Raw genomic sequence first — 72,089 nt, 5'->3', positions numbered from 1 at the left:
CCAAATCTGAAATATGGAAGGGGAAAACAGTTAGAAAAGGAAAATAGATTCTACTTGTTTATCTCATCCTTGGTATAGTTGACCTAATTTTCTTTAGTACGGGGGGCTTAGTTCTGACTTGTCGGGCAATACCAGGGAGGGAAGAAAAATGCAAACTTCAAGTATATCCACATTAAAATGTAACTTTTTCTCCAAGATATATTGACCTGCATCGAGTGCTGTGTTAAGTTATTATGTCAGCCAATCAGAAGTTCAATCCTACCCAAAGAATCTCTTCAGTCGTGAGATCAAAGTCGGGCAATTTTCAGTTATTTGATCATGGGCTTCATCCAGACCACATTCAATATAATTCACTCTAGCTTTATTTAAAAACTTGTGCATAAAAACTATAACCCAATTCTCTCATGACTAGCCCCAGCTAAAGCCGAGTGATCTACGAACATAAAAAAAATTCCAGCCAGAAATTGATGTTCCTTCAGCCACACAAAACCACGAAAGCCCAAAAAACTAAGGTCAAATTGGAAAAAAAAAACTCAATAAAACTTCGACACAAGTTTAAAATGGAGAAAACATCTCATAAATTACAGTGACAACGTAATCAAATGCTAAGTAGAATAAAAAATTTCGATGGGGAATTATGCAACTAACAGTCGCGAAAGACGATGTTGTCCCCTCTCTGAGAAAGCACAAAGAATTGTGAGATCATGGTGGATGATTCACGGTACGCCTCCTCGCCTGAGGACAGAAATGAAATCACATCGACTATATTCCAAAATTAATATGGGTCGACTTCTCGGGTCAAACTCAAACCCGCAAGCTGGTTATTAAAGTAAATTGGGACACGCTACTTAGGGCTTGTTTGGTAGGCTTGATTAACTAATGCAAGAGTTTTTCGTGATGATGGATTTAAAGTTCAAAGAGGTTAAAATATTTGGTTTAATATCATGTTGTCATTTCACTATGTATATTGTTTAATTTTTTCTAATAGAAATGACTAAATTATTTAACAAAAGATATAAATTTAACATACATTGTTATAACTTATGTGAAAACAGATAAACAAACGTCCTTGGATCCTTGACTCTGTATCGAAGAGTATCATTTCATAAGGATGGTTGAGACAATCGTACAAATACCTCATAGAATTATAAAGAGCTCTTCAATTGTAAACATAACAAAGCTAGGAACGTGATCGAAAGAACTTTTGGTTTGCTTAAAAAAATATAGGCTATCATTCGAAGTCTTTCTCTCTACTCATTGAAAACTCAAAATAGAATCATAAATGCTTTGTATTTTGTTATACAATTTCATTCGATCTCATATGTTGGAAAATCTTGTTGAAGACATGGAGGAGGACACACTAAGCCAACCTCCCCAAATAGATGATGATTTCATTGATAATTTAAATTCCTCATATACATGGGATATGTGGAGAGACAACTTTGCAATGTCGATGTACCACAGTTGAGAAAAATTTGTTTATGTTTTTTTTACTTTCTTTGTAAACTTTATTTGCTTGCACGTTATGTACTAGTCATATTGGCTTATATTTGTAATTGTGGATGAATGAATGTTTTTAGCAACTATATTATGTTAAATTAGAAATATTAATATATCGAGGATTTGTTGCTAAAATGTGTTTTATATGTAATCTCATATTGAATTACCGCACTGATAAATTTACGTTTGACTTATTATAAATATATATAAGCCAAATTTTATCCCTCGCTAATTCCCTTAAGACTTAACATCTATTTTTTTATATTTGTTGTAAATTACAGATACTGGATTTCAGGACTCCAAATATTAAAAGTCTGCTAATCTTTTTGTTTAAAAAGTATTAGAAATTTTTTTTTCCAAAGCCTCTAAGGAATCGGCCGAACCCTCACAATACATACAAATATTTTTATAAAATATTTTGCACCATTTTAAAATAATAAATCAATCAACTAGTATTGGAAAATTAAAGGAAATATCACCAAGCATAAAATCGTCAAATGTTTACCAACCTAAAAAGCAATAAACATGAAAAGTATCATCCTCTCACAAACTACTCATAAGCATAAACAAATAGTTTTGAAAATCTTTAACGTAAATCCTAAACATAAATCATAAGTGCAGAAAAGTAGAAGCGCTGGTCCTCGGGTTATGTGCACCTTCAGTCCAGTCAGGTCAACCATCAAGACCTCCAGCAACATTAACATCATAATCACCTGCATCCATCACACCTAGTGAGTCTAAGGACTTAACAGACTATCACCTTGATAACAAATAACACGTATAAAATCACATGCAATAGTGAAAATACTTTTACGTAAAAATAATATTTCATGACATGCATAACATAAACCTCAACACTTTCCTTTTCCTCATTTCATAACATAAAACCTTTCATCATGAGTATAAACATTTTTCCTTTTTATTGAATTCAGATCGTTAATTGTGACTTTCCTCATCCTCAAAAACTCGATGGATCCATCTACATGTAACCACAGTACTGGGGGCGGGAACACCAGCAACACTCTCACCGGTCAACTAGGTCTTGGCCTATCCCCATCGAATGGAAATACGATCGTCGGGATTCCTTTGGGGCCTTCTCCCATAAATGGGCTCCCTGTGGGGCCTTTTCCCTCACGATATCCTCATTCTTATCATCATATCCTCAATAGTCACAATTACTTCACCTCCTCCAATATTTCACATTTTCATCACTTTACAAAGTTCATGCATTAATATCATTTTCTTTTAAAAACAAGCATGCAACATAACTTTTAAATTTATCGTAAAAATTCCATAAATAATCATAACATTCCATAAACATTTAGAATCATAATTTAAAATGTAACAATTCATAAACATTTTAAATAATCATATTAGCATATAAAACTGCCATGACGTTTACCAATTTTTAGGTATAAAATTACCGTTTTACCCCTAGACGTGAAGTTCTTCGAATTTGACTTTTTCTTAATTTCATTGACTCTAACATGTCCCAAATAATTATTTAAGCTTAAATTAATTTTTCCATAATTTTATTTAGCATAAATATTAGACTTTTTAATTAATCTTTAATATTTCGTTTTTAAAGCGTTTTAATCCCGAAAAATCCCAAACTTTAATATAAAATTTCTAAATTTAAAACTTAGACATTTTATATTAATTTAGCCCTCGTGAACCACGACTCAACCCCCGTGAGCCGTGTTTCGATTTATTTTTCACCAAGAAACCTTAGGTTCGAACATGCTTGATCACCCTTGAGCCAACTTTATTTTCCTTCGAGCCACACCAGAGCCACCCCTTCCTAGACCTTCTATGGACCCTACTGGATCGACATGACTCCATGAACCAGACCCTAGCTCGAAGCAGAAGCCATGTAACCCTCATCACTCTCGGCCGAGAATCCCTAGTGGCGTGGGACTCTTGTTTCACGCCGAGGACCCTAGCCATCGACCCAGCCCTTGAACCAGACCCATGTGCACTCCCCTAGGACCGTAAGTACTCCCTCTAGCCCAGCCCAAAGCCCCCTGGCTGAGCTTACCCTCCCTTGCGCGGCTGCTGTCAAGAGCGCAACTCCCCTGCGCGTCTCGGGTAGGAGTCCTAGTTGGTTAAGAGTCCTCCCATCCCTTGATGTACGAGTCCTAGCGTGGCTAGAACTCCTCCCTTGACCCTTCCTGGACCCTGGCCAAGCCCTGGCCCTAACCAAAGCCAAGCCGAGCCAACAAGTCCCAAAAACGTGCCCTATGATCAACCCCTACTCGATTTTTGGTTCCAGCTTGTTGCTCCTTGATGTTCAGCGTTTAGGGTGTGTGTCTAGGACTCTAAATCGTGTAAAAACCTTACTTGATCATGTTCTAATCATGGCAGTCTCTAGAACAATATAAAACATGAATTTAGAACATAAAATCATAAGTTTTTCACCATGTGCATGCCCTATTACGAAAATACTAATAAGAACTTCATGCTTCCATACAAACATTTTTGAAAAACGGTAATACGATGTGATAGGCGAGAAAAGGAGATGTATGGCGTGCCTTTGCGTTTTAAATGCACGAATATTCGATGACGATGCGAAGAACTTTGACGTAGGAGACCTTGGCTTGAAACCCTTGAAGCTTCGAATTTTCCTCCCTACCTTTGATGTGTGTGTGTGGTGTATATTGTCACTACAAAAAAACACTCTTACAGAAGCGGTTTTTTTCAATTTTAAGATCGTTTTTTAACCGCTCCAGCACTTGTACCACCGGTTGCAAAAGCGCTCCTCTTATTGATGACCTTATATCTTATAGAAGCGGTTTTTTCAACCGGTGGTACAAGTTGAAGAACCGCTTCTATTGTTTATTTTAGGTGCGGGTTGCCAACAAGTTCGTATATTTGTTGAAAAACCAACACCGATAAAAATTACGTCCCGGCGTATAAAATCACATCAAAACTTCTTATTTTCAAAAATATGAAAATGCATCGTTTATATTTTATATAATTCAAAACAATTAGTTAATAAAAACATTTTACGTTTTTCAGCAATCGGTCTCCGTTCCTCGATCACAACTCGAATAACCCTTAAAAATCACATTTTAATGTATGTAAGTAGAAAACTACTAAAACATCCTATAAACATGTCACATAAGCAATTAAGCAATTAAAATCAATTAATTAGTCATCTTTCATATTCCCTAGATTTGCATACAATTGGATTACGTCGTCTTAATTTTGGACCTTACAAAATATGATGAATTGGGAAAAATGAAAATGTTGACTTAGCAAGACCGCGACTCTTCCATTGAATTCATAATTTTTTTTATCTTTTATAATTTCAAGGATTATATATGCTTCTGCTACTGCAAGTTGAATATCATGATTTATTGCAAGCCAAGGACCACATTTAGTGTGTTCGGCTAGTTAAGATGCTACATGATTAATCGTGAAGTGTAATTGAAAGGTTCCTTATACGTGTACGTATAGTAGTTTTTGATGTGTTAATGAATAGATAAATTCATGGCAAATGGTTTTCTAAGGTTGGATTGCCTGGTTGCCATTTCTGATTCAAGCAACATATGACCAAATACAACAGTTCATTTGGAATGACAAAGTTGCTGAAAGATTTTTGCACAAACCTTGAGACATTGATGGGTTGGGATTCCCCATACGTGGTGGCTACCCGTTCAAAAATTTATGTGAGACGGTCTCATGAGTCGTATTTTGTGAGACAGATCTCTTATTTTGGTCATCTATAAAAAAATATTACTTTTTATGCTAGAGTATTACTTTTTATTGTGAATATCGGTAGGGTTGACCCGTCTCACCGATAAAGATTCGTGAGACCGTCTCACAAGAGACCTCCTCATATATATATGCTTAGTTTACAACTCGAATTATAACGGATAATCGGGTTATAAGGATAATCTTCCATGGCCGCATCATCAAGAACACTGGATACTCTATATATATATATATATGCTTAGTTTACTACTCGTCGAACTATATATATTCAGATCAAAATCAATCCTGCATGCCTGAGATTAATTGGAGTGGTCATGCTTCCCGGTGTCGATGTGGTAGCACAGATAGAATTTAAATAAAATAAAATAGTTGTCGAGTTTAAAAGAAAATGACTCGTGAGCTTCTCGATTGGAAGACATTCATTAATAGTGGGGAAGATACACTCTATATTACATAAACATATTTCCAATAGCTTCCACGACACCAAAGTCAAAACACAATACAATCAACAAAACACAAACTAGTAGAACGCACCAAATACCCTTAGGACACAACTATTAAATGGTAGCAGGCAAACGGCAAAAAAGGGGAGACCAAACAGAAGCAAAAGGGAATCAACCAACACATCCTATAAAACAAAGCACGATGATGAGATCTACGGACAAAGTGTCACGCCCCCAGGGACGGGGTTAGTTGACACCGGCATTGTTCTCAAATTTACATTCGAAAACAACAAGCCTCAGAAGTACAAAATTCAGAAACCAGTCTTTTTATTCATAAATACAGAATATTTCAATGTCTGATACAAATTCAAATGACTAATATTTTACACCGGAAATGTAAAATCAGACATAACACTGTCTTAACAGATGCAGCAGAATATAAAGACATAAATCAGAACGGAGAAATAACAGTCTTCTTCACCAGCCCCAGAATTGATTATGTTCTTCTTCTTCTAATAATTCTTCCTCGTTCTTATCTGAGATGGGTTTGGTGGGTGAGTGATATGGTCGTCACTCAGTAAACGGGGACGGGAATAATTCCCAGTTTTCGAAATCATTTTCAACAGAAACAGTAATACAAATGATATACAGAAATTCTTATTTTTAGAACAGGAATCAGTATTCAGAACTTAAAATTTAGCAAGTAAGCACTGAGCACGTTTGTGAATTTCATGGCTAAACTGATATCAGTCCCCTATATGTTCTCTCCTCTAAGGGGTGAGGCCAGTAATCAGTAATCAAGAATTAGTAATTTTTCAGAAAATATATTTCTACCATTAGTTTACTAGGTTTTAGTGCTTCAAAAATTAGATATCAAAAATAAAAAATACATACACTTTGCTTCAAAACAGGAATTATCAAACTGATTTCAAGATATTTATACATAAGCCCACTTACAGTAATTTGCTAGGGAGTTTCGGTTGAAGTCTGGAAATTGGCTTGTTCTCGCTACTGGATTTTCTTGCTCGAAAAAGATACTCTCCTAGCTCGAATTTCAAGTGTTAACTCAAGATTTGTGTAACACCAATTTAGAAATTTGAGGGTGTTATTTATAGGCAAAATTCTGACTGTTAGCCTCCCAATTAATGACCATAATATGCCATTATGTGTCATTAACAGCCTTTATCTCATGTTAAATGCTTCAGTTACAAGTCATAAACAGAATCAGTAGCTGTTTGCTGGAATCTCGTTACTGAACTCTTCTGCTTCTGTCTGCTGCAAAAATATCATCTTCTGAATTATTAGCTTCTGCTAGAAATTTTGTAATGCTGCTGAATATTGCTAGCTGCTGCAAAATGCTAGCTAGTTACTACTAGAATTTCAAGTTCTCACATCCCTCCGTCCTTATGAGAAGTTTCGTCCTCGAAACTTGGCTATACCTGATCCTCAAAGAGGTAAGAGTATTGCTCTTGTATCTTTTCTTCCAACTCCCAAGTAGCTTCCTTTTCAATGTGATTGGACCATTGTACTTTGACATATGAAATAGTTCGTCACCTCAGTACTTGGTCTTTATTATCCACAATTCGAATCGGAATTTTTTCATACTCTAGTTCTTCATTTAGATTACTCTCAACCAACAGTGGTCCAGCTTAAAGAACATGACTTGGATCGGAAATATATCTTCTTAACTGTGACACATGGAAAACATTATGGATCCTTGACATATCGGGGGAAAATGCTAATCGGTAAGCAAGTGTTCCCATTTTTTTCTAGAATGTCAAAAGGTCCAACATATCTGGGATTCAGTTTTTCAGCCTTATTGAATCGGATTACACCTTTCATAGGTGACACTTTCACATATGCTTTTTATCCGACTTCAAATTCCACGGGTCTTCTTTTCATGTCAGCCCAGCTTTTCTGTAAATCTTGTGCCGTTTTAGCCTCTCCTTGATCATAGCAACTTTATCCAATGTTTCTTGGATTAGTTCGGGTCCAACGATGGCTTTTTCCCCTACTTCATCCCAATATAGTGGTGATCGACACTTTCGTCCATACAGAGCTTCGTATGGTGCCATTCCAATACTGTTGTGGTAACTATTATTGTATGCGAACTCGATTAAGGGTAGATGTTCGCTCCAATTACCACTGAAGTCTAAAGCACATGCTCTCAGCATATCTTCTAGAGTTTGAATTGTCCTTTCTGTTTGGCCATCGGTCTGAGGATGATAGGCTGTACTGAGAGTGACCTTAGTTCCCATGGCTTGTTGAAAACTCTTCCAAAAACGAGATGTAAACCTAGGATCTCTGTCTGATAGTATGCTGGCTGGAACTCCATGTAATCGTACAATCTCATTCATGTACAATGTGGCTAGCTTGTCCAAATTATAACTCATGCGGACAGGTAAGAAATGCGCAGATCTTGTGAGTCTATCTACGATTACCCAGATGCCATCATGACTTTGTCTAGACTTTGGTAATCCGACAACAAATTCCATGGAGATGTGTTCCCATTTCCATTCTGGAATCTCTAGAGGTTGAAGAAGTTCTCAAGGTCTTTGGTGCTCTGCTTTGACTTGTTGGCACACAAGACACTTGGAAACAAATATCGCAACATTTTTTTTCATTCCACTCCACCAGATATTCTTCTTCAGGTCTCTGTACTGAAGAAGAATTTTCTGCCATGATGGACTGAAAATTTTGACTTATGTGCTTCAGACATTACTTTTTGTCGAAGGTTATCGATGTCTGATACGCACAATCGTCCTTTCATCTACAAAATTCCTTTGTTATCTGTCTCGAAGTCTGGTGATTTCCCTTCTTTAGCTTGCCCTTTCAGTTTCACCAAAGCGAAATATCTATCTTGACTTATCTTGATCGTCTCTCGAAGATATGGTTGTGCTGAAAGTGACACCATGATCACATTACTCGTATTCTTTCGATTTAAAGCATCTGCTACCTTGTTGGCTTTACCCGGGTGGTAGCTTATCGTTAAGTAATAGTCTTTCAAAAGTTCAATCCATCGTTTTTGCCTCATGTTTAACTCTTTCTGTGTGAACAAGTACTTGAGGCTTTGATGGTCGGTGAATATTTCACACCTAGCACCATATAAATAGTGTCTCCAAATCTTTAGTGCAAATACCACTGCTGCTAGCTCGAGGTCATGTGTTGAGTAATTCTGTTCATACGGTTTCAACTGTCTCGACGCATATGCAATCACCATTCTCTCTTGCATGAGTACACATCCTAAACCTCCGTTAGATGCATCACTGTAGATGGTGAAGTCTTTGCCTTCCATAGGTAATACCAAAACTGGCGTGGAGGTAAGCTTCTTCTTCAAAGTCTCGAAGCTTTTCTAACAATCTTCACTCCATTAAAATTTAGAGTTCTTCTGTGTGAGTTTGGTGAGAGGTATTGCTATTGAAGATAATCTTTCAACAAATTTTCGGTAATAGCATGCTAATCCCAAGAAGCTTCGAATTTCTGTCATAGTCTTTGGTCTAGGACAATTTGAGATTGCTTCAACTTTCTTAGGATCCACAGATACTCCTGCTGCTGATATTATGTGTCCCAAGAATTTGACGCACTCTAGCCAGAATTCACATTTCTTGAACTTGGCATACAGTTTCTTTTCTCTCAGCTTCTGGAGGGTGAGACGAAGATGTTCTTTGTGGTCTTCCTCACTTGACGAATATACCAGAATATCGTCGATGAATACCACAACAAACTTGTCAAGAAATGGTTTGAACACTCTGTTCATGAGGTCCATGAATACTGCTGGAGCGTTTGTTAACCCGAACGGCATTACTATGAACTCATAGTGTCCATACCTTGTTCTGAAGGCTGTCTTCGGAATATCATCTGTCTTGATCTTTAGTTGATGGTAGCCTGACCTTAAGTCGAGCTTGGAAAAGACTGAAGCTCTTTTGAGTTGGTCAAACAGGTCATCTATCATTGGAAGCTGATACTTGTTCTTGATTGTGATCTTATTCAGTTCTCTGTAATCAATACACAATCTCATGCTTCCGTCCTTCTTCTTTACCAATAGGACAGGAGCCCCCACGGAGATGCGCTTGGTCGGATTTGCTTCTTATCTAACAATTCTTGAATTTGCTCTTTGAGTTCTTTCAACTCTGCTGGAGCCATTTGGTATGGTGCTTTTGAGATTGGTGTAGAATTGGGTACTAAATTAATCTCAAATTCCACTTCGCGGGCGGGAATTTGGCCAGGGAGTTCTTCAGGAAAGACATCCGAAAACTCTTGTACTAACGTAATATCTTCTAGTGCAAGTGTGATTTCTTCCTTTACCTCGCTTAACATAGCTAGGTAAACTTCTTCTCCACTCTTCATGGCTTTCCACGTTTGAGAAGCAGAAAGAAGAGTCTTTCGTTCTTTTGTCTTACCATGAAATAAAAGTTTCTCTTGGTGTGGAGCTTGGATGGTTACCATCTTTCCATGACAGTCTACTAAAGCATAATTCTTGGCTAACCAATCCCTTCCAAGAATTACATCAAATTCCACCATGTTTAGTTGGATTAGGTTTGCCTTGAAACTCTAATTTTCTATGAGTACACTAATATCCCGATATAGAGTGCGAGTTTCTAAAATTCGATTTGCAGGAGTTGCTACTCTATATGGTTCTTCTAAGTTATCAGGCTTAGCTCCTAACTTCTTGGCAAATCTCTTAGACATGAATGAATGCGTAGCACCACAATCAAATAACACATAATCAGGTATATTATTGATTAGAGTGGTACCAGCTACGACATCATTTGAGTTGTCAGCCTCTTCTTGAGTGATAGCATAGACTCGAGCATTTGGCTTGTTCTCCTTAGGCTTGTTTGGAGTTGTTTCTCATGATGGACCATTCCTTGGATCTGGAAAAGGGCATTGAGCAATGTGATGACCCATCTTTCCACAACGGAAACAAGCTCCAGAATTCTTACGGCATTCACCCGTGTGAGTGAATCCACAATTTTGGCACTTGACTCCTTCTCCTTCTCTGCTTGATTGAGAAGAAGTGGTTCCTTTGACTGGAGTACTGGTGAATTGATTGCTTGAGAACCTAGGCTTCTTGAATTGTTGGCCCGGTTGGTACTGGCTTGACTGAGGACGTTTGAGTTTGTTCTCACCTTCACGCCTCTTAATGTCGTTTTCAGCCCTGATGGCGGCTCCCATCAATTCATCAAAGCTGTTGGGTTCGATAACAACAAGGACAGATTGAATGCGGCTATTCAATCCTTTCTTGAAGCGATGTATCTTCAAGGCTTCGTCTCTCATGATGGTTGGGGAGTAATTTCCCAATGAGTGGAACTTAGATGAATACTCCACCACTGTCATGTTTGGTTCTTGAACCAAGCTTTCAAATTCTGACAGCTTCTGCACTCGAATTGTTGTCGGAAATTACTGCCTCAGAAATGTCTCTCAGAACCTTTGCCAAGTGATAGGTTCCGCCCCTAACATAGCTGGTGAGACTCCTTCCCACCATTTGGCTGCTTTATCCACAAGAAAAGGGGTTATCACATCCACCTTGATTCCTTGTGGAACCTCAAGTAGTCAAAGATGATTCTCCACCTCCTTCATCCAATTCTGTCCGACCTCAGGATTTGAACTTCCATCGAAGTTCGGGACTCTTGCTCTTCAGAGGGACTCAGAGTGCTGCTTAGTCTCATTCTGAGCTGGAGGTGGTGGTGGCTGATTAGCATTAGGGTTGACAAACCCTTGTAGCGTGGTTGCCACGATCGTGGCTATAGCCATCATATCCACATGACTGAGGTCAACTGCTGGTGGTGGTTGTTGTGAAGCCTCATCGTTGCGGTTGTTGTTGCGATTTCCATAACGAGGGTTGCGATTGTTTCTCATGGGTCTCCCGTCCATTTCCTACAGATATGAAATTTCTAAGGTTGTTGGCAGAATAGAGACTAAACAAAGGGATCAAAATGATAAATATGAAACCAATTGATAGAAATAAATTTTATTGATTTTCACGAAAGTGCAATTACAACTAAACATCGAAAATGCTAAAAGAAATGTAAATGGAACAAGTGCTATTACAAAGAACTATTACTGAAGGTCTAATCTATCACTTCTCCTAATCCCAAATCCATAGGATCTTCTTCAACTTCTTCTTCTTCTTCGGGATCCTCCTCGGGTTCATCTTCATGGTTGGCTATTATTGTTTCCAGATGTTCAATATGACCATGTAGAACTGCATTCTGGTCGCTGAGAACTTCAACAGTGTTCTGCAACTCTTGAATCTGAACATCAGTCGGCTCACAATACTGATTATTCTGGTGTACGAGTTGGTGATTTTGATCCTTAACCACTTGGATCTTCTCAACCAAGGTATCACGTAACTAGATTAACTCTGCAATTGTCTCTTGGGAGGTTTCGAACTCTTCTTGAGCTTTTCTATTCCTCTCTTCTGCCTCATGCAGATAGTGAGCATATCGTTGAACATCACCTCTTAAGTGTTCTGCTCGACGCTGTAATTCATCTTTGTCCAGCTCTAAGCAGTAGTTATGTTCTTTTAGTTTCTCTAGCTTCTTCTCTAAGGTCTTAATGTAGCTACTCTGGTCAGCCATATCCTACATCCAAAACATGAGAGTGAAGGTTCAGAAATGATCTCAAGAGTACAAGTCGAGTTATAGACAGTTACTGGAATGAACAGAATCAGTATAGCCTATAACATTTAATAGAAGAAAATAGCTCAAAATGTTTTTGTCTTAGAATCACGTGAAAAATTTAATAAAAATCTTTCATATCATAAACATGAAGTGCACCAAATTTGGTGCAAAAATACTGAGCCGTTTGGAAATGAAAATTTCTCAAAATTTCGAAAAATTGGAAATTTTTTTGGAAATGATGATATCATTATCTAAACGAAGAATTTTGGGGTTTGTCGGCAGTGCTAGAACAAAATATTGGTTCTAGGTTAGGTTTTTCTCGTCGAAAGCTTTCCAACGGTATCTTTTAATAGTTAAAATTCCTCCTAGATCAAAAGTTATGGCCGTTTGAAGTTTGTGCGAAAAACACCTCAACTTCCATACAATTTTGCAAGGCCTACTGCATGCGCTTGCTGGAATTCACTTCCTACTGCAATTCTGATGCTACTGCAATCAAGTATGCTGCTTTCCAGCACTGTTAAAACCAGTCTGCTGCATTCCGATCTACTGATTTCCATCTGTTGGTTCTGGTTCTAGACTACTGATTTTGATGCTACTGTTTTTCGGTCATCTTCTGGTTCCGGTCTACTGATTTTGGCCTACTGATTTTTTTCCTACTCATTTTAGTAGTCTATTACAGTAGTTTATTTTCAGTAGTATATTACAGTAGTTAATGAGAACTTATTTTCAGAAGTCTATCAGAACTCATTATTTCTAGTTCCTCCTCCTCAGATTATGAAACATGGTTTGCTCTAATACCTCTTCAATGTCATGCCCCCAGGGATGGGGTTAGTTGACATCGACGTTGCTCTCAAATTTACATTCGAAAACAACAAGCCTCAGAAGTACAAAATTCAGAAACCAGTCTTTTTATTCATAAATACAAAATATTTCAATTTCTGATACAAATTCAAATGACAAATGTTTTACACCGAAAATGTAAAACCAGACGTAACACGGTCTTAACAGATGCAGTGGAATATAAAAACATAAATCAGAACGGAGAAATAGCAGTCTTTTTCACCAGCCCCAGAATTGATTATGTTCTTCTTCTTCTTCTTCTAATAACTCTTCATCGTTCTTATCTGAGATGAGTTTGGTGGGTGAGTGATATGGCCGTCACTCAGTAAGCGGGGGCGAGAATAATTCCCAGTTTTCGAAATCATTTTCAACAGAAACAGTAATACAAATGATATACAGAAATTCTTATTTTTAGAACAGGAATCAATATTCAGGAATCAGTATTCAGAACTTAAAATTTAGCAAATAAGCACTGAGCATGTTTGTGAATTTCATGGCTAAACTGATATCAGTCCCCTATATGTTCTCTCCTCTAAGGGATGAGGCCAGTAATCAGTAATCAGGAATCAGTAATGTTTCAGAATATATATTCCTACCATTAGTTCACTAGGTTTCAGTGCTTCAAAAATCAGAGATGAGAAATCAAAAATACATACACTTTGTTTCAAAACAAGAATTATCGAACTGATTTCAAGATATTTATCATAAGCCTACTTACAGTAATTTGCTAGGGAGTTTCGGTTGAATTCTGGAAATTGGCTTGTTCTCGCTACAGGATTTTCTTGCTCGAAAAAGACACTCTCCTAGCTCGAATTTCAAGTGTTAACTTAAGATTTGTGTAATACCAATTCAGAGATTTGAAGGTGTTATTTATAGGCAGCCTTCTGACTGTTAGCCTCCCAATTAATGGCCATAATCTGCCATTATGTGTCATTAACAACCTTTATCCCATGTTAAATGCTTCAGTTACAAGTCATAAGCAGAATCAGTAGCTGTCTGCTGGAATCTCGCTACTGAACTCTTCTGCTTCTGTCTGCTGGAAAGATATCATCTTCTGAATTATTAGCTTCTGCTAGAAATTTTGCAATGCTGCTGAATATTGCTAGCTGCTGCAAAATGCTAGCTAGTTACTGCTGAAATTTCAGGTTCTCACACAAAGTTTCATGGTGCCCGTGTCTTGTCGTCAGAGCTATCAATTACTATATATGGAGTTGTGTCTTTCTTGATCAGAAGCCGCTTCGAAGGGTTAATTAGCTGTGACATGATTGACACAACGTTTTCTGGAGGTGTTTACATGCAGCATTATATTGTTCTCATCCATAAGTTTACAAAAACTATTGTCCTCACCGCGTGTTGTGTACTTTTGCTCAACACTCAGACTCAACATTCGGACTGATGTTGGCAGCTGTAAGGTCCAAAATTAAGACGACGTAATCCAACTGCATGCAAATCTAGGAAATTATGAAAAATTGAGTAATTAATTGATTTTAGTTGCTAATTAATTATGTGACGTACTTGTTTATATGTTAAATGAGATTTTATTGTCATCATGCATAAAATGTATTTTAGGAATATTCAAGTGACGATCGAGGAACGAGGACCGAGGGCTGAAGAAAACGTAAAATATTTTTATTAAATAATTATTTTTAATTATTTAAAAGATGGTCGATGCTTTTTAGTATTTATGAAAATAAAGGGTTTTTGAGGTGATTTTATACGTTGGGACGTAAATTTTATCGGTGTTGGTTCTTCAACTAAAATACAAACTTTTTGGCAACCTGGCTAATAAATTCACATGTTTAATTAATCAAAACTTTGGTTAAAATTTTATTAATCCTAATTAAAGCTAATGGGCTTGAATTTGGTGGCTTAATAGGCCTAAAGCCTACTTAGTTAATGAATTAGTATTTAAAGTGTTAATTGTATCAAAAACCCTACACTTTGCAAAAGAAAACTCACGCCTCACTCTGAAAACTCTTCCCTCCCCACACCCACACACACACGGCAGCACACACTTGCAATTAGGAAGGGGTTTTCGAAGGTCTATCAAGAGCAAACCGTAGTCGTCCCTCCGTTCTTCATCGTCAACGATTATTCGAGCGTATACTACGCAAAGGCACACCTTAATCTCCCTTTTCTCATCCATTACATCATATTATTGTTTAAAGTATGTGTGCATGAAAAGCTTGAAGTCATACATGTATATATTCAGAATTTTCGAAAAAAAAAGGAGACCATCTTGTACATGCATTGGATTTGTGATTATATGCAATTTGTTTGATGCCATGACTCACGTTTTTTTTATACTAAGGGGCTGCCATGATGTCTAGGCATGGATAGGTAAGTATTACACGGGTTTTGGAGTCCCACACACCACACATGAATCGACTAAAACCAAGAAAGAGAGACGAAACCAGAACTCGTGCAGGAACCGGTTGTTGCTGTCAAGTTTGGGGTTCGGTTTTGTTGTGCAGGGACGGAGGGCTTGGTTGGCTCGTTCCAGGGGCTAGCCAGGGTCATGAGAGAGTCAGGAAGGGAGTCCTAGCCACGCTAGGACTCGCGCACTAAGGCAGGGAGGGAGTCCTAGTCGTGTTTCCATCATTGCGAATATGTGGTAACGGATATGTGGTAACGGATATGTGGTAACGGTTTTGTGGTAACGGAAGAATGAGAATATCGTGAGGGGAAAAGGCCCCAGAGGGAGCCCATTTATGGGAAAAGGCCCCAGAGAGAGCCCCGACGATCGTATTTCTATTCGAATCATGATAGGCCAGGGCCCAGTTGACCGGTGAGAGTGTTGCTAGTGTCCCCCGCCGCCCAGTACTGTGGTTTTATGTAGATGGATTCATCGACCCTCATGAGCATGATCAGGAAAGTCACAATTAACGATCTGAATTCAACAAAAGAAAAAAGGAAAAGGAAAATGAAAAGGAAAATGATTATGATCAAGTTAAAATGTTTTATGTCATGTCATGTTGAGGAAAAAAGGGAAAAGTTAAGGTTTATGATTGCATGTCATGAAAAAGTATTTTATGAAAATGTTTATGTTTAAAGTTTTATGCATCATGAAAATATTTACGAAATGTTTATGTTCAAGTTTATGCATCTTCATGAAAACGATATTTTAAGTCCAAATATTTTTCACCGTTATATGTTGATTGTATTACGTATTACTCGTTATCAAGATTATGGTGTGTTGAGTCTTTAGACTCACTAGGTGTGATGAATGCAGGTGGTATTGAGGGAGGACTTGATAGGTGATTTGACTGGACTGAAGGCGCACACAACCCGAGGACCAGCGCTACATTTTCCGCATTATGCTTTATGATTTTATTTAAAGATTTTGAGACTATTTACTTATGCTTTTGAGAGATTTTGAGAGGTTTAGTATGTGCTTTACTTTTCAAATTTATTGCTTTTTAGGTTTGGTAATCATGCGACGATTTTATTTTATGACCATTGCACTTGATTTTTAAAATGCTAGATGGTTGGTATTTTATTTTAAGGATTAAAATATTTTAGCGAAAGCCGAAAATTTTAGAGAAAGGAAAAAAAAAATTTCTAGTACTTTTAAAGCAATAAAAAGAGCAGGACGTCTCAGCAGCAACTTCTATCTTCTTATGCACAACAACAACTTTCTCTTTTTTATTTTCATTTTAATGTTCATCATTTGACAGGTTAACAACATCAACTCTGTATTTTGTCGTTATCCTTTCCTAGAATGCTTCTTTCTACGTAATTGACATGGTGTGGTTGTTCTAAATAACTTCAGTAGTTTAGGACACTCATAAGCTGCTTGCATAAGTTAATGAAATGAATATGCTATTTAAGGATTGAAAAAGTAACAAATGCATCGATCATAGTTACCAACCCAACTATAAATGTAGGTCAATAAAGGGGATACTTCATAATTTTGATATGATATACCAATATAGGTCAACACCTGTCATAATGAATATTCATGATGACCAAATCCACAAAAACAGGAAAAATTATTTTTGTACAAGTTAAGAATTAATGCAACTTCAAAATTCTATTTTAAAGCACATCAAATCAACAAAAATAAATATGCGCAAGCATTCAAGAAATCTTATTACTACTGTAACATGAATGATATTCAAAAGAACTTGAGTTGATGTCGGTGTTATATGATTATTCAGCGGTGGATGTTACATTTCTGGCATGGTACTCATCATACCAGAAGAATCTTTTCCGATATTTTAGTCCCACTGGACATATGTAGTATTATTGCACTACTTATCTGCTTAGAGACGACGCTTCTTTATGGTGGGAAGGAGCCGAGCATGGTGTTGACCTTGCTACACTCACTTGGGCACAGTTCAAGACGAAATTCTATGAGAAATACTTTACTGCTGACGTCAGAAGCCGGATAAAGAGGGAATTTATGACTCTCCGCCAGGGAGACGTACCTGTTGCTTATTTTGTGAAGAAGTTTGATAGGGGTTGCCACTTTGTACCCCTTATTGCTGGAGACGCGGAAGAAAAACTCAGGCATTTCAAGGATGGCCTAAGACCTACCATTCGGGATAAAGTTATGATGATGCGTCCGGAGAATTATGCTATGGCAGTTACTTATGCATATAAGGCTGAGCAGTCCTTAAAGGACATTGACTTTGAGATTCAGCGCAAGAGGCAGTACTATCAGAATAACAATCAACCCAACAAGAAGCCAAATACGGGTCCTCCTAGACCTCAAGGGCCTCAAAAGCCCAAAGGTCAAGTCAAGAAGCCAGCGCCACAAAAGCCACAGAATCCGGGAGCACCAAAGCCTGCTGAGAGGCAACCATGCAAGGAGTGCAACCGTCTACATCTTGGCAAATGCGAGTTGGGATCATATAAATGTTTCTACTGCAAGGAGGCCGGTCACAAAGTTATTGATTGCCCAAAGAGGAAAGCAGCTACTACGGCCCGAGCTTATGTTATGAATTCCGAGGAAGCCGAGGAAGAGGCAGACACTACACTCATCACGGGTAACCTAGTCATTTAACATTTTTATATTGCTTATTTCTGCATGAAATGTTAAATTGGTTATTAGAATTGAATTATGATTAAGTTTCAACCTAGAATAAATTAGGTTGTATGTTCTACTTAGTTGGACTTAATGATGATTTTAGAAACCATAGAAAAATGATTCGAATTTTTTGCCTTATTTTATGCGAAGGATGTTATGATTCAGAATAAAAGGTCTAAGGGCAAAAATTAAAGAAAACCATAAAAAGGGGTTTCGAAATTATTGGGGGGCCAATATGAAATATTCGAAATTAAGGGACCCTTGTGCAAATTCTGAAATCTTAAGGATCAAAATGCAAACTCTCGAAAATCAAGGATTGAATCAGAACTTCGAATAATATATGGACTTAAGTACAATAATTCGAAAATTATGGGTCAATTTTGCAAATTCCAAAAGTTGAGGAACTAAAGTGCAAGTCTTCCTAGAAATGTTTAAGTTCAACACGAAATCTTCATCCAACCTTGGGAATTAATGATAGTAAATCCTTAAGTGTCAACACCAAAAGAATTAAAAGACATTTTCACCGCAGGGAGGATCATCATTCTAGGCGTAGCTACCTATGCTTTGCTAGATTCAGGAGCTACACACTCTTTCATATCAGAAACCTTCATCAAAAGACTGAATATTACTCCTCAAGATATGGGTTTGGGTTTCAAAGTTTCGATTCCTTCCGGTGATCAGTTGCTCACATCTAAGATTGTTAAGAATCTGGAGCTTCGTTTATTCAGAGATGTTGTTCAGGCAGATCTTATTGTGCTTCCTATGCCCGAATTCGATATTATACTTGGGATGGATTGGCTACCAGCGAATAGAGCTTCGATTGATTTTCGTCAGCGATCAGTATCAATTAGGCCACCCAGTGGTAAATCTTTTGTTTTCGAGGCGGCAAGAAACCGGCAAATGCCGCACATTATCTCTTGTCTAAGTGCGAGGAAGCTTGTTAAGCATGGATGTCAGGCGTATTTAGCATGTGTCACTACTACACATGAATCCATCAGCCAGAAGTTAGAAGATGTTGATATTGTGAGGGATTTTCCTAGCGTCTTTCCCGAAGACGTTTCTGGCATCCCACCCGATCGATCGTGAAGTGGAGTTCTCTATTGACCTTATGCCGGGCACTGTTCCTATATCTAAAGCACCTTATCGTCTAGCACCCGCTGAAATGAAAGAACTAAAAGATCAAATCCAAGAACTGCTAGACAAGGGTTTTATTCGCCCTAGTTACTCTCCGTGGGGCGCACCGGTTTTGTTTGTGAAAAAAAAAGATGGTAGCATTCATCTTTGTATTGATTATCGGGAGCTTAATCGGGTCACTATCAAAAATAAGTATCCACTGCCAAGAATTGAGGATTTATTTGACCAGTTGCAAGGAGCTTCGATATTTTCTAAAATTGATCTGCGATCTGGGTACCATCAGTTGAAAGTCAAAGAGTCTGACGTTCACAAGACAGCATTTCGCACAAGATATGGGCACTATGAGTTTATGGTCATGCCATTCGGGTTGACCAATGCGCCAGCGATCTTCATGGATCTCATGAATCGCGTATTTCAGCCGTATCTGGATCAGTTTATTATTGTCTTCATTGATGACATATTGATCTATTCCAAGAGCAGAGAGGAGCATAGTCGCCATTTGAGGACAGCACTGCAAGTTTTACAAGACAGAAAGCTTTATGCAAAATTCAGCAAGTGCGAGTTTTGGCTTGATAGAGTGGCGTTCTTAGGCCACATCATTTCTAGTGATGGCGTGGAGGTTGATCCGAGTAAAGTTGAGGCAGTAAAAGAGTGGCCAGTACCGAAGAGTGTCACCGAGATTCGCAGTTTCTTGGGATTAGCCGGCTATTATCGCAAATTCATCAAGGGGTTCTCATCTATTGCAGTGCCTTTGACATCTTTGACGAAGAAAATTGCTAAGTTTATTTGGGGATCCGAGTGTCAAGACAGTTTTGACAAGTTGAAGCAAGCCTTGATATCCGCACCAGTGCTATCTATGCCATCAGGGCAAGGGGAGTATGTTCTTTATACCGACGCTTCTAAGCTAGGTTTAGGTGCAGTTCTGATGCAAAACGACCGAGTTATCGCCTATGCGTCAAGACAGTTGAAAATTCATGAAAAGAACTACCCTATTCATGATCTTGAGCTTGCAGCAGTAGTCTTTGCACTAAAGATTTGGAGACACTACCTTTATGGGGAGAAGTGCAAAATATTCACTGATCATAAAAGCTTGAAATACTTCTTCACCCAAAAGGAGTTGAATATGAGACAGCGCAGATGGCTTGAATTGGTAAAGGACTATGATTGTGACATTAGCTACCATCCGGGGAAAGCTAATGTAGTGGCAGACGCATTGAGTAGAAAAGCAGCGGTTATCACTCATTTATCACTCCAAAGACCGTTGCAGTCCGAGATACAGCGGTTTGAGCTTGCCGTGTATGCTAGGGGCGAGGCCCCTAATCTTGCCACATTATCAGTGCAGTCGACTTTGAGAGACAGAATTCGGGATGGACAGTCTACTGATGAGCAGTTGCAAAAGTGGAGAGCAAGAGATGAAGCCAAGGGCCGGAATTTATATTCAGTAGTGGATGGTTTAGTCCGTTATCGAGACCGTCTATGGGTTCCTAGTGACGATTCTTTGAGAGATCTTATTATGAAGGAAGCCTACGACACACCATATTCCATTCATCCGGGCAGTACAAAGATGTATAGAGATTTGCAGTTGTTATATTGGTGGCCAGGCATGAAGAGAGACATCTTGAGATATGTATCCGAGTGTTTGACTTGTCAGCAAGTCAAAGCAGAGCATCAGAGACCAGCGGGAAAATTGAAGCCACTCCCTATTCCCGAGTGGAAATGGGAAAATATCACCATGGACTTTGTTGTGGGATTGCCAAAGACAGTTAAAGGATTCAATGCCATTTGGGTGATAGTGGATCGTCTTACGAAATCAGCGCATTTTCTACCTATTAAGACGACATTCACCATGATTCAGTATGCCGACTTGTATATTCGGGAGATAGTTCGGCTGCATGGGATTCCTGTATCCATCGTTTCTGACCGGGATCCGAGGTTCACGTCGTCTTTTTGGAAAAGTCTGCATGCAGCGATGGGGACCAAGTTATTGTTCAGTACAGCGTTCCACCCTCAAACCGATGGTCAGTCAGAAAGGGTTATTCAGATTTTGGAAGATCTACTGCGAGCATGCGTCGTTGATTTCCAAGGCAGTTGGGAATCAAAGTTACCTCTAGTGGAGTTCACTTACAATAACAGTTTTCAAGCGTCAATAGGAATGGCTCCTTTTGAGGCACTCTATGGAAGAAAATGTAGATCTCCTATTCATTGGGACGAGGTTGGGGAAAGAAGAGACATTGGTCCAGATGTGATTGAAGAGACAGCTGAGCTTGTGGTTAAAATTCGTGATAGAATGAAGACTTCACAAAGCCGACAAAAGAGTTATGCAGATAAAAGACGAAGAGACTTAGAGTTTGCAGTGGGCGATCATGTGTTTGTGAAAATAGCACCCATGAAGGGTGTTATGCGCTTTGGTAAGAAGGGAAAGCTTAGTCCAAGATTTATAGGTCCGTTCGAGATTTTTGAGAGGATTGGGACACTAGCTTATAGAGTGGCATTGCCACCAGCGCTTGCAGGAGTTCACAATGTGTTCCACATTTCGATGCTGCGGAAGTACATGTCGAATCCGTCACATGTGCTTAATTATGAACCTCTTCAACTAACTCCAAATATGACATATGAAGAAAGACCCGTCCAGATATTAGCAAGACAAGAAAGACGATTGAGGAACAAAGTCATTCCAATGGTCAAGGTCAAGTGGCTGAATCACTCGGAAGATGAAGCTACTTGGGAAACTGAGAGGGACTTGAAGAGTCGCTATCCGGATCTATTCGCTAAGTTCTAATTTCGAGGACGAAATTTTATTTAAGGGGGGGAGGAATTGTAAGGTCCAAAATTAAGACGACGTAATCCAACTGCATGCGAATCTAGGAAATTATGAAAAATTGAGTAATTAATTGATTTTAGTTGCTAATTAATTATGTGACGTACTTGTTTATATGTTAAATGAGATTTTATTGTCATCATGCATAAAATGTATTTTAGGAATATTCAAGTGACGATCGAGGAACGAGGACCGAGGGCTGAAGAAAACGTAAAATATTTTTATTAAATAATTATTTTTAATTATTTAAAAGATGGTCGATGCTTTTTAGTATTTATAAAAATAAAGGGTTTTTGAGGTGATTTTATACGTCGGGACGTAAATTTTATCGGTGTTGGTTCTTCAACTAAAATACAAACTTTTTGGCAACCTGGCTAATAAATTCACATGTTTAATTAATCAAAACTTTGGTTAAAATTTTATTAATCCTAATTAAAGCTAATGGGCTTGAATTTGGTGGCTTAATAGGCCTAAAGCCTACTTAGTTAATGAATTAGTATTTAAAGTGTTAATTGTATCAAAAACCCTACACTTTGCAAAAGAAAACTCACGCCTCACTCTGAAAACTCTTCCCTCCCCACACCCACACACACACGGCAGCACACACTTGCAATTAGGAAGGGGTTTTCGAAGGTCTATCAAGAGCAAACCGTAGTCGTCCCTCCGTTCTTCGTCGTCAACGATTATTCGAGCGTATACTACGCAAAGGCACACCTTAATCTCCCTTTTCTCATCCATTACATCATATTATTGTTTAAAGTATTTGTGCATGAAAAGCTTGAAGTCATACATGTATATATTCAGAATTTTCGAAAAAAAAAGGAGACCATCTTGTACATGCATTGGATTTGTGATTATATGCAATTTGTTTGATGCCATGACTCACGTTGTTTTTTATACTAAGGGGCTGCCATGATGTCTAGGCATGGATAGGTAAGTATTACACGGGTTTTGGAGTCCCACACACCACACATGAATCGACTAAAACCAAGAAAGAGAGACGAAACCAGAACTCGTGCAGGAACCGGTTGTTGCTGTCAAGTTTGGGGTTCGGTTTTGTTGTGCAGGGACGGAGGGCTTGGTTGGCTCGTTCCAGGGGCTAGCCAGGGTCATGAGAGAGTCAGAAAGGGAGTCCTAGCCATGCTAGGACTCGCGCACTAAGGCAGGGAAGGAGTCCTAGCAAGCTAGGACTCCCACCCGAGAATCAAGGGAATCGCGTGCAGGGTTCTGTGCTTCGCACAAGCTTGGGCGCGCGGTTCAGGGGGTCTGGGCTGGGTCAGGTCTAGTCCTTAGGGTCCTTAGGGGGTGCACATCAGGTTGGTTTGGTGGCTGGGTTCGTGGTTAGGGGCTAGGCAGCGCGTGCAAGAGACCTTGTCCAACAAGGTTTCTCGGCCAGCTTTTGTTTAGGAAGTAGAAGGCTCGTTTTTGGCATTAGAAGGGTTTCCTTGATAAAGTTATGGTCCAGTAAGTTAATTTATTATGTTGGGCACCTTTTGGCTCGACATACTTCGGGGGTAACTCGTGAAAATCGAGAGTTGGCTCGGGGGTGAAATTTAGGTGTCAAATAGGGTTTTTAAAACAAAGGAAAATTGGAAAACGACTCATGGGGGTCGAGTCGTGGTCCATAAGGGCTAAAATAATATAAAAAGACTAACTTTGGAATTTAGGAATTTTATATTAAAGTTTGGTATTTTTCGGGATTAAAACACCGTTAAAACAATTAAGAAAAGATAATTGAAAAAGTCTAACATTTAAGCCAAATAAAATTATGAAAAATTTCACGTAAGCTTAAATAATTATTTGGGACATGTTAGAGTCATGAAATAAAAAAAAGTCGAAAACGTAAAATGTCGAGTCCAGGGGTAAAACGGTCTTTTTACACCTAGAAATTAGTAAAGGTCATGGCAGTGCCCTAAATGCTATTTTATGAAAATATGATTATTTTTAAATGTTTATGAATTGTTCATGATTAAATGATGATTTTTAAATGTCTAAGGGATTTTTATGATTTAAGAAGACATTTAAAATACATGTTGCATGCTTGGTTTCAAAAATGAAAAATGTAATGATATTCATGATTTTTTTTAAAAGTGATGTGAATGAAAAATGTTGAAGGATGTGAAATAATTGTGACTAATTCGTTAAATGTTGGCGACGTCGTGAGGGTTATGGTCCCAGTGGGAGCCCGACGATCGTGTTTCCATCATTGCGAATATGTGGTAACGGATATGTGGTAACGGTTTTGTGGTAACGGAAGAATGGGAATATCGTGATGGGAAAAGGCCCCAGAGGGAGCCCCGACGATCGTATTTCTATTCGAATCATGATAGGCCAGGGCCCAGTTGACCGGTGAGAGTGTTGCTGGTGTCCCCCGCCGCCCAGTACTGTGGTTTTATGTAGATGGATCCATCGACCCTCATGAGCATGATCAGGAAAGTCATAATTAACGATCTGAATTCAACAAAAGGAAAAAGGAAAAGGAAAATGAAAAGGAAAATGATTATGATCAAGTTAAAATGTTTTATGTCATGTCATGTTGAGGAAAAAAGGGAAAAGTTAAGGTTTATGATTGCATGTCATGAAAAAGTATTTTATGAAAATGTTTATGTTTAAAGTTTTATGCATCATGAAAATATTTACGAAATGTTTATGTTCAAGTTTATGCATCTTCATGAAAACGATATTTTAAGTCCAAATATTTTTCACCGTTATATGTTGACTGTATTACGTATTACTCGTTATCAAGATTATGGTGTGTTGAGTCTTTAGACTCACTAGGTGTGATGGATGCAGGTGGTATTGAGGGAGGACTTGATGGGTGATTTGACTGGACTGAAGGCGCACACAACCCGAGGACCAGCGCTACATTTTCCGCATTATGCTTTATGATTTTATTTAAGATTTTGAGACTATTTACTTATGCTTTTGAGAGATTTTGAGAGGTTTAGTATGGGCTTTACTTTTCAAATTTATTGCTTTTTAGGTTTGGTAATCATGCGACGATTTTATTTTATGACCATTGCACTTGATTTTTAAAATGCTAGATGGTTGATATTTTATTTTAAGGGTCAAAATATTTTTATAAAATATTTTAGCGAAAGCCGAAAATTTTAGAGAAAGGAAAAAAAAAATTTCTAATACTTTTAAAGCAATAAAAAGAGCAGGACGTCTCAGCAGCAACTTCTATCTTCTTATGCACAACAACAACTTTCTCTTTTTTATTTTCATTTTCATGTTCATCATCTGACAGGTTAACAACATCAACTCTGTATTTTGTCGTTATCCTTTCCTAGAATGCTGCTTTCTACGTAATTGACATGGTGTGGTTGTTCTAAATAACTTCAGTAGTTTAGGACACTCAGAAGCTGCTTGCATAAGTTAATGAAATGAATATGCTATTTAAGGATTGAAAAAGTAACAAATGCATCGATCATAGTTACCAACCCAACTATAAATGTAGGTCAATAAAGGGGATACTTCATAATTTTGATATGATATACCAATATAGGTCAACACCTGTCATAATGAATATTCATGATGACCAAATCCACAAAAACAGGAAAAATTATTTTTGTACAAGTTAAGAATTAATGCAACTTCAAAATTCTATTTTAAAGCACATCAAATCAACAAAAATAAATCTGCGCAAGCATTCAAGAAATCTTATTACTACTGTAACATGAATGATATTCAAAAGAACTTGAGTTGATGTCGGTGTTATATGATTATTCAGCGGTGGATGTTACATTTCTGGCATGGTACTCATCATACCAGAAGAATCTTTTCCGATATTTTAGTCCCACTGGACATATGTAGTATTATTGACCAGGACAGGTTGAGTAGTTCCCAATTTTCCGTAATAGCACGACATGCACCATTCCCACTCACATTGTGATGGTGTCTTCGATTCCACGATACCTATGTAACCCACATTTATACATTCAATTAAATGGGAAGACACAATTAATAGAACAGAGAATGTTGTCAGCCATCATAATTTCTTGAAATGGGTTTGCACGACAGGTTCCGAATGGAGCTTTGATTTGTTCTATATACAAAATAAAATAAAATAATTACAATTTCCATGATGAAAATTACTCGCAACATCCACTCTTCTCCAACCACATTTAACTATTGTATCAACATCAAAATGCATATACATTCAATAACTATCAAATTATTTTGTGTATATAATTGTTTAACAGAATAAAAAGAAGAACGATTATGCAAATGAAGGCTTATTTAGAAAATTATTTTTCCTAACTTCCGATGTTGTAATGAAGAAGGTTTGCACAAAAGTTTCCGAAAGGAGCTTTGAGTTTTTATGTATTAAAAAAAAGGTTCCTATAAGAAGAAAATTACTCACAACATCCGGTCTTCTCCCACGGAATGCAAGCCATATGTCGATGTAATTAGTTGTGTGCTCTGTCTAAAACCCAATAAAAAAGACGATACCAAAATTTGCATATGCGAAAAAAAGCACAAACAACCATAATCGCATGTCATTTTTGGTTACTGGTAGTTGTTTCAACCTTGCTTTCCTTTCTCGTCACTGGAGGAGAAGAAAAACTCGGCGTGGATGACATTTTAGGAGGAATGTTTGGTATCGAATATTATACGGTTTGTGGAAGGATATAGTATATTAGATTAGCACTCGAGGGTATTTTCATCAAAATAAAAATTATCCTACTAAAAAAAATTTCGATCACACATGATATAATTACTCACAAAATATTACACATCATTCCTTATCAACCACGTATCAATCAAATTATCAATCAATTGTTTATTTTATGACATAAAATATGTATTTTTTTATGTCATTTTCGAATATTAAAAAATAAAAATAAAAATTTTCAAATAATATCTAAAAATAAATATTCGTTAATTGAAATTTTAATTTAGAATAATATGTCAGATTTTATATAAAAAAAGATAATATTTCATTTTTCATTATAATTAATAAAAACAGTATTAGAATATTTTTCTTCTACTTCATATTATTGACTTGGAAAATCATCGATAGTGCCTGTCGTTCTATTCTTTTTTCAGTGTTAAACCAATCTTGTAGTAAAATAAGCATGAAAAGCGATTCTGAACAAAGATTATGTCCATGATCTCAAATTACTCGGCTGCATGTTAAGAAGGTCGACTCGTATGCTACACCCAAGCAATAAATTTTTAATACGTCTCTTGCAATTGATGATGATATTACATATTGTTTTGAATTTTCTTCATAACATTGTAAAACATCGAAGTTATCGCCCATTTGAAATATATTGTATCTATGATCTCCAATTATTCGGCCGCATGTTGAGAAGGCCAACTCAGATACTACACTTAAGCACTTAACCGCTGATATGTCTCTTGCAATTGTTGATAAGATTGCATATTATCTTGAATTTTCTTTATGCCATTGTAAAACATCAAAGTAATCTCCCATTTGAAAATTCTGGTTAAAAAAGGATGGTAGTTTATTTGATAAACTTTTGGATACCGCTTTTATTTTATATTTTTGATGTCTTAAAGCTCGTAGAAAGTTGATTCCACTCGATTTCTCAACCGAACTTTCTTCCAACACTGGCTTCTTCTCCTATTCATGTTCACTAGAATACAACTGAATTTTTTTTGAAGAGAATGCATCGCTGATGTCCTCTGATCGAAAACACTCTCCTCCAAAAATTTACCATAATATTCAAAAAATATTTCTGATGACTCCTGGCCTTGATTCGGGTTTAGTAAAGTTACTAAACAATGCATATGTGAGATTACCTCCAATTTTATCTTCTATGCTTAGTACATATTGTAACAAATTATTATCGTATCTATATTCAACAAATTTATAAAACAAACTGAAATAAGATGAATGAAAAGGAGAGCGTTAAGGTAATGAATGTCAAAAAAATCTTTGGTAACATCTTTAATTGTTTTAACGAAGTAGTACATTTAGTAATAAGATCACAATAACTTTCTTTAAGTTGAGAAGAAGACAAAGTAATAGAATTTTAGAACAGATTGAGCAAATATAAAATTGTAGCAAGCAAATGCTAAAGAAAATTCCGACAACTTCGAACGATAGTACGAAAATTTATTTTTATCATCATTACTTTCATATAAATGTTTGCATTATTTACCATATCTTTTTTGACTTATCAATTTACAACAAAATTTGAATTTTTCTATCGAATCACAACATTATTGGAGAAATCATATGTAACACATAAATTAATTATATGACATGCATATCTAACATTAAATAATTAACCATATAACATCGGTTTGAGAATACTCTTTAATTGTCTTAGCACAACATTATTTTTTGATGCATCATCTAATATGATCGATATAATTTTTTTCTCATTTTTAATATATTATTTACAAATATTTATTATGTATCTATCAACTATGCAACCAGTGTGTTTTCGTCTAAACATTCCAAAACTAAAATTCATTTTTACAAACACCAAGTATCATCATCCAATTACATGTAATACCATGATAAAATTCATTTTTAACACTAGTCCAAATATCGGTTTTCAAACTAACTGTAACACCCTTACCCGGGCATGCAATAAATAAAATTTAACTACAACAATAAGATTAGTCATAATAAGTCTGTGGAAAATTAAATTGTAACCTCGTTGCCTCAGCAGTAAACCTAAATACAATTATATAACCAAATCGAATCTATATTAAAAACCCAAAACATATGGGTAAAACCAACCATTGGAAACTCTTGATAAGACCAACCTCTAGGAAGCTCATGTGGTAGCACCAATCTCCACTAGCCATTGACATGTCTGCTTGAATCATCCAACCTGAGACCTACCTCATAAGAATGGGGTGCCCAAGATAAAATCCATTGCGTATGAGTATAAAAACCTATAACTACATGCCTGAACATTAATTGGTAGTCAAGGATCAAATTGGAAACTTATGTTAGTCTATTTCTAGGCATCGAGTGTGTAGCACACTGGTCTATCGAGTCAGTTTGTGTCTTCCATTCTTGAATGGATCTTGGACCTGTAATCTCTTGGGTCATTGTAGCACTCTAATCCTTCGAGTCAGTTGGTGGCTCACGATAACCGATCTTCACGAAAAGGGGATGAGCGGCCCTTACTAGATCAATTATTATCTCAAGGAATACACTGACTCAAACATGATATGAAATCATAAAACATCATGACAGATAAAACATACATGACAAGTAAAATGCAACATATAAGAATGCATACTTAGCCGGATAACTCAGTCAATATTTACGTACATCTACACTGTCTTGGGGTATACAAAATGTCTACTCGTCAAATCCTAGACATTATAATCAATAACTCGTATTATATTCTAATCATGCTTCATAATTGTACTATTATCCCCCAATTATCACTAAGGCTCTCGGATCATACATGCTTGCACAATCAGTCCTTTGGGGATGATAGCCTCATAGTTCGATCCTCAAGTTACCTACTTGCTTCGTGAGCTTCGCACAATCCTACGAACTCCAATAACAACTAGAAAAGCCTATGCACTAAGATTTGAGAGAACATCTTGTAAATGATATGAGAATTCTGAACCTCGAGTGCCCTATATATAGTCCTAGTTCGGAAGTTCCGAACTCACCATGTAGTGACGTGTCGTCGTCATCTTGACACCTTATTGACACGTGACTTCAGAAGCTTCGATCATGGGTTCCGAAGGTCCGAACCCTTACGTGTCAATTTTCATTGGACACGATACTTGGGAAGCTCTGATCTCCATTCAGACGTTCCGAACTAATTTCAGAAGCTTCGATCCTATTCAGCAGTTCCGAACTACCCTTTGGTGGTTCCGACCAGCCTGCTAAATAAACACTTAGATTTGCTTAAGTAGTGAAACATAGTCATGTTTAAACTATAATTATTGATAACTGAACTTGGGTCATTATATTCTTCTCCCTTGAAAATATTTTGTCCCTGAAATCAAATGACGTAACTATAACACTGAAAGAAGAACCCGGAAATTTCGATCCGAAGCAAATCATATTTCAGCTAACTTAACTCGAAGAAGTAGCTTCAAAGCTCGGAGACTGACTCAACGGGAGGCCAAGCTACAAGTAACCGCATCCATCGAAGTGTTATCACTGGAGGAGTAAAACCCCAGCTCAAGGACTCGATCTTTCAGCTCAAAGAAGCTCAAACAAGCTTGTCCTAACAAGACCAAAAAAAAAGCTAAAAGATGAGCCAAGGAATTGGACAAACTTATTATGCAAGAAGCCACCTTTGAGATAACCAAGGAAGAAGCTAAGGGAAGAGCTAGGAGTTTGGACATACTTAGTATGCAGGAAATGACCTTTGAGTTAATTAATGGAGGAGCTAAGGGAGAAGCTAAGAGACCAGGATACATTAATGATGCAGGAAAAGACCTTTGGTGCTTGGGTTACCTTTGACCACCATTATGATCACAATTATTTCATTTCTTGGGCTCCAGGTGGTCGACCAAATGGCTAGGTGGAAGGTCATTTTTCTTCCTATAAATACCACTCACTTGGTTGGAAAAAAGTCACACCAAAATACCTCTCAAATTTCGGCCAAAGGAGAGCAAGGAAGGGAGGGAAACTCTTGCAGTGCAGGCGATCAAAAATTCGCGTCGAAGTGCTGCAAAAATCGTGTCTCAGTCTGCTCAAAGAAATAATCGAAGTGCTGCCCAATTTTTGGGAGAAGTCTGTTCGAAGATCAAGCAATCATTAAGACTATACCTTTGAAATACTGTAAGTGGGCTTTTGTTACGTATACTTTTTGTATTTTTAAACTTTGTATATAAATTATATGACATTCTTGTATGTGTGTCCATATTTTTGAAAATCAAAGTCTGTACTTTTAAAATTTCGATCGATTATATGCTCTTTTTGTTCTTCGAAATTCGTTGATTCCGATGTATCCGTCTGAAATTTTGATATCTGAAATTCTGATAAGTTCTGTCTGGTAAATCTGAATTCTGTGTTGCACTGTTACAAATTGATTTGAAATGGGACGAGAATTGTAATTCTGTCTGGCCCCCATTGGTGGGTATAAAATCATGTTCTGTCTGGCCCCCATCGGTGGGTATAAAACCGTGTTCTGGCCTCACTCCTTAGAGGACTAACATATTGGTGACAATTTGACCATGGAAATGAGATGAGTAACAGTGTTGTGTCTGTTTGTGAATTTGTTATGAAATGATCTGATTTGCTTCCGAACTGCTCTGAATCATCTGTTAACTTTTGCTTAAATTCGTTTCGTTTTTTTTATGATATGTTAAGGGTAATAAGTTTTGAAAGTTTGTTAAAGAAATATTTTAAGAAAACTAAGTTCTCTATATGTATCATTGGAAATCGATCGACCCCCCACTTGCTGAGTGTTTTCCAAAACACTCACCCCTTACAAATTTCAGATAAAAACGAGGAGCAACTGAATGAGGAAGAGCAAGATGCTTTTTGGGGATGGTGAATCAAGGATCGAGATCAAGATTCAAGAATTTTATTTTCCTTCTATTTCCGCTTCTAAAACTTTGATGTAATTTCATTTCATTGTCATTGTAAAGACAATATTATTTTATGAAAAAGACTTGTTTTTGGCATTTCGATACGGGGCTTAATTGTTTTTCAAGAAATTGTTAAACAATGCCGGATGTCACATATGTTTCGATTTCGGGGCGCGACAGAAAGTATCTCGTCTAGAAGGAAAAAAATTGGGTTACTTTCTATCCGCTTGGTGTTCGTGTAACTACCTTGGCGATCTTGTGTAGTCTTAATTCTTTTATTAATCAAATCAAAATTTTCGATTATTTTTTGCACTAATTCTTGTTCTTCGGCTTGTCTTCCACATATCTCGTCCCAAAACAACAATGTACGATAGCGTGTTCCATACAATTCTTAAAATGGTGCCATTCCAATGATGTTATGATAGTTGTAGTCGTACACGAATTCCATAAGAGTCAAATTATCATGCATGCTGGCCTAAAATCCATATCACATGCGCGTAGCATATCCTCAAACCTTTGAGTCATTTTCTCGGACTACCCATCCATCTCAGGGTGATATGTTTGTACTTAAACTCAGAATATTCCTTAAAACTTTCTGGAAACTACCCCAAAACTCTGAAGTGAAGCGCGGGTCTTGGTCACTAACTTTGCTGACTGGTACACCGTGATACCCGAGTCTCTCTTGTATGTAAAACCTTGTCATCATATCAAAACTGTAATCATGGTTGGAATTAAATACGTTGATTTAGTAAGCCGATCCATGACTATCCAAATAGCTTCACAATTTCTTGAAGATAGATGCAAGTGGGTGACAAAGTCCATTGTCACTTGCTTCCACTTCCATTACGTAATCGAAAGATTCTACAGTAATCTCTCATGTCGTCAAAGCTCTGCTTTAACCTATTGGCACATAAGGTACTTGTAGACAAACTGGTAGATACTTTTCTTCAAATCCTTCCACCAGAATCGAGTCTTCAAGTCTTTGTAAATTTTCATGAATTTTCATGCTTCCTGTGTGGATACTCGATTTGTTGCGATGTTCTTGGGCAAAGGTTTCATCCCTTAGAGTATCATATTCCAGTACTACGACTCTTCTTGATAGGCATATCGTCCCATCTGGCTGAAAATCAAATCAGGAAACATTGTCTTTGTTAGCCAATCTTGCTAAATTTTGGACTTTCAGAACTATCACTTGGGCGTTGCAAAGCCAGGTGAAAAATCTTGGCTCAGACAGTATTGTAGCAGCTCTGATGCCTTCAATTTCATTTTTTTGTTTTTGCTGAAAATGAAATCATATTGAACAAAATTCTTGAATCGTACTCAAAATAGTACTAGCTTGTAGTGTGGACGATCTCACCTTTCGATTGAGGTGTTTGTTATGAGATTTGCTGATCTCGGATGGTATTGATTTCACAATCTTAGTCTTTAAGCAAATTCATCTATCTTCTTTCTCACATTCAACTCTGCCTAAGTGAAAAAGTTATATGAGACTCTTGTGACCTGAATATACTTCAAACCTTTCATCGTACAAATAATTTTGCCAAATATTCATCTTAAAGCCATTGCTTCTAAATCCAGTGAAAGGGGATCGGTTAAAGGTGCCCGAATGCTCAACAGAAGTTTCGAAAATCATATTTTGAAATTAAAAAACCGAGCACCCCACTATGTGTGTAGCAAATAACAAATAAACACAAATCATACATAGTGTGTTTAGAATTTTTACCTATCAATAACAAGGATTGATTAGTGGCTCCTAAGTTGTAAACAACTTAGCTCTTGAATGGTAGACAATCTACAAGCTTCCAAGAGCACACCTTGCTCAAATGGATTCTCCCCTTCAAATTAGGTCCACCACTAACTAGGAAGATCCACTCTACACTTGCACTAGAAAAAGTAGAGTATTTTTCATTGAGAAGTATATGTTTTTTCAACAAATTGAAGAAGCAAATTTTATTTAAGAAAATGGGATGGAAGTTTGGGCCATCGGGTGGAGGGGAGAGAAGGAAAAAAAATTCTTGGTGCTTGAAAAAGTTAAAGTACATGTGAGAGACATGCTTTGTTTATTGAAAAAGTTGTCTCTCAACTCTTCACCTCCTCATGCATGCTATTTGGGTTTGTAACATGTACAAAGTCCATTGACTATTTTAATATCTCAAACACATTTGAGATAAATAAAATCTTATTTTAATTTACTCAAGCCTACTAGTTGAATAATTATTTTCAATTAGGCTCTACAAGACCCAATGTTATTTAATTAATTCAACACCTGAATTAATTTAATTAATTGAACTCTACTAGGTCCATTAGTGTTTAATTAATTAAACACTTGAGTTAATTTAATTTAGTCCATAACAATGTTTATGAAAATAAAATTTCCAAATACATTATTTATTTGAGACAACTTTTAATTTAGGAACATTTCCACAAATTAAAAGTTACATTCCCCATAATCCTCTTATAGAAGTCATACTTCTATTTTTTTTTACGCTTATAAACTTCTTTATAAGTCGTTCAACACATTGAACTATTTTTCTTCTCAACGGGATCTAGAAAGTTAGTACATTGTGGTCTTCAATGGTTCAATGATACAACTATCAATGAGTTCACATCTCTATGTGATTCGTGACTAAATATGTCCTTATATGAGCATACCTTAGTTGCTACATTCTCAATTATCAACTCCTTGATAATAAGAACGTCAGAACTCAAGTCTAATAATACCCAACCAATCATGTTAAACGCCTAACAGCATCGGTTACATGATTCCCTAGGTATCAAATGATAGTGTCTCCAAGAACCATTCCATTATGTTTAGCATATAGTACGGTCCCTTCACCTCATATATCCCGACCGATTCGACAACTATTGGTATATCGAGAGTTGTCAAAGAATCGATATTATGTGTCATGTCGTAGTTGCATCGATGGTGTAATATAAGAAACCCCTTTCTTAATTACCACCAATGCTCTGATCAGAGATTTCAAACTACGTACACATGAGATCACATAGGATATCCATACCCGAAGGTAAGCAGTGAATCCCCGACTACAATGCATCGACTCCTATATGTTTCGACAAAACACTCAACCTTGCCACCTGATGACCCCATAAGAGTCGGTAAACAAGTCAAAGTGCAATGCTAGCATATAGAGTCTCAGTGTTGTCCCGGATCATAAGGACTAATGGTGTACAACCATAAACTAGGACGTTTCCACTCGATAAGTGAGAACCACTTGGAAAGTCCTTTACAGAGGGTTGTTCAGTGTACTCTACAAGGAGCAACTATCTGCATGCTCGGACATCACAATGTCCCCTACCAATGAAACATGGTACTAACATTGCAGATACTAGTCTCAAACTCAAGCGGCCTTTATCCTTCTTAACGGCGGCTGAATCGACTAGGAACTGTTTAGAATATACAGTATTACAAAAATGAGTTTCATGATACTCATTATTTGAGCATCTCATATTATTTCTACTATTTGTATATTCAAGGACTTTATATATGCAACTAGCAAAGGTATACAGATAAAGATGTGCCAAAACAATAATTTTGAATATAATTAAAATAAAGATTGTTTATAGATAGAGTTTCAATGTGAATCATCGGCCAAAACGTGGCTCGACGTACACCTACTCTAACAATCTCCCACTTGCACTGGTGCCAACTACTCATATGCTTCAAACACATCGATTCGCCATACTTCTCGAATAATGGTCCAGGTAAAGGCTTAGTGGATCAGCAACATTATCTGCGGAGCTGACTTTGTAAGCCTTCCAATTTAAGTTCTCCACCCCCATAGACCAAGAACAACTTATTGGTCCTTTTCAAATATTTGAGGATGTCTTTCACAGCTTTCCAGTGTGGAAGACTAGGGGTCGATTGATATCTACTCACTACACTTAGTGCATAAGCCACGTCAGGATGTGTAGATATCATCTCATACATGATATTACCAATTGCATATGCATAAACAATGCTTGTCATCGCCGCTATCTCTGCATCAGTCTTGGGAGACATAGACTTGGATAGGGACACGCCATGACACATTGGTAGATGTCCTCTCTTGAACTCATCCATCGAGAACCGCTTAACCATGGTATCAATGTATGTGAATTGAGTGAGACCAAGCAATCTTCTTGATTTATCTCTATATATCTGTATTCTCAATACAAAAGATGTTTCACCCAAGTCCTGCATCGAGAACTTACTCACTATCCATATTTTAGTTGATTGCAACATCCCTACATCATTTCCAATTAGTAGTATGTCATCAATATAAAGTACCAGGAATGTCACAGCACTCCCACTGACCTTCTTATACGCATAGGGTTCCTCAGGATTCTTATTACAATCAAACACTTTGATCGTACTATCGAATATGAGGTTCCAACTCCTAGATGCCTGCTTTAGACCATAAATAGATATCTGAAGTTTGCATACCATATGCTCACTTCCTATAGATGTAAACCCTTCAGGTTGAGACATGTAAATCTCATCCTTAATATCCCCATTAAGAAAGGCTATCTTTACATCCATCGTCATATCTCATAGTCATACCATGCAACTATGACTAGCAATATCTTTATAGACTTGAACATTGCAACTGGAGAAAAGATTTCCTCAAAGTCAACTTCCTTCTGTAAATCAATTTACACCCTATGGAAACAGTTCTCTCAGGTGGATCCACAAGATTCCACACTTGGTTCGAATGCATGAAATTCATCTCAGATTCCATAGCTTCAAGCCACTTGGATAAATTGGCATCAGATAACGCTTCTTTTAAGGTCATTGGATCACATCCATTGTTAGGCTCATCATGACCCTTTTCAAGAAGCAGACCATACCTCATGGGTGATCTCGAAACTCTCTCGGATCTTCTAGGAGCTTGTATCTCCTCTCTTGGTTCTCCGGGTGTGGGTTCTAAAATCGTGGGTGTCTCTCGAACCTCTTCGAGTTCTATCATCTCCCATTTTCTATCTAATAGAAATTTTTTTTCCAAAAAGCTTACATTCCTAGAAACAAACATCTTTGTTTCTTGGGGATGATAGAAATAATATCCAACTGAATTCCTTGGATATCACACAAAGTAACATAAAATGGATCGACTATCCAATTTATCTCTCACTGCCTGTTTCACATAAGCAGGGCATCCCATATTCTAAGATAAGAATATTTGGGAGGCTTACCCATCCATATCTCATATTGTCTTATCAACTGCTTTTGAATGGACATTGTTCAACAACAGTGTTGCTGTCTCAAATGCATATCTCCAAAAAGATGACGGCAACTCCTTGAATCCCATCATAGACCGAACCATGTCCATCAAAGTGGTTACGACGCTCCAAAACACCATTCAACTGCGGAGTCCACGGCGAGAGAATCTCATTCTCCCTAAGATACTCTTGGAACTCGGCACTCAAGTACTCACCACCTCGATCCGATCGAAGTGTCTTGATGTTTCGTCCCAATTGTTTCTCTACTTCATTTCTGAATTCTTTGAACCTTTCAAAGGCTTCAGATTTGTATTTCATCAAATACACATACCCATACCTCGAAAAATCATCGGTAAAAGTGATGAAGTAGGCATGTCCATGCTTAGTGGTGATGCTAAGTGGACCGTACACATCGGTATGGATCAAATCCAATAATCCTTTGGCTCGTTCCACATGGCGGAATTTTGATCATCTTTTCTTTTAGACAGGATTCATAAGTTGTGAGAGAATTAATATCAAACCTATCAAACATGTCTACTCCCCACTAGCTTGTTCATCATTCTTAGGAAAATATGTCTTAATCGAGTATGCCATAATTGTGCCGAATTTATAGTATCTTTTTTCGCTTGGTTGTTGTTATTGCTTGGAAATTGTTTAGTGGTATATCTTTCAATTTTAAGTTGTAGAGATCATTTTCAAGTTCACCTGTACCAATTAAACATTCATTCTTGTAAATGTTGTAAACACTTTTGCTAAATAAACAAGAATATTCATCTTTATCAAGCATAAAAATGGAAACAATGTTTTTCACCAAATCAGGTACAAACAAAACATATATCAAAATTAACTTAAAACCATTGTTCAACAATAAGTAAACATCTCCTACGTCCTTGGCAACAACTCTTGCTCCATTGCCCATCCTCAAGAAGCTCTCACTTTCCCTAAGTCTCCTACTTCCTCCCATCACCTGCAAATCATTACAGAGATGTGAGCCAATGCCGGTATCTAATACCCAAGAAGTAGAGTTAATTGAAATTTTTACTTCAATGTAGAACATACCATTTCCAGAACCTTTCTAGGCAAGATATTCTCTGCAGTTACGCCTCAAATGTCAAGGTTTCTTACAGTGATGACAGATATCAACAGTCTTGTCAGCCTTGATTGGTATGGCGACCACAATGAGACTCGGAGTTTGCCTCTTCAAGGGCACATTTTTCTTGGGACGTTGGAAAGAACGCTTTTTTCCCTTCCCATGTGGACCAGTCTTCATACCAGATGAAGAACCCACATAAAGAACGACTTCTCTTTCTTGATGGTGGACTCAAACGTAACAAGCATATTCACAAACTCCTCAAGGGTATGCTTTAGCTTGTTCATGTTGAAATTCACCACGAAATGATCAAATGATCTAGGCAGCGACAAGAGCAACACATCAGTTGTCAACTCCGATGGCAACGTAAGATCCATGCCAACGAGCTTGTCCACAAGCCCAATCATCTTTAGGCCATGCTCATGGACTGAAGCCCCATCTCACATGCGTAAAAGGATTAGCTCATTGACGCTAGCGTGCCCAAGAGGTATTGTTTGCTCACCAAAGAGCTCTTTGATATGCATATGAACGTCAGCAGCACTCTTTGCATCCTCAAAACGCCTCTGCAGCTCATCATTCATAGAAGCCTGCATATAACACTTGGCTTTCAAGTCATGGTCACACCAATCCTTGAAAGTCTGCAATTCCTCAGGAGTGGAGCCGGTCGGAGCCTCAACAGGGGGCAACTCAGTGAGTGTATATGCTATCCTTTCCGAATTCAAGAAGATTTTCAGGTTTCTTAGCCAATTGATGTAATTAGGTCTGGTTAAAATGTGTTTTTCGAGTATTGCAGATAACGGTTTGCGAATCAAAGACATTGTCAAATTTGTACTGAAATTAAGAATAGATAAATGTTAATGATTATTTTAAAATATTTAGCAAGATATAAAGTGTGGACTTTTACTTCATAAATTTTCTCTCCCACTGTTTTGACATTTTTCACTACCCTCTAGTGAAAACGGGAAACTCCTTTCCTCAGTAGGTAAGTAAGGTCCAATTAGCCAATTATGATCCTGAATAATATCAACCAATCAAAATTCTTAGAAGGTAGTTTCCAATTGCATCTTCATGCAACCCTCTACGTAAACTTTTGTCTCACATTTGATTAGGACCCAATAATATGACGTCGTTCATCTTTACGTGTCAAGCATTACCCATCGATGTTGAACCTTAATAGACGGTCGCTATGAGTTTCCTCAATAATATGAGATAAAATCATGGGAGTTTCACGTAGTTCACATCACCATGTCAATGGATGTCACAGCTTTTCGGCGTCCAGAGCTCCCCCAATAAAATGAGCCGAGCACTGAGCACAAGTAGCGTTCATCATGCTTCCCTTGTCGATGGAAGACATGAAAATTATAAACACCTTTATAATTCTCCTTTTCGGGCTTGATATTAATTTTGAATCTTATTCAAAATGAGGGTTTTGTAATTTTGAAAATGTCCCATCATTAATTTTATTTAAAAGCTCGCTATGTTTGATCGTATGTTTGCCGGATTCATGCAACTTAGTTATTATAATAATAACGCACATACTCATTATTTGCATATATTATAAACAGAAGGATGATCAATCGCCCCAATACTAATGGCCCATGTGAGCTAAGCATGGGCCTAGGCCCAATCCTAGGAAATGCATGGGATGCAAATGCACAATTACATAAACTTTCAATATTTACATGTCTTCGATCTTCATAATTATCAAGGCCCACCATCTTCCAACCTTGATCTTCTATTATACTAATATTTACAATTAAATATTCATGGAAAATAGGGATACATATCATGAGGTGAGAACGGGCTATATTTCAAGCTCACTTATAAATTGATAATTATTACAATCATTCAACACAAAATATTCTAACATACACCTAACAAATTGGCCTTGAGCTTTTGATCATCCTCCATTCATAATATCACCTATCATTCACCATCAATTAATTATCACAATAATCAATTGATCCAATATTATATATCTTGATCCAATCACTAACCGCCACGATTATAAATTATATCAACAAAATAAACAAACTCCTTTGTTTACTTTCTAATTAATTTATTTATAATCGAATTTCTTGTAAATCACCATTTACTATAAATAATTAAGTTCAACTTCAATTATTTATTTTATATGAAAATATATACAAATTTTGTAGATTTAAACTTAAGGGCCCAAAATACATTTTTCACCAAAAATATTTGGCCCATTTAAATTTCACAAAATATGTCAACCATCTAATGGTCCAACAACTCAAGGCCCATGATACTTTGATATTCTAAAACGCTTTTGAAAACCCTAGTCGTCATCGTCGTTGTCGGAGCTCCGTCGCTGGATTCCGACCAACAAAAAAAATTTATTAAAATTTTTGGGGCGTTTCGGGGCTGCCCATTTTGGGCCCTTGCTGCCCAAAATGGGCAGCCCCTCCGGCAGCCCTAGCTGCCCGAAATGGGCAGCAACATGTTGCCCGAAAACAGCCCTTGATTGGCTCTCGATTTGTTGTGACGAATTTTCTCATGCGAATAGAAATTTTTCTCAATATATTATCAAGTATTTGCTACACAAAAAATAACCCAAACTCTTGATACCACTTGAAAGGTGATTGGTTAAGGGTGCCCGAATTTGCAACGGAAGTTTCGAAAATCATATTTTGAAATGCAAAAACCGAGCACCCAACTAGATGTATAACAAATAACAAATAAACACAAAATCATACATAGTGTGTTTAGAATTTTAACCTATCAATCACAAGGATTGATTATTGGCTCCAACTAAGTTGTAAACAATTTAGCTCTTGAATGGTAGACCATCTACAAGTTTCTAAGAGCACTATTTGCTCAATTTGATTCTCCCATTCAAATTAGGTCCACCGACTAGGAAGATCCACTCTACACTTTCACTAAAAAAAAGTAGAGTATTTTTCATTGAGAAGTGTATGATTTTTCAACAAATTGAAGAAGAAATTTTTTTTAAGAAAATGGGATGTAAGTTTTGGCAATGGGGTGGAGAGGAGAGAAGAAAAAAAAATTTCTTGGTGTTCGAAAAAGTTAAAGTGCATTTGAAAGACATGTCTTGTTTATTTAAAAAGTTGTCTCACAACTATTTACATCCCCCATGCATGCTATTTGGGTTTGTAACATGTACAAAGCCCATTGACTATTTTAATATCTCAAACACATTTGAGATAAATAAAATCTTATTTTAATTTACTCAAGCCCACTAATTGAATAAATATTTTCAATTACTCTACAAGACCCAATGTTATTTAATTAATCAACAATTGAATTAATTTAATTTTTAGTCTATAACAATGTTTATGAAAACAATTTCCAAATACATTATTTATTTGAGCAAACTTTTAATTTAGGAACATTACCACATATTAAAAGTTACATTCCTCATAATCCTCTTATAGAAGTCATACTTCTATTTTTTTTTGCGCTTATAAACTTTTTTATAAGCCGTTCAGCACATTGAACTATTTTTCTTCTCAACGGGATCTAAAAAGTTAGTACTTGTGTGACTCTCAATAGTTCAATGATACAACTAACAGTGAGTTCACATCTCTATGTGATTCAAGACTAAAAATGTCCTTATATGAACATACTTCAGTAATTCTTAATTATCAACTCTTTGATAATATGAATACTCAAATGATGAGTACACTAAACAAAACTCCCTCAAATTTTTCAAGTAGTTATCATTTATCGAATGAATAAATCCGTCATTATCATCCAAAAGGTCCAAATATTTGAAAATTCTTTGTTTTGAAATGACATATAGTTGGTCAGCCGTTATCCTTTTAAATCCTTCCAAAATATGTATCAAAATTCCTAAACGTGTTAGTAGATTTGAGTTAAAGAATTCAATTCATTTAATTCCAAATCAACTAATCCAAATATACCTTCCTTTTTTTTTTGTTAAGCTGAATAAGCTCAAACTTAAAAAAAATGTTTTTTGGACTACGACTTATGCAATTTGGCCCCTTTACTACTCATAATTTGATGACCAACTAAATTTGAGCAGGCCTAGTTTAAATTTCATGTATGATAAATACTAGTGGATCACCTGCGACTCGGATCATGACCATAAAAAAGTTCAATACGTGAAACAACAAATATACACTTACAGTATCGACTTAAGTGCAGATAGATCATTTCAAATAAATATTTACACATAAGAGAATACATCCAAATAAATTGCCCTCAAGCACATAGGCAGCAATTCCGAAGTCACTCGGGCGGTTCAGAATAGCTTCGAAATAACATGGCAAGAAGTCCAGAATGTCGTAGAGGCAGCCCTCAAAAGGACCGGGTTCTGATATATTCTGCCTCATGCCGAAAACGAAATCATTGTACGAGTTAGAATGCCAGACTAGACATTACAAAGTTCAGGAGAAAAATGATACAGAAGACCTTGATCCGTGTTTATATTTAGTACTAACATAAAAGTGTGAAGACCTGGAGGAACCGATGGCGGAACACCTCACGGATATTACCGAATTTTTCATATTCTTTTACAAGCTCAACTCCGAGGATATTCACATAATGTAACAAAATTGACTTTTTTATTTAGGTCATCAGATTATCACCCAAAAAAATTGCTTATGCAAAGTTAGACCGGTTGCAAAAAAAAAAAGATAAGATTTGCTAAAGGTAACTAACCCAATAGCTGTGGCTCCCCAAGATGCTACGCTGTAGATAACTTTTGTTCCATCCAATGCCTTCCTAAGCTTGCCCTTCTTTTTTTTGATAGAGAATGTCTTGCTCAGCACTGAAACCAATTTCAAAAAATTTCATACCTCTTAGGCACTATCTCCGGTCACAAAATTCTTCAAAGAACGAATAGTGTTAAGTTGGTTAAAAATGCAATTTTATCTCTACTCAGTTTCCAAAATATGACGTGGGAGAAAATTAGTTGGACTCACCCTCTTGAAGCTGATTGGGTGTTAAATCCTGCAAATCATAGCAGCAAATAACTTAGAAGAAAAGCATATGAAAGGATAAGGGCCACGTTCAACAAAAAGAAAAAGAAACAGGGATGCAAGAAAACAGGTAATTATTAAACTCAACAACTAAACTAACTTTGCAAAGGCTAACAAAGCATAAAGTCCTCCCGATAACATTCTGCATGAGAATCATCCACATATATCAGCACAGAGGGTTTTAACATCAAAAGGTAAGTCAATGCCAGCTGTGTCAAATGAAATGAAAAACTGCAATCGCATAATAATCTAATAAGATTTTTACATTCGCAACACACACATATAATTTGGCAAGAATCATAAATTGTTAGGAAAAAATGTTAAATTTTATATATACAGAATGTACAATTGCCTGACCTGAGATGGCCTAGTGATTCAGTGAAAGATCTTCTAAATAAAGAGAGCTGAGAGTGATTTCAAATTACTTTACTGTACTGTTGTACCTTAATCCTTGGAATACATGCTCCTGCCACAAAATTCATCATACCACTAAACCTTGTTGGCATGCATGTTTTACTTCAAGAATCGCACGTACACCAGTTATAAAGGGACAAGATGCACACATACATTTGAATAAAGTAAAAAAGTCAGCAACAGTGCAGCACTAAACACATTAGTCAGAAATATCATAGTGCTCAAGTTGATCCACTGGGTTCCTAGCATTACGAGTTCAACAATTTAAATGAATAGAAAACCAATTAATTAGAGTAAAAGCCATTAGAAATCAGAATATTGAAAAAATTTATTTAAAGCGTGATGCGATCATGGTAGGTCAAGCTCCGAGGGAAGCGTGGGATCCTTTAGCATTAGAGTAAAAGCCATTAGAAATCAGAATATTGAAAAAATTTATTTAAAGCGTGATGCGATCATGGTAGGTCAAGCTCCGAGGGAAGCGTGAGATCCTTTAGCGTTGTCGGAGGGGCCAATCACGAGGGAGCGAAAGAAGAAATTCAGGGATGCATGGGCTTATGAGCAATCAAGAAGAACTTGCAAGAAAAGAACTGAGTCCCGAGGGGTTCGTGAGTCACGGGAGTAAGTTTGGGAGTCCGAGGAACGTGGTTCAAGTGCTAAAGTATGAAGAGAATAACCCCGAACCAAAAGCTCCTGCGCTAGAGCGGCCAAACATTACCGCCCCATCACGCCACGTACTGCTCAAGGTGAAGTCCAGAGAGCTTGGCGCTAGGGCGGCCAAAAATTACCGCCCCAGCGCCCCACACACTGTCCAAGCTGCGGAATTCCAGAACCCTCCGCGCTAGGGCGGTCAAACTTTACCGCTCCAGCGCGCCGTCTGCGAGAAGAATTCTTAGTTTCCTAGTTTAGAGTCCAAGTTGTTTAGGTAACTAGATTTCAAATCTTTTCTTACTTTGTTAAAATATATGGACGAAATTTCAAACACTTTGTGACATTGTTGATTGAATAGAATTTGATTGTCTTGAGTTTTCTCTCAAACAATAAAAAAGCTTCTTCCTTTGTATCAAAAAAAAATCAAACTTATCAAAGTTTATGTTTTGTGGCATTTGTCGATCGTTTCTTACATGGATTGTCATAGGCTTGTTCTTTGAAGGTTCGACTAGTTTCGGTTGTTTTTTCTTTGTGATTCTTTATTACCAAACCTCGTAGTTTAGAGGTGAAGGTCGCGTTGCTTGAATCAAAAGATCGGGACACAACAACGATCCTTATTCGCTATTGAATTGAGGGTGCGATTCCAATTAATCGTGTTTGCCTTTCTTTCGCTCTAGGATTCATATCAAAGCAGCTTGATTATGTCAGAAGTCAAAACAAACAAAACCAATAAGATCAAAATTGAGTTCATTCATGAGTTGTGAGTTAATAACCTTCAAATCGATAAATAAAGTAACTATGCCAGGCTCAATTAAAACATCTCAAACAATGCAGGGTATACAGTACATGGACTCCAGTAGACTACAATCAAGTTCATAAATCTTAATTAAAAACAGGTTTTTGCATGTGACAAGGTTAGATCAAATGTGATCGCTGATTTGAGGCCAAGTAACAAGAAACTTATCATCACCTTAGTTTGTTTAAGAGACGATAGATATGCAGCCATGAAGGCAGTTATACCCTCCATTATATCTTCTTGACTAACTAAAACATAATCTTCGGAGTCTAACTCAACATCTCCACCTTCCCAAAGATCATGTTCGCTGATCATGTCCCAGGAACTGCCTTCCTCTGCATCATATACCATGAAAACCTAAGTTACAGTCAAAGCTATATTTGTAAAAGCGAAAAATAGATTAAGCTCATATCTCATCTCTCTTATGAAGAATCTTGTTATTGTTATCATATAAAATAATCCTATTTAAATCCACTGGTCTAAAAAATAACATAAAAAGTGCCTACATGTGTCTGAGCAGCAATTTTTTATCTTACCAGTCATGTTTCGTTGAATCGACGCCTGCGCATTTTCTAGTTTCTTGAGGAAATCAGGACATTCAACTCTAGATTTCAACACATCATAAAACTGCAACAAACATTACACATTGTATGGGCTTTAGAGAACTCTTCGTATCCTTACAATGAGAATCAAAATCAGAGAGCTGATTAAAGAATTCAATTCTCTAAGGATAAAAAAAATGATAATGAAAGAATCTGGATCAACAATGAGAAGCAAAACGGGTGTTTTTGAAATAAAAATTCTTTAAACTTTTCTAAGGCTACGAGTTCAGTTCCAGCAAAATAATGAATTCCCACGATACCTTCTGCTCAAAACCATCATCCATCAAACAAGACATAAACCTTATATTCTTCTTCTTAATTTACTCTAAAACTTGAAACTTTTTAAAAAGTCAGCATCATACTCATAAAATAGATGGACAAAAAATAACCCATAAATTAAGACAAGCCCTTTACCTCCGGCGTGTCGGTGTCGCAGTTAGCAGGTTCCGAGGATGTGCCTGTGGAGGAGTCTTGAGGAACACTATCAAGTTCACAATCGTCGTCTCGGTCATCATCACCATCACCATCAACATCACCATCACCATCAACATCACCTTCAGAAGCGAGCTGTTGGATTGCAATCTGACATTGCTGAAGCACCATCTCCAGGGTTTTCCGCTTCACACGAACCCTACCCGACTCCATCAGTTTGGCAAATTATGAACAAATACACGTCACAAAAAGGGATAATATCAAATATAACAAAACCAAATAAATCAATCAATTTCTTCTCCCCTCAGCTTTCTTCTTCAAGCGTATCGTCACACAACACGTTGGGTTTCCATGGAAACTCCGGAACCCAATATTCGGCCACCTTCAATGAGGTTAAAAAAACTAAAAAATGAAATAATTTAACATTTTCTGCAGTAATTTTTTTTCTTTGAAGTAAAACAATAAATAATAATTTATCCTCTTTGGAAATCAATCGATAATATTTTTAATTTAATAATAATAAACAGTTAAAATTATCATGCATTGATTTATATTTCTCTAATCCGTTGGCTACTTTTCTTTTTGGTGATACACGAGTTGATTTTCATGAGTCGCCTTTCGGGACTCATATTTACACACACACACACACACGTATATATATATATATATATGCCCATCTAATTATTTAATCCAATTGGATTAATGATTTGTTGGATTAATAAGAATAAGCTCAATTTAATAAACTTAATTCAATTAGCTATATGTTGAGTTTTGTTGAGTTTTAACACTGTTGAAGCCAGAATTTGGATAGTGCTTACTAAAGCGTCCAAGTACATTAGACACTCTTAAAAATTTATAAATAGAAGAACTCCTACACAATTCAAGGTATGCTCTCATTTTTGCTCAAGCTCTTTAGTTTTAAGGGATTTACTTCGAACTGCTTGCTGCCTTGAGCGTAGGAATGTCTACGCCGGGAATTCTCCCGGCTCCCTCCTGGCGAGTGTTCGTGACGCATGTGACACCCTATGTGAGAACTTGAATTTAATTATTCAGTATTTGGCAAGAATTAGAAATAATTATTTTAAAGTGATAAATTTAAAATAATTAAGCCAAATAATTATACTTTTGTGTTAAAAATATGTATTAGAAAATATTGACATTATAGACGATGTTAGAATACATATCGATGTTTAATAGCACACGGGAGTTGTAAATATTTGGACCGGATCACATTCTAGCATTCGGGCTAAATCATTAAATTCGTGTATATGGATATGTGTATAGAAGGAAGCTCATTTTCCCCCAATCCCAATCCATTTCCTTCTTAAATCTTCTCGTTTCTTCTCATTTCATCCATTTCTTTTTCTTTCTTGCTCATCTTCTCAGCTGCCGAGCTATTGCTTCGTTTTTTTCTCCAGCTTCTTTCTTGTCACTTTTCTTGGTTCCTTAGTATGTGAAGAGGTTGATTCTAGCTTTATTTTAGTTTAAGAGAAGCTTCTGAAGGTAATCCCAAAACCTAGGTTTTAAATTTTTGTCCATGGAAGAAGTTGGTTTCTATTTTCGAGTTGCAGGATTATACTTGTGTGTTAAAAATATGTATTAGAAAATATTGACATTATAGACGATGTTAGAATACATATCGATGTTTAATAGCACACGAGAGTTGTAAATATTTGGACCAGATCACATTCTAGCATTTGGGCTAAATCATTAAATTCGTGTATATGGATATGTGTATAGAAGGAAGCCCATTTTCCCCCAAGCCCAATTCATTTCCTCCTTAAATCTTCTCGTTTATTCTCATTTCATCCATTTCTTTTTCTTTCTTGCTCATCTTCTCAGCTGCCGAGCTATTGCTTCGTTTTTTTTTCTCCAGCTTCTTGCTTGTCACTTTTCTTGGTTCCTTAGTATGTGAAGAGGTTGATTCTAGCTTTATTTCAGTTCAAGGGAAGCTTTTGAAGGTAATCCCTAAGCCTAGGTTTTAAATTTTTGTCCATGGAAGAAGTTGGTTTCTGTTTTCGAGTTGCAGGTTTTGGCTTCTGATTTTCGTGTTTTTGTGTGGTTTGCACTAAGAATCTTGACTTATGGTTCAAATAGAACTTATAGATCATGTGTTAACTTTCTGTATCCACTGACGAAATGGAATTCCAATTAAAAATGGATTTGATATGATTTTTCTACCAAAATGTGTCAAAAGGGAATTCTGTGTTGGAGCTGCGTAGATTAGCTATTGTATTTCGAGTTTATGACATTTATGCGCTCGGATTCTGGACTTGTGATTCAAATAAGAGTTGTGGAGCTATGTGTTGTCTTCCTATTGATATAAGAATCGTTAAATTCCATTAAGAATTGAAATCTTTATACTCATTTTTTCGAAACTGCTCAGGTACAGACTGCTGTCCACGAATTGCGTTGGTAGTAGCGTCGTCTTGATAATTCTGAGATTTATCTATTAGGATTCTGGAAACGGTTTCTTCTAGGAAAAGTTAGATATTTGAGTTTTATTTTATCTCCAATTAACGGATATCGATTTGAGTCAATGATGAGTTAGATATGAATTTTATACTCATAGGTGTCAAACCTGGATCAGTCACAGAACTCATTTTTCATGGTTTCTGGTTTTGGGCTTTTTTAGTGTCGAGATGATTATATTTATTTCTGATGTCTTTTGATAAAATATGGGATTTTGAGTTAGGATTCTAGCCATGTATGTCAAGTGTGTTTTGGTTAAGTTTTGGTTGAGTTATGACCTTAAAACCGATCTTAGGTCCAAGCTGGAATTAGTAACTTGGTTTTGGCTAAGAGTTGAATCTTTATTTGATGGAAATAAATTATTTGCCACATGTTTTAATAGCCAGGAAGCTCCAAGGAGTTCATAAACTATTGTGGTAATTTAATTTGAAGGTTAAAGTACGGATTGATCGATTCTTTACAGCGTCTATAACGACGTGTAATTTAAATTGATGTGATTTTATGAGAATCATGTGTTTATGTGCTCTTGTGCTATTTGGGTGTATTTTTAGAATATTCTTCATTTCTTAAAATAAATGTGATTTTTTTAAAATATATTGAAAAAATCTGTGGATTTATATGCATTGTTGAGCACGCATTCATATCGAGCCATGACTCCGTTGTTTCCGAGATTTCTATTTACTCTTGGATGAGTTATTTAGACATCAGAGTCGAGGGCGTTTAAGCGTCACACCTCTGATGACTAGCGGAAGGGCCGAACAGTTCTGTAAACTCACACCCCTGACGCAGATGTGCAGGGCCGAGGGCGTATTTGACACGTCACACTCCTGGAGCATGTGGCCACATTTGTTGTTATCGCTTCTTTGGATCCAGTTTGATACCCGAGATTAATGGTACCCTATATGCATTGTATTGCATTGATTTCATTACATGTCTTTTATTTATGCTGTAATTTATTTGATCTTCGTACTGGGGTTTGACCCCTGTCCACTACAAAAAAAAGGCAAAAGACAACGGTTTTTCACCGTTGTCGTATGTGAAATAAAACCGTTGTTAAAGCCCATGTGGTGAAAGGGTGTGCTCAAAGACAACGGTGAAAAACCGTTGTCGTAGACGTCAAAGACGATGATGAAAAACCGTTGTCGTAGATTTTTTAAAACCGTTGTTAAAGGCCCTGTGGTTAAAGGGTACGCTCAAAGACAACGGTGAAAAACTGTCGTTGTATACGTCTAAAGACAACGGTGAAAAATTGTTGTCATAGCATTAAAAAAATTGTTGTTAAACAAAATATTGCGACGGTTTTTCTAAAAAACTGTCGCAAATTTTTTCTAAAAAACCGTCGCAAATTTGCGGCGGTTTTTTATATTATTTTCGTCGCTACTTAGCGACGGTTGTATACATCATTTCTGTTGCTACTTTGCGACGGTTGTTCCTATGGTTTTCGTCGCTAATTAGCGACGGTTGTTCACATGATTTCTGTCGTTAATGTTTTACGTAAATAAAAAAAATTGCTTTTATAATTTAACAAATCATGGAAGAGAGAAAAATTAACACTATCTTTTATAATTTAATAACTTACAATTTTACTAAACAAATAATATTTATAATCTTAACACTTAAAATTGAAGCGAAAGCAAAATCATAGAAGAGAGAAACTTTCCTTCAAAAAAAAGAAGAGAGAAACTTATTGTGTGAAGAAAATGACTGAGGATGCGAGTATTTATAGACAATTTGACGACTGTGTTTGTTAAACCGTCGCTATTAGAGATGGTTTTGTCTTGAACCGTCGCTATTAGCGACGGTTAACCTTCATCCGTCGGCAATAGCGACGGTAAAACTTAAGCCGTCACTAATTAAAAAGTACGACAGTTTTATTGAAACTATTGCTAAATTTAGCGACGGTTGTTCCAATGGAACAACCGTCGCTAATTTGAAAATGCGACAGTTGTTTAAAACAGCGCTATATTTACCGTCGCTATTTTAAATTTGCGACAGTTTTACGAAAACCGTCGTTATTTTAAAATTAGCGACGGTTTTATAAAATCGTCGCTATGTCGCTTAATATTCCTTCCATTTTAATTTAACCGATTTTTTTTAAAAAAAATTAGAACAACGACAACGGTTTTTCAAAAACCGTTGTCGTTAACCAAATAAAACACTAAAAAACAACAACGTTTTTCAAAAACAGTTGTCGTAGTTCTAAAAAAACCAGCTGAAAGACAATGGTTTACACAAACCGTTGTCTTTGACCCTTCACAGAAACACATATAGACAATGTTGTAGCCCGAAAAAACACATACATAGACAATAGTTTTTAAAAACCGCTGTTATAGCCTAAACAAAAACGCTCATAGACAACGGTTCTTAAAACCGTTCTTGTAGGAAAAAAACGCTCTTAGACAACGGTTTTTAATCTGTTGTAGCGGGTTTTTTTAGGCTACGACAACGGTTTTTGTTAAATCTGTTGTTAAAAATAAAAAACACAACGGTTTTAATAAAAACCGTTGTCTTTGGTGTGTTGTTGAATGTGTATTTTCTTGTAGTGGTCCCTCGAGGCTGCTGTGGTTTGTTTTGTGATTCCATGGCAGGTTATACAGGTGGTTCTAATGCAGCTGGCAGAGCGTCTGCCAGTGGAGCCCAGTGAGTCGGTTTGAGTTGGGAGTCCACGGATATTTATACTATATATTGAGTCATTTTCCGAGGAGATGTCTCGTGTATTTGTATGGTTGTATTATTGAGTGTTGGATTCTATTTGGTGTGATCAAGCCTGGCTGGCTCTGTGTGCGATTGGTATTCTGTTTGTTTTAACGGACTCTATTTTTGAGTTTAAATGTTTTGCTGTGTTGTTTTGAAATTTTTGGTATGTCCTATTTACGGGGAGGTCATGCCGAAATTTCTGTAGGCCAAAAATGGAAATTTTTTACTCGTTTTCACTGTTTACGCTAATAAATCCTGGTTGTTTGATAATTAAAAATTAATCAGAAGCACGGGCCCTCACAGTTGGTATCAGAGCGTAACTGGGGTATGCTCGAATTAGAGTCTAGGACACTCGATTTTAGACACAAATAAATTGGTTGCGTATTTGATTTACTACTTGCTCTTTATTTGATTTGCATGCTGTGATTATTTAACTTCGCTGAGATAGAGCTGGTAGTAAAGTAAGTTTGATGCTTCGTTTATTTGTACCCAGTGGACTAAGTTTTAACTTTCCTTGAACCCTTCAGTGCTTACTATTAATGGCACCGGGAGGAAGAGGCAGAAAGGGAAAAGAAGTTATCCTAGAGTTCGAAGCTCAGAACATAGGAAATACTAAGGGTATTGGCAGAGGGAGACGTGGCCACCCTAGACGAAGGGCAAATCAAAATGTGAATATAGAGGTAGAGGTGGATCAGGAACCACCAATTCATCCAGAAAGGCATGTTGCAAGAAATGTGGAAGTTGATCGTGAAATTCAGCAGCTGACCCAAAGAATGAGAGAAATGGAGTTAGCAATTGTTAAATTCCAAGATATGCGTCCTCCAAAATTCTTTGGAAATGAAGGTGGCGAAAAGGCAACAGCGTGGCTGAAGAGCATGAACTATTTGTTTAATCTGGTGGAGTACACTCCAGAGCTGAGACTCAAGTTAGTTGTTTATCAACTCAAGGATCGACCAAAACCGTGGTGGGAAGCCACATGGAAGCAATCCGAGAATCTGGTCAGATAATTTCTTGGGAGGTATTCCGTACTTATTTTATTCAAGAATACTCATCAACATCTTATTATTCTGCTAAGGAAGCCGAGTTCAATCAGTTGGTTCAGGGAAATATGTCAGTGGGAGAGTATGCCTCTCAATTTTCTGCTCTTTTAGCTTACGTACCTCATGTAACTAATAGTGATCGATCCAAGCTGTCGCGTTTTATGCAAGGACTGAACCGGACGATACATACTTTGGTTATGACTGGAGCACCATCTAACTATGCTGAAGCAGTAGAGAAGGCAAAGAATATTGAGGCTAGTTTTCTTTGGGGAGGATCACAACAAGTTCCATCTTTTACTTCCCAAGGGTCCGGGAGTAGCATTCAGATGCCAGTGGGCATACCTCCTTATCAGCCTCCACAGTCAAATCAGCCATCGAAGCAGCAGAAATTCAAGGCTAAGGGAAAGCAGTTTAAGAAGCAGTCTTACAACAGTTCATCTAGTTCAGGTAGTTCTCGGGGAGGAAGATCTAGTGGTTATGTTCGAGATTCTTGTGGGAGATGTGGAGGTAGGAATCCTACTACTCAGTGCACAGGAGTTCAGGGAGACTGTCATACATGTGGATTATCGGGACATTAAGCGAGAGTTTGTCCTAATACGGGAAGACAGTAGTATCAGCCCTCACAGTTTAGCCAGTTTCCGCGAGCCCCGGTCCCTAGACCATATACTCAACAGCCTAGCTACCAACAGCCGAGAGGATCTGCTCAGCAGTACTTTCCAGGACCTTAGTAGGCTAGGGTGCATGCTTTGACACAGGACCAGGCTCATGAGACGCCCGGGTGGGTCATTGCAGGTATATGCTTTATTTTTTATCATCATGCACGTATATTGATAGACACGGGAGCATTTTATTCATTTCTGTCTGCTGCATTTATCGATGAGCATGAGATAGCTACTACCTTGTTGTTGGATACGGTGTCTGTGTCTACCCCTGCTGGTGTATATTTGATGTCTCGTGAGATAATTCTAAACTGTGTGATTAGATTTGATGATAACCTTATGGTAACTAATCTAATCAAATTATCTATGTCTGACTTCGACTGTATTTTGGGAATGGATACTTTGACGAATTATCGAGCCATCGTTGATTGTTTCCATGGAGTTTTCAGATTTAGACCTTATTATGGCAATAAATGAAACTTTATGGTAAAGATTCTCAGTCACGCATTCCATTAGTGTCAGCGATGAAAATGTTTAGACTGCTATCGGTAGGGAATGAAGGAATCGTGATTTATGCAGTTAATGTGACACAAGAAGAAACGTTGAATCTTTCGGATATTATTGTGGTAAAGGATTTTCCTGATGTATTTCCTGATGAAATTCCTGGCTTTCCACCTCAAAGAGAAATAGATTTCAGTATTGAGTTAATGTCAGTGACGAACCATATTTCTAGAGCACCGTATCGTTTAGCTCTAGTGGAGTTGAAAGAACTCAAGGAACAATTACGAGACTTACTGGAGAAAGGTTATATTAGACCAAGTATGTCACCTTGGGGAGCTCCAGTATTGTCTGTAAAGAAGAAAGACGGAACGATGAGGATGTGTATTGATTACCGGCAATTGAATAAAGCTACAGTGAAGAATAAATATCCTCTCCCGCGTATCGATGACTTATTTGATCAGTTGCAGGGTACATCCGTGTATTCCAAGATCGATCTTCATTGTGGATATCATCAACTTAGAGTTAGAGAGGAATATGTTCATAACACTACATTTCGGACACGTTATGAGCATTATGAATTCTTAGTCATGGCTTTCGGATTGACTAATGCTCCAGCGGTATTCATGGATTTGATGAATCGTGTTTTTCGAGAATTTTTAGACAAATTCGTTATTGTCTTTATCGATGACATTTTGATTTATTCAAAAACAAAGAAGGAGCATCGAGAACAATTGAGACTAGTCCTCCAAACACTCAGAGCATCACAATTATATGCTAAATTTTCTAAGTGTGAATTTTGGTTGGACAGAGTAGTATTTCTGGGTAATGTTATATCCACTCAGGGAGTTTCAGTGGATCTCAGTAAAGTCGAAGCTGTTACTAATTGGCCAACACCAACAAATGTTTCTGAGATTCGCAGCTTTTTGAGATTAGCAGGTTATTATAGACGTTTTATCGAAATATTTTTCATAACTACAAGGCCTATGACTCAATTAACGCAAAAAGATCGACGTTTTGTGTGGACTGCAGAATGTGAATCAAGTTTTCAGACTTTGAAGGAAAAGTTGACAACAGCTCCAGTGTTAGCTTTACCTTCAGGCTCAGGTGGATTTGTTGTGTGTACAAATGCTTCTCTGAATGGACTGAGATGTGTTTTAATGCAAAATGAGCGAGTGATTGCATATGCATCTCGACAGTTGAAGCCACAGGAGACTCGATATCCAATTCATGATTTAGAATTGGCTGTCATTGTGTTTTCGTTAAAAATATGGCGTCATTATCTATACGGTGAATAGTTTGTAATTTATTCTGATCACAAGAGCCTTAATATCTTTTCACACAGTCTGACTTGAATATGAGACAATGTCGATGGATGGAATTGCTTAAAGACTTTGATTGTGAGATTCAGTATCAACCAAGGCGAATGAATCTAGTTGCATATGCACTTAGCAGGAAAGCTCAAAACGCTATGCTGACATCTCTGAATATTTCTAAATTCCACGAGCATCAGGATGGACTTATCAAACAAGTGGAGATTACTTTATAGTTTTATCTATCAAAGTCGAGCCACATATAATAACAAGCATTAAAACAACACAGAGAAATGATCCTCATATTCATAGATTGAAAGAATTTGCTCAAACAGATCGGTCAGATAAATTCAGTGTTGCCTTAGATGGTAGTTTGCGCTTTAATGGGAGACTTGTGGTTCCTAATTTGATAGATCTGAAAGAAGCTATGCTACGTGAAGCACATTGTAGTCGACATAGCATTCATCCAGGAAATCGAAAGATGTATCATACTTTGAGAGCTCATTATTGGTGAGAAGGTATGAAGAAGGAAATTTCTGAATTCGTTGCTAAATATTTAACTTGCCAACAGGTTAAAGCTGAACGAATGAGACCTGACGGTATGTTACATAGTCCACAGTGGAATTGGGAGCACATTGCTATGGATTTCGTGACAAACCTTGTAACGTACCATACTTTTTTAACTACTTTAAAATTTGCGGAAATATAAAAATTTTCTTACATAGGAAATAAACTCTCAAATTACGAATTAAAATAAACTGTTCATCCAAAAATTATTGCAATAAAAAGATCGTAAATAGAGTTTGCTAAAACACTTGTTTAAACCTCGTAACCCAAAACATAAAATCAGAGTAATAAAATTTGTCGTGCGTGAAATCTTAAAAACATTGGGCGGTCCTCGGGTTTAGCCTCCCACTCAGTCCAAGCCAGCTCACTGGTTCGCATCCCTCGTCTCCTCAAAGTCATCCTCACCTGTATCGATCAAGTCTAGTGAGTCTAAAGACTCCACATGTATAAACTGGAGATAGCAAGTACTACATAATAAAACCACATGCATCTTTAAAGTAGGGCTTACATACTTGAAACTTGAACGTAATAGCATAAAAATACTTGAAACTTGGACGTAGTAGCATAAACATACTTGAAACTTGAACGTAGTAGCATAAACGTAGACGTGCCATCATCATAAAACTTTTCTTAAACATACTTGCATCATACATACTTGAGCATACATAACATCATTTTGCGTAGAGATATGTTTCAAAGCAAGTGACCCATACATAAATGTGCCTGATCAGACTAAAACATAGAACTGGGCTGACAGGGAAGATCAACTGTCACATACATGAGATCCCCGTTCATGCTTTAACGGGTGGATTGGTCCCTGGTCATGCTTTACCGCTTTCAAATCCTGATCTAAACCCGATCATGCTTTATCGGGCAGATTGGTCCCTGGTCATGATTTACCGCTTTTCAATCCTGATCTAAACCCGGTCGTACTTTACCGGGGTGGAGAGGTCCTCGGCCATGTTCACCGACTTCCAAACCCGTTCATAATTTGGTCACAAGACATTTAGCATACCTCAAAAACTTAAAATATTTTCTTTTGCACGGCGAACATACTTAAAAACGTCGAGGGCTTCGTTGGAACATTCTGGACATGCTGCCCTAACAACAGCAGCAAGGATTCAGGAGATCCCAACGAAGCCTGCAACCAAAACTTCAAGAACACATTAAAAAACGCATTTTCAGAAAAGTCTATTTTTAGCAGTCCCACAAAACCAATCATAACTCACTCATTTCTTATCCAAAAATTACGAATTTACTGTCAAATCGATCAAAAAGTACTACGTTTTATATATTGAAAGTTTTTCCAGAAAATCGACCGAAAAGTCAGAGTTTTTAAAATGACAGCAAACTTCGAGTATTGAGATCCAAAAACGTTTCAAAATCGATCCAACTCTTTTTTCTCAAACTTTTGCATAACATTCACATGTTTTTCATACAATAAATATCAAAATATTTAATATGACAAGATCGATGCAGAAACGAAAGAATATACATGTCTTTTGATATTTAACGTTACCGAAACGACGACATCGAAGCGGGAAGGATGCGAGGGTTGATCCGGGACGAACATGGCACGATTTTTCTTGAAGAAAACTCAACGAGAATTGCTGGAAAATTTGAAGAGAAGGGGACGGCTGCTGGTACACTAGAACCCTAAGATTTTCTCTTAAAAAAATGAAATGAAATGGAAGGGAGAATTGTGTGTGGTTGATAATGTGTGTGTGCGTGTGTTTGTAGGTAATTAGGAGAATTAATTTAGCTTAATTAATAATTAATTACCTAATTAGGGGATAATCATGCATGGGTAAATAATTAATAATGGGACAAAATTGTGCTTAATTAATAATTAATTGCCTAATTAGGGGATAATCATGCATGAGTAAACAATATTAAAATAATATTAATCTAATACTAACTTTTCTAACACCTCTAATTTAAAATAAAATGCACAAGTGACACATTTTTTAAAAGTTTAAAAACTCATAAAATCACTTAATAATCAAATTATGCTTTAAAAATGCTAGAAACTAAATAAATAATTTAAAATGACACTTTCTTGACTTAAAATAAAATACCACAATTTAAAATTGTCAAAATCATCGTCGGTCTCCTTTCCTCGATTTCGGATTGAATAATCGCCTGAAACATGAAACTCAAGAAAATATTTTAATGTGCATCACAAAACCAAAATTAATTTAAAATAATGCATTTGAATAAATCATGCATCTCTAAAATCCTTTTAAATTTAAATAAATGATTTAACAATTTAATTAAATGCATGGATTTTACGTGTACTAAGTTTGGGCTCTACAAACCTAACTCGTTCTAATCGTGGTTGTGATGCAATTTGGGTTATTTTTGATAGATTTTCTAAATCAGCCCATTTTATTCCATTTGACCGTACTTGTACTTTCAAGAAAATGGCGAAATTGTACATTGATCATGTGGTAAGATTGCATGGTGTGCCAGTAACCATAGTATTAGACAGTAATCCAAGGTTTACTTCAAAATTTTGGAGTAGTTTGCAATCAGCTTTGGTTTCAAAGTTGGCCATGAGCACTGCTTATCATCTCCAAATAGATGGTCAGTCAAAAAGAACCATCCAGACTCTAGAGGATATGTTACGAGCAGTTGTAATGGATTTCAGGGGTGGTTGGAAAGAATCATTGTCTCTGGTCGAATTCTCTTACAACAATAGTTTTTAGACAACGATCAGTATGGCACTATTTGAAGCTTTATATGGTAGAAAGTGCAGATCTCCAATTTGTTGGGAAGATGTAGGAGAATGACAGATGTCTAAACCAGAGTTTGTACAAGAAATAATAGATAAAGTTGAATTGATCAGGAAAAGAATGAAAGCAGCCCAGGATCATCAAGCAAGTTATGCTAATAAAAGGCGTCGGCCTTTAGAGTTCCGGGTTGGCGATTATGTTTTCTTGAAAGTATAATCATTTCATGGTACTATGAAATTTGGACGTAAAGGGAAGTTGGCTCCACGTTATATTGGTCCGTATGCAATTATTGAGAGGATTGACACTTTGGTTTATCGTTTGGACTTGCCGCAGAGTTTGTCTGCGATACACGATGTGTTTCATGTATCTATGCTGAAGAAGTATGAGTCAGATCCATCTCATGTTTTGAGTACCGAGGATATGGAGTTAGATAATTCCCTAAGTTATGTTGAGCATCCAGTTCAAATTCTTGATTGGCAATATAAACAACTCAGGAACAAGACGATTCCTTTGATTTTGGTGCAGTGGAGTAGACATGGGATAGAAGAAGCTACATGGGAGTTATAAGCTAGAATGCGTCAAGAGTGGCCTCAATTGTTTGAAAATATGATGAATAACTCCATGTACTCAGATTTTCCTATGTATTGTCAGTGGTAAATATTTTAACCACTTTGTGTAAGTGGTGTATGCTAGATTTCGAGGACGAAATCTTTTATTAGAAGGGGGATAATGTGAGAAACCGAATTAAATTATTCAGTATTTGGCAAGAATTAGAAATAATTATTTTAAAGTGATAAATTTAAAATAATTAAGCCAAATAATTATACTTTTGTGTTAAAAATATGTATTAGAAAATATTGTCATTATAGACGATATTAAAATGCATATCGATGTTTAATTGCACACGAGAGTTGTAAATATTTGGACCGGGTCACATTCTAGCATTTGGACTAAATCATTAAATTCATGTATATGGATATGTGTATAGAAGGAAGCCCATTTTCCCACGAGCCCAATCCATTTCCTCCTTAAATCTTCTCGTTTATTCTCATTTCATCCATTTTTTTTTTCTTTCTTGATCATCTTCTCAGCTGCCGAGCTATTGTTTCGTTTTTTTTCTCCAGCTTCTTGCTTGTCACTTTTCTTGGTTCCTTAGTATGTGAAGATGTTGATTCTAGCTTTATTTTTGTTCAAGGGAAGCTTTTGAAGGTAATCCTTAAGCCTATTTTTTAAATTTTTGTCCCTTGAAGAAGTTGGTTTCTGTTTTCGAGTTGCGGGTTTTGGATTCTGATTTTCAGGTTTTTGTGTGGTTTGCACTAAGAATCTTGACTTGTGGTTCAAATAGAACTTATAGATCTATGTGTTAGCTTTCTATATCCACTGGCGAAATGGAATTCCAATTAAAAACGGATTTGATATGATATTTCTACCAAAATGTGTCAAAAGGGAATTCTGTGTTGGAGCTGCGTAGATTAGCTATTGTATTTCGAGTTTATGTCATTTATGCGCTCGGATTCTGGACTTGTGATTCAAATAAGAGTTGTGAAGCTATGTGTTATCTTCTTATTGGTATAAGAATCGTTAAATTCCATTAAGAATTGAAATGTTTATCCTCATTTTTCCGAAACTGCTCAGGTACAGACTGCTGTCCACGAATTGCGTTGGTAGTAGCGTCGTCTTGATAATTCAGAGATTTATCTATTAGGATTCTGTAAATGATTTCTTCTAGGAAAACTTAGATATTTGCGTTTTCTTTCATCTCCGACGGATATTGATTTGAGTCAATGATGAGTTAGATATGAATTTTATACTCATAGGTGTCAAACCTGGATCAGTCACAGAATTCATTTTTCATGGTTTCTGGTTTTGGGCTTTTTTAGTGTCGAGATGATTGAATTTCTTTCTGATGTCTTCTGATAAAATATGGGATTTTGAGTTAGGATTTCAGCCATGTATGTCAAGTGTGTTTTGGTTGAGTTATAACCTTAAAACCGATCTTAGGTCCAAGCTGGAATTAGTAACTTGGTTTTGGCTATGAGTTGAATCTTTATTTGATGGAAATAAATTATTTGCCACATGTTTTAATAGCCAGGAAGCTCCAAGGAGTTCATTAACTATTTTGGTAATTTAATTTGAAGGTTAAAATACGGATTGATCGATTCTTTATAGCGTCTATAACGGCGTGTAATTTAAATTGATGTGATTTTATGAGAATTATGTGTTTATGTGCTCTTGTGCTATTTGGGTGTATTTTTAGATTATTCTTCATTTCTTAAAATAAATGTGATTTTTTTTAAAATATATTGAAAAAATCTGTGGATTTATATGCATTGTTGAGCATGGATTCATATCGAGCCATGACTCCGTTGTTTCCGAGATTTCTATTTACTCTTGGATGAGTTATTTAGACATCAGAGCCGAGGGCGTTTAAGCGTCACACCTCTGATGACTAACGGAAAGGCTGAACAGTTCTGTAAATTGACATCCCTGACGCAGATGTGCAGGGCCGAGGGCGTATTTGACATGTCACACCCCTGGCACTCGTGGCCACATTTGTCCCACAATCTATGGTATAGGTTTATTTTAGCTGCATCAGCTTGACACCGTCTGTGGGAACATAGTCACTTCATCACTCGAGGATGCACGCTCATTCCCAAACCTCTTGCAACGTTAAGGGACACCCGCCTCTTAATCCTCTGCAGTCGGAGATGCTCATAACCCATGAAGCGCTGAAAGCCATGATGGAAAAGACAGTGCACAGCAGGCGAAGCGGTGGCTCAGATACTCGCACACCATCCACACACTGATACTAGTGAGACAACTCCCAAAGATGATTCGTCTTTCCAAGATCCTTGAAAGACTACGAGGTACAAAGATGAAACATGAAAGGAAGAGGAATCAGATGGTCGTACACATCATCCTCCCCAACGGAGAAAAAGTATCTCTCTCCCCTCTTACGCACAAGGACCTTGCACTTTGAATTAATAAGACAGTCGATTGGCCATTTTACTTGCTCGGCGTAGCCTTTTTACCATTACTAGTTTAGATGAGTCGATAGCAGTATGAGTGAAAATACCCAACTTACCAGAGTATGAGGGAACGGGCTACCCAAAAGATCATCTCGACAAATTCTATGTGAAGGCCGACTTATACGATATTAGTGAGGTCGTTTACTGCAAAATATTCCGAACTACACTGTCTCGTCGTGCGCTTTCTTGGTTAAACAAGCTCCTTCCAGGGACCATCAGTAGCTTGGAGCAACTGACTCAGCGTTTTCTTCACTAGTTCTCTATCAACAAGAAATACCCAAAAACAACGGGATTACTTATTTACTATAATTCACAAGAGGGAGAAAGCCTGCGAGAATATGTATAACGGTTCACACAGGCTGTGCATGAAGTTCTCCATGTTAATAATGATCTGTTAGCCGGGATAATGTAGCAGAACCTCCGCCACAGAAAATTCAAGGAATCAATAGCTGGGAAGCCCCCAAGAACTTTGGAAGAATTGTTAGAAAGAGCTAAAAAATATATACACATAAAAGAGGCCATCGAACCACGATACTTAGGGAAAATAAGAATGGAAGAAGAGCGAACAAAAGGAATAAAGAGAGAGGAAAACGAACGGCTCAAAGTCCGTGACTCCAGTACACTCCCTTAAAGGCACACTTATTAAACATACTGTTAATAGCAGAGCAACAAGTTTACTGCAATCCCCTCGACCGATGAAGGAAAATCCTAAGCATCAGAGATCTAACAAATATTGTCGATTCAACATAGATAAAGGTCATTCTACTGAAGATTGTTTAAGCCTTTGGGCTAAAATAGAAAAGTTGATCAAACAAGAATATTTAGGTGACTATGTGGATATGTCCAACAATCAGCGACAAAGAAATAAGTTTCATGATGACAACTGCCCACGCGAGCACCAACAAGAATGGGGCGGAATAGGTAAAAAAAATTGAGCAGAGAGAGGAAAACATGCCCCTCGTGTGTTCCATCGGAGAAGACCACACTTCCTCGCGCTTAACCGTAGCTCATTTGATTAAAAAGATATCAATGACAGATGAGGAAATGTTTTTTTGGAAAAGATGACTTGGAAGCCTATCAGGGATAACATAATGATGCCTTATTCATTTTCGCCATGATTTCTAACTTTTAAAATATTGGTGGTCTCAAGAAGCTCGATAGATATCATTTTTCATGGGGCATTCAAAAGTTGGGTCTAAGCAATGTTCAATTAATGCAGGTGGAAACTCCCATTGTCGGCTTTGTCGGAGGAGTAGTTGAAGTGATAGGAGAAATCACTCTGTCCATATCCTTGGGATCTTTATCCACGGCGGAGCATGAAAATGGTGAAGTTCTTAGTGGTGAAAACCCCATCGGCTTACAATGTGATGCTTGGTAGTCCAAGCCTTAATTTGTTTCGAGCCGTTGCGTCCACATACCACACACTACAAGAAAATATGGATTTAACAATACTCAAAAGACAATGGTTTTTGTTAAAACCGTTGTCTTTTTTCTTTTAAACCATTGTCTTTGAGCGGGTTTTCTTTAACTGTAAGACAAATTTTTTTGTAAAACTGTTGTTTATGAATGGGTTTTTTGTGGCTACGACAACGATTTTTTAAACTATTGTCTTTGAGTGGAATTTTTTTTTGTCTAAGAAACAGTTTTCTATGGGCGGATATTTTGGGACTACAACAACGGTTTTAAAAAAATTATTGTCTTTGAACGAATTTTTTTAGGTGTAAGACAGTAGTTTTACGAAAACTGTTGTGTTTGAATTTTTTAAATGATGTTTTGTAGCTCACGTACAAAGCACGCTGCCAAATCTCCATATATGCTCAACCCAACCTACATCCCAAAATGTTTGAAAAGAAGAAACCAATCCGAATCTCAAACATATTGATACCTAAGCTCCAAATCGCTCAACACTTCTTCCCCTTCGCTTTTCGACGCCACTGCCTCCCATCCGCCAGAAATGACACATCAACCACCGTGAGTTGTAGCTCTTGTCTTGTAGCTTCGATTTGTACCATCAATTGCAAATTTTGAGTTTGAATCAAAGATGTCCTCATGAGGTAAGGCGCTGATTATTCTCACGATTTTAGTCCAATCTCAGGTTTGCTTCGGTCCAACTGAGAATGCGAAACAGATGGCAATCCAAACAACCACATTCGACGGGTGCATCCACGAATTCCACTCCCAAGCTAACACCATTTGTTTTGTTTTTGGAAAATTGATCTTTTGATGTCTGATTGTTCTCACAAAGGTTTTTAGAAATCCATTTCAGGATTTTCAGTGGAATATGCACCTATGTGTGTGTGTGTTAATAGCTTAATTACGGCTTAGAGTCTACAATTTTTGAAAAATGAAGCTTACTAGTTGTTACAAGATTGGATCTCTATATTTTCACTATTGTTTTCTGTATAATGAATTTTTATCATGGGAGACCGAGAGAAAAAAATAGATGACAGTAGATGCTCCGAGTATGTTTTCTTATTAGGAAAGTAATTTGCATAAATTAAGTTGATGCCACCTCATTGGCTAAGAGCTCTCTTGTCTTTATACTCAAATGTCCATATGGATACTATAGTATATGTATTGTTACTTCTGCATCCCCAAGATGACTCATTGAACATACACAACTTTCATTTATTTCTTTTCTGTCGATGGAATATCAAATTTATTTCACCATTAAGTAAGTTTATTACAAGACTTGAATTATGTTACTTATCTTTAAGCCAAGGGAGCTCACAGAGATTAATCATCTGAATAATATGCTTTATTATTAGGCTACATTTGATGTCAATGTAATGGGGCCAATATCTATAATAGGACTCTTGGCACCTCACATGATGAAGCGAGGCAGTAGACATTTTCTTGTGGTATGTTTGTCTTGGTTCACAAAATGCTTCATTTCACAGACTAGCAGGTGGTCCATCTCTTGTGTCTGGAACTGATTTGACATGCAAATAAACTGCATTAGCTTTTAACTAAGTTTTTCTCAACCAACTTGTTTTTATGAATCAAAGTCCAAGACTACCATGCCTCTGGACTTGATACTCAAGACGTGATCATTGATCTCACGATGATTAATATTTTATTACAAAATTTTCGAGAAATAATAAAATAGAATTCATTTGTTTGCTAGTCTTATAAGATTGCTTGCTCTTTACTTTCATGGAGAACATGACAAGGGAAATGTAGTTGGCCTTAATCAACACATTGTGATTGCATTCTAAAAGAGCTGTCACTTGTTTCCTGGTCATTAACTATGTCTTTGAGAAAGGATGTTGATTTCTACATTCATTTTTTCCTGGTCACTTGCTTCGCATTCTAAAAGATTCGAAAAACGTCTTAAATTGATAGGCACCATTTATCAAGCTATGGTTTTTAAGATATTTATGATTAAATAAAGAACGGTTCAAACTCAATTGTATGAAATATTTAACTTTTACGTGATGACATTGAATTTTAATTGGTCGTTTATTTATGCTATCGTATGTTAACTTTTTTTTTTATCATTTACTGTCATGCTATCCCAACTGGTTAGTTGAGGGTACTTGCATCTATAGGCTTTGGATGTGTTATTTCTCATTGAATGTATTATCCACAGCCTGCATTGTGCGCTGCGTATAATAGTTTCTGCAGCGTGCATTTGTTCAAATTTCGAATGATTTATATTGAAAAATTATATATTAAATTAATTTTTTAGTTCTTTATCTGAAAAAAGACAACTGATAAAATCCGTTGTCGTAGGCCCCTTAATACTGTTGTAATTGACAATGTTGTTAAAAGTGCGGTCAAAGACAACGGAAAGTGCGGTCAAAGACAACAGTTTTAAACCGTTGTCTTTGACCGCACTTTTAAGAACATTTTCAATTACAACAGTTTTAAATGGCCTATGATAACGGATAAAATCCGTTGTTTTTCAGATTTTTTTGTAATGACATGAAGCTGAAGTTCCCGACTCTGAAAGGGGCAGGAGAGGCGATTGGAGATAGTAAGCTCGCAAGAGAATGTCATGCGTTTATTTTGCTAAATGCAATGGGGACATAGAGAAGGCAGGGACCCAACACAGATTCCTTGTGGGAGAAGAAGCAAAAACTTGAACAAGATCCAAATAGCAATGAGATACACCCCATGGAGGGAGAATCAAATGAGCGCCTTAATTTGGATCCATGTATGAAACCGATTAAGCAGAAAAAGAGATCTATGAAGTGGCATACCTTTAGCCAAGATAGCTAGTTCCTGGACTAACATCGACAACAGAATGATAACTTTTCTGATAGCCAGTATGGACGAGGCGGACAAAGCCAGCTGCAACATCATGTGCATAGAAGGACAAGAACCAAGCTGGAAAAAAGAAATTGTCAACTACTTAACACAAGATGATCTCCTTCAAGATCCCTCCACTGCACATAAGCTAGGATAAGAGCTGCGGGATTCACAATCATAGACGGAGAGCTCTATAAACGAGGTTACTCTCAACCATTCTTGAAGTGCCTCACTCCGAGCAAGGCAGACTACATTCTCCACGAGATCCACGAGGGAATATGTGAAAACCACTTAGGAGGGAAAGAATTGGCTGGTAAAACCTTACGAAAAGCTTATTTTTGGCCAACCATGAGGAAAGACTCCATGGAATTGGTTAAATGTTGGCGAGCTTGCCGGGAGCATGCCAATCTCCATCACCAACCCACGATTTTGTTACAACCACTTGAAATACCTCTATTTCTTGCCCAGTTGGGAATGGATTGCTAGGACCTTTACCCCCAGCTACGGGACAGAGAAAATTTCTCATAGTCATCGTAGGTTATTTCACAAAGTAGGTCGAGGCAGAACCATTGGCAAAAATTTCGGAGAATGACATTGAAATGTCCACTACTCTTTGTTTTTAAATGTGTTAGAAATTTTTTTTCTTCTTTCTTACAATACTTCGGCCGAATCATAATATATATACACACACACACACACACACACACACACACATATATATATTTCACCATTTAAAATAACTCCCCAACTAATTATTTGAAAATACCAAAAACGCAATTCATAATTTAAATCGTAAACGTCAACTAAACTTAAAACTGGCATTTTTCAAAATAAGTATAATCATTTTAAATCCCCTCAAAACCACTCAAAAGCATCAATAAATCATAAAATCTTTAAAATAATATTAAATCATAAACATAATGTGGAAAACTAGCAAAGGTCCTCATGTTATGTGCACAATCAATCCAGCTAGTTCAACCATCAAGTCCTCCATCAAAAGCATGCTCACCTGCATCGATCACACTTAGTGAGTCTAATGACTCAGCAAACCTTAATCATGATAACAAGTAATACATATACAATCACATGCATCAATAAAAATATTTTTAATAAAAATAGCTTTTCATGAATATGCATAAACTTTAAAAATTTTTCCTTTCATTATAAACTTTTTTCATTCATTATATACGTATACGTTTTTCTTTTTATTGAATTCAGATAATAAATTGTGACTTCGTTTCAGTTGTAGATCGATGGATCCATCGACGTACAACCATGGTACCAGACGACGGGGAGATCAGCGACACTCTCACCCGTCAACGGAGCCTTGGATTTACATAACATCATATCCTTTCGATAGAAATACGGTCGTCAAGCTCTCTATGAGGCCTTCTCCTGTAAATGGGCTCCCTCCGGGGCTTTTTCCCGCATCTGGGCTCCCTTTGGGTCTTCTCCCATATACAGACTCCCTCTGGGGTCTTTCCCTCACGATATCCCCAATCATATCCTTATGTCATAATCAAGTCACCTCCTTCAACTTTTCATTATTTTCATCACATATAAAAATTCATGCATATATATATCATTTTTCTTTAAAAACCAAGCATACAACACATTTTTTAGCATTAACGTTTCATAAAAAAATTCCATAAATATTTAAAATAGACATTTTAGCATTCATTACAGCATTCAGAGCGCTTCCAGGACGTCTAACATTTTTTAAGTGTAAAATGACTGTTTTGCCCTTGAAACCCTAACTTTCTCAATTTATCCTTAACCTTAAAACGACAATCCAAATCCATCCAAACTTAACACAACACCTTAAAATACACCCATACATATTTATTAGACTTAAACTTAGGCTCCTCAACTAATTTCACAATTCGTTTTAAAACTTAAACCTACGTCTCGATTTTAACCCGAATCGACTCGAAATTTAAACAAATTTTACCAAACTTGAACAATAACTTGTTAACACCTAACCATACCTTATACGACCCATCAAGCTAATTAAGAACCTTGAACAAGCCTAGGAAGCTGCTGGAAAAATCTGCTAATTTGAACCAAGCCCTAGTTCGCACCAACCTTTAGTCCCTTCGACTCCAGCACTTAACCACCATGTCCATTGATAAGTGCAAGAATTTCAATTAATTTATATGTTAATCCATTTGAATTATGTTAGTTTTGAATATAATTACGCTTGGTATTCCTTGTTTTTGTGCCGTACAGGAGGTAAAGGACTATTGGTTGAGTGAGGACAATTAGGGGCATTTTTGGATGTTGATTTATTGAGAAGATACCGTCGTAGAACCAAGGAACAGCGCCGCAGCGCCAGAATTGCGAGGATCAAGCGCCTAGGCACTGTGAGGTAACGCCATCCGAGCAACAAGCGCCAACACCACGACGCCACACTGCCGAGAGACAAGCACCTAGGGCAGCGCTGCGGCGCTAATGGCGGCGAGAACCACATAAATGGTCTTTTGTTTACAGCCCTTGGACGAGAACAAAAGGAAAATAGGGTTTCAGAGTATAGGGAGAGTCGTTTTTGGAAAGAAAATGCAAGGAAAGACGAGAACGAGACGAAGAATTGGAGCGCAAAGATCGATCACGAAGACGAAGAACGACGAATCTAGGGACAAAGACGCCACTTCTGATTTGTCATATAATATTTCGCTTATTTAATTTCTTGTGTTGCAATGTCTAAATCTTTGAACACGTTTTGTTTTTGTTTAGATTTCGTTATGAACTAATTTTTCAGTCTAGAGGATGATGTAGCTTTGTGGATACGATAATTTAACCGGGAATCAGGGCTATTAAATAAATGGAATTCATGAGTATAAATTCAACTGGGAATTGTTATCATGGAAACTTAGTGAAATCACTTCTTTAGATATTTTATCTCATTGATATTTTCTCTATTCGGTGGTTAGATTAATATTTATTTGCAATTAATTCATTTTCGGCAAACCAAACCTTTTATTGAATTTTCTAGATAAATTCATGACTATTTTTAATTACAAGAACTTATATATTTTTACATACACACTCTTCGTGGGAACGATACTTTACTTCCATTTATTAAAACTTGATAATCGTTCGCTTGCGAGCGGAAAATACGCGACAGTCGGTGAGTGTCAAAATTTAAATTTATATCAGTGTTGTTACCAATTAGTCTAGATTTTAATTTAGATTTATTTTTTTATTATAATAATTATTGATTTGTTCATTTTCTCTGTTTGATAGTGCATCCGAAGATCGCAAAGCCCCGACTTGATTATTTTTGATCTGGAGATCGAAAGAACTGCACGAAGACTAAGAAAAGTGAGAAGAGAGGAGATCCAAGCTATGGCCGGAAACAGAGAGAATGATAGACATAACCCACCAGAGGCTATACCTATCATAGATCATTTCCGACCAGTGATCAACACAAATTATTCTGTCATTGCTCGGGGGACTATAAACGCCAACAATTTCGAGCTAAAGCCTGCTCTGATAAATATGGTTCAGCAGAACTAGTTTGGTGGAACCGCCACTTCTGACCCACACGTGCACCTGAGGACTTTCCTGGAGATTACTGACACTATAAAGATTAATAATGTTCCTGATGATATTATTAGACTGCGTTTGTTTCTGTTTTCTCTCAGGGACCAAGCAAGAGGATGGCTCCAATCACTGCCGCTAGGGAGCATCACGACATGGCAGGAGTTAGCAACGAAGTTTCTTGCTAGATATTTTCCCCCTGAGAAGTCTGCACAGTTGAAGATCGAGATCAGCATTTTCAGGCAGACTGATTTTGAGCAGTTGTATGAGTCATGGAAAATATACAAGGAGTTGTTGAGAAAGTGCCGAACCATGGTTTTGAAGACTAGGTGCAAATTGAATTATTCAACAACGGTAAATGGGAAAACACGAGGAACAGTGGATGCAGCGGCTGGTGGCACGATCTTTGCCAAATCTCCTGATCAAGCTTATGACTTGCTTGAGCAGATGATTATAAATAGCTACCAGTGGTCGTCTAAGAGGTCAGGTGTAGAACCCGTAAATTGGACTGCGTATAAGCCATGCATAATTCTAGTATTTAAAATTAAAATGATTTTTATTGTATGAGTATTTAAATTCTTTTATGTAAATTTATTTATTTTACGCAGTAGTTTAATTGTTATCTTTTCAGTTAAATAAGTGAGGCCGAACTGGAGATGAAGTATTGAGATAAGTTAATAAAGACTTATTTAAGAAGTGGTAATTTAACATGTTGGTAAATATAATTTGAAAAGTTGGCATGCATGCAAGTTATTAAACTTCTTTGGTATTTTATTTAATTGTTTTAAAACATTAAATGCATGTTTATTTCATTAATTTATGTTTAATTATTTTTATGCATTTTAGGCATAATTCATGCATGATAGGATTTGTTTCATGAAATTTTAAAAGTTCACGCATTAGGGTTTCTAGGTGTATTTCACGTTCGAACGAGGATCGGAGACCGGGAATTTTCAGGAAAATTATTTTATTTCACGATTTATTTTTATAAATTAATTTAAAACATTTTTAAGTGTACTTTTCGAAAATGGGATTTTACTGGGTATTTTTACCCGCAGGACTTTATTTTTAGCGGTACGATAACTTTATTCGGAAGTGCGTTTGGATTTAATGAGCCAACTTTTAAGCCTATTGGGCTTAAAACCCTTTTAAAAACTTTTGAATTACAATTGTGGCCCATTAACTAAGTTATTATCTATATAATTAAACACCCAAGTGTCATTTAACCTAAACCTAACACCCTAATCAGCCGACACCCCCATTCTGAATTCAGTGCCCTCGGTTTCTCCACCCGCAGCTGCAAGCACCGGTGGTTGGCTTGGGTTTGCAAAGAAAACTCCTTCGGGTCTCCATTTGCATCATTCTTGTCTTCAAATCATAAGGCACGCCCTTGTCCTTTTCTTCATGCATCATACACGATATATATGCTGTTATATGCTTGTGTGTCATTGAAACTTTCGATCCAACCAAGATCATGTGGGAGTTTCGGTTTTGTTCATGAAATGCCTTCTTGTATTACCACTCACGTTTTTTTTTTCTGTATATAGGCGCGAGGGGCTGCGGCTATGGTCTGTCCAGGGTATAGTGGTGGTGTCACGATGGAGATTTAGAAAGAAAACAGGTCGGGTAGGCTGTAGGGAGAAGGATCGAGAGATGTGCCTTGGTGTTAGTCATGTGGGTTGGTACACGGGCTTGGGGTGGAACGAGCGGTGTGAGGGCGGGACCAAGGCTGAGACCAGACCCTGATGGGTCTGAGTCACGGTCCTGGAATGGCCAACTGCCGCTGGGACCACCAAAGAGCCGACGGCACGCTTAGGGAGTGAGGCTCGGGTGATGTGCATTTGGGTCTCCATCGCGTTGTGGCTTGCATAGGCTGCATGTGGCGGGTGGCTTGGTTCAGGGACGTTCCTTGGTGTCTGGTATCGGTCCACAGTAGGTGGGTTCATGGATGGAACGATGGATTTGCTTGAGGTGTGAGTTTTTGGGAGAAAGGTGTGCTTGAGGTGTTGAAATATGAGAGGACCGAGAATTTTAGTAGGTTCTGGAATTTTTCCGCGGGTTTGGGATGCCTAATGACAGTGTTTTAGGGTCTATTAAGTGTTCTTATGATATGGTAAAAGTTGTAGAATATTTGGGTAAATTTAGGGATCGATTCGGATTATAATCGGAACCCCGAACCGAGTTTTAAAACGAATTAGATAAGCGGAGAATTGGGCTCGAGTTTATGTCTAGGAATGCTTTTTAATATGTTTTGGGACATTTTAAGGAGTTTGGTAAGTTTCGGGTCGATTTTAGAGGTCCAGGGTTAAAACGATAATTTTTGAGTTTCTAGGGGCAAAATTGTCATTTTGCAACCGGGGTGAGATTTCGGTCGTGGCAGCGTCTTGAGCACAAATCATGATATTTTTAAATGTTCATGCATCACGTTTACGATTTTTTTTACGCTATTATAATAATTATGGTGCATGCTTGGTTTAAAGGAATTAAGAGAGAAAAAGTGAGAAAGTGAAGAGCACTCCGTCTCCGCCGCGCCGCGTCGTTATTTCGTTTGTTTTCTGTCAAAACAAACCAAGGCATGTTTATATCTTCTTTCACTCTTCAATCAAGCCATATATGTATTTTTAAATATCGCAAGTACGTGATTTTAATGCAAGAAGATCGAAATTGTTCATATTTAATTATGTTGGTTAATTATATTACGTGCAAAATATTCATTTTGAGATTTATGCGATATTGCTTGTGGCCACTTTACTATCATGAGATTATTACTTCACCCGGTCGCTAGATACCGGTCATGGGAGCATTACTAAATTCGGTCGCCAGTTACCGGTCAGTTCAGTTTAGTTTCACCCAGTATACTGTGGCATTAGTCTGATCAGACAAACATTACTAAACCCGGTCGCCAGTTACCGGTCCGGTCGCCAGTTACCGGTCAGTTCAGTTCAGTTCAGGGGCCACTTGCGTAGACCATAATCTCAACAGAAAATTATTACATGCTTTTTCAGTACAGGACTCTAAGAAGCAAACATTTTCACTATGATTTTCAATTCAATTATGCACGTATTATAATTGCTCATGACAAGTTATTTTCACATTATGCCTCATTACATGATATTTTTATCCCAAGCAAATTTTACTATATTATTTACTCGTTATTTACAATATATGCATGATGAGTCTTTAGGCTCACTAGACTTGATTGTTGTAGGCACTGATGAGGTCGGGGCCGAGGGCGGGGACCAGTGAGCTAGCAGCTTGGGTCAGCAGTAGTGGAACCCGAGGACCTCATTTACAACACTTGCCATTTTTTTTATGCTCAAACATTTTATCAGTTGTTGGATACTTTAACTTGTTATTTTGGCGAGTAATAATTTCTTCCGCTGCTATTTTGAACATTTAAACTTGATTTTATCAGTTGATTTTGTGAATGAGGCAATTTTGATTATTTTAAAAACAAAAATTTTAATTTTTCCGCAAATTTTCAAACAAGAATTTT

At 37.1% G+C, this 72,089-nt stretch overlaps 3 protein-coding genes across 4 annotated transcripts in view; 1 reads left to right on the top strand and 2 right to left on the bottom strand.

The window, feature by feature from the left end:
- The window catches only part of LOC142547380 (AP-4 complex subunit mu-like), a 6,055-nt gene extending 5,237 nt beyond the window's left edge, over nt 1-818 (bottom strand). The window contains exon 1 of one of the 2 annotated variants that reach the window (XM_075655639.1): nt 649-818. In XM_075655639.1, the coding sequence (XP_075511754.1) occupies nt 649-706 (58 nt within the window). In that variant the 5' untranslated portion in view covers nt 707-818. The remainder of the gene's footprint in view (nt 1-648) is intronic. The other variant, XM_075655640.1, reaches the window with a different exon arrangement.
- A 41,177-nt stretch (nt 819-41,995) lies between these two features.
- Nucleotides 41,996-46,231, bottom strand: LOC142547378 (uncharacterized). The gene is made up of 6 exons (XM_075655638.1): nt 45,772-46,231; nt 45,292-45,382; nt 44,930-45,090; nt 42,841-42,868; nt 42,578-42,686; nt 41,996-42,240 (listed from the first exon to the last, which is right to left on the bottom strand). Exons 1-6 carry the CDS (start codon nt 46,000-46,002, stop codon nt 42,159-42,161), a joined length of 702 nt encoding a protein of 233 aa, XP_075511753.1. The 5' UTR covers nt 46,003-46,231; the 3' UTR covers nt 41,996-42,158.
- Nucleotides 46,232-51,497: 5,266 nt separating this feature from the next.
- Nucleotides 51,498-54,453, top strand: LOC142544303 (uncharacterized). The gene is made up of 6 exons (XM_075651364.1): nt 51,498-51,956; nt 52,034-52,505; nt 52,833-52,999; nt 53,158-53,499; nt 54,001-54,094; nt 54,188-54,453. The coding sequence occupies exons 1-6, from the start codon at nt 51,498-51,500 to the stop codon at nt 54,451-54,453; spliced, it is 1,800 nt and encodes a 599-aa protein (XP_075507479.1).
- The last annotated feature ends 17,636 nt before the right edge of the window (nt 54,454-72,089 follow it).

Source organism: Primulina tabacum, chromosome 5 (assembly GCF_025594145.1).
Source record: "Primulina tabacum isolate GXHZ01 chromosome 5, ASM2559414v2, whole genome shotgun sequence".
NCBI classification, from domain to species: domain Eukaryota; kingdom Viridiplantae; phylum Streptophyta; class Magnoliopsida; order Lamiales; family Gesneriaceae; genus Primulina; species Primulina tabacum.
The sequence above is the reverse complement of the archived record's forward strand: the minus strand, read 5'-3'. Positions and strand labels throughout refer to the sequence as shown.

What these genes read in the sequence shown, in the direction of transcription:
- LOC142547378 (XM_075655638.1), bottom strand. Translation starts at nt 46,002, where the DNA reads ATGGAGTCGGGTAGGGTTCGTGTGAAGCGGAAAACCCTGGAGATGGTG. An exon ending in GATTCAACGAAACATGACTG is followed by an intron (nt 45,091 to 45,291) that starts GTAAGATAAAAA and finishes TATATGATGCAG; the next exon opens with AGGAAGGCAGTTCCTGGGAC. An exon ending in TGGGGAGCCACAGCTATTGG is followed by an intron (nt 42,241 to 42,577) that starts GTTAGTTACCTT and finishes GGCATGAGGCAG; the next exon opens with AATATATCAGAACCCGGTCC.
- LOC142544303 (XM_075651364.1), top strand. Translation starts at nt 51,498, where the DNA reads ATGGCACCGGGAGGAAGAGGCAGAAAGGGAAAAGAAGTTATCCTAGAG. An exon ending in GATTTGATGATAACCTTATG is followed by an intron (nt 53,000 to 53,157) that starts GTAACTAATCTA and finishes AAAGATTCTCAG; the next exon opens with TCACGCATTCCATTAGTGTC. An exon ending in CAGCTTTTTGAGATTAGCAG is followed by an intron (nt 54,095 to 54,187) that starts GTTATTATAGAC and finishes TGTGGACTGCAG; the next exon opens with AATGTGAATCAAGTTTTCAG.